The 72,089-nt window shown below is 38.0% G+C and overlaps 4 pseudogenes; all 4 read left to right on the top strand.

Annotated features, from left to right (window-relative positions):
• Nucleotides 1–12,821: 12,821 nt before the first annotated feature.
• Nucleotides 12,822–15,137, top strand: LOC149287371 (protocadherin alpha-6 pseudogene; annotated as a pseudogene).
• Nucleotides 15,138–18,957: 3,820 nt separating this feature from the next.
• On the top strand, nt 18,958–21,273 carry LOC149287370 (protocadherin alpha-6 pseudogene; annotated as a pseudogene).
• A 2,325-nt stretch (nt 21,274–23,598) lies between these two features.
• Nucleotides 23,599–25,926, top strand: LOC149287369 (protocadherin alpha-6 pseudogene; annotated as a pseudogene).
• Nucleotides 25,927–31,922: 5,996 nt separating this feature from the next.
• Nucleotides 31,923–34,262, top strand: LOC149287368 (protocadherin alpha-8 pseudogene; annotated as a pseudogene).
• Nucleotides 34,263–72,089: the final 37,827 nt, after the last annotated feature.

The raw sequence follows: 72,089 nt of genomic DNA, 5'->3' as shown, positions 1-72,089 counted from the left end.
TTTATTTTGAAAGGCCCCTTTCCTTGGGCAAAAAATGTGTATTAATTGTGAATGTGAGTAATCATTGGATGGGCCCTGAAAAGTAATTAATGATGTGTTTGTTCCACAGGGTGCACCCCTTGAGTGTGAAGAAGATGGACAGTGATAGTCAAAGTCAACCTTTATGGCAACTAAAATGTGCTTGGGTGGACCTCATCCCTCTCTTATTGGGGGCTTAGAGATACAGTATGAGGCATTTATTTATTTTAAATTTTTAAACACTCCTTGTCCATCCCACAGCCACATCCCACAGTTGGTTGTGGTTTGGTAAGACTATAAATTAATATTAGGCTATTTTTGCTTCTCTTAACACCATGTTACTTCCCTTTTCTTTGGAATTATGCTGAATTTATTCTGATACACTTTTTGTAAATTTATTTGATAATTGAGTGCTAAACTCAGCTACAGCTTTTAGTATGTGTGTGAGAGAGTGTGCTGGTTGAGTTGCTGTAAATAACCTGTCCTCAACATATATAGCTTGTGATGACAAGAGTCTATTGACAAGCCAGTTATTTGGAAGTTGGACCTAATGGCATTAGCTAAAGTGCTAAAATAAAAAGTAGAGGAGATAAGGGGCAACCCTGTCCAGTCCAATTTGACAGGGTGACCAGGCCCGAAGGCTGTCCGTTGACCTTCATATAAGCTATCGGGTTAGAATACCCAACCATTTCCAACCCCCCCCCAAAAAAATATGGCCAGAACACCCTGTAGGATACCTTTTCAGCATCCTGAGATACCAAAGTACTGGAATGTGTAAGTATTGCGCGTGAAAGATTAAATTAATAACTTTGATAGTATTGTCCCTTGCCTCTCATCCCAGGACAAAACTGACTTGGTCTCCATGTGTTAGACCAGGGATGAGTTATTTTACATTTTTGCTATAGGTTTAAGATCTGTATTTATAAGGGTCTTATAAATACTGCATAGTTCCAAATCCTTACCAGGTTTGGGGATTACTGATATGTGAGCCACATTGGCAAGTGGGGCTAATTCCCAGCCTGTAGACAAGGAATTCCACATGAAAACCAAATGTCGGCCTAATGTTTGGAAAAATATGTAATGGTATAAGACTGTGAGCCAGGGGGGCTGGGCTGGGGGGCAATTGCCCTAAATCTAAACTAAACAGTTGTGCGGCCGTGGCTGACTTGGCTGCTGGACTGCCAGGGCCATCTTTAATGTGGGGCAAAAGCCCACAGCAACCGTGGTGGTCCGCCAGCTGATGTGGCTGCAAGTTTTAAATCGCCCGTAAGACCACCTCCACCGGCCACTTAATGATTTTAAAGCGGCCGGCGTGCCTGTACCATGCTGCCCAGTGCCTCAGTGAGGCTTTTCGTCTCACCCCTTTGAAGACGCTCAAGGGGAGAGCCTGTTCTGGTGTGTGTGTGTTTGGGTGTAGGTGTGGCAGAGCCTGTCCTGGTGTGTTTGGGTGTCAGTGTGGCAAGGCCTGTCCTGGTGTGTATTTGGTCATCTGTTTCCTGGCACTTTATTTACTGTAGAAATAAATTGAACTATTTAATTTTTACTTATCCAGAGATAAAACACCCTCCTGAAATTGTAGTCACTTCAGAAGACAACACTTTCTAGGCCCAGAAATCAGTGAGAGGAAAAGTAAAGGTTTTGTGTTATTTACTAGAATTGGGTACCAGTCAACTCTTCGTGTTCGTGTTCATCTTCGTGAGGAAAAAAAATCTTTGTAATCCACGAATATTCGCCTGTTCCTGTTTTCAGTTAAGGCAAATATTTGTGTACGTTCTTTGTGTTAGTTTTTTCTTGGTTTTATTTTTTTAGAAAGGCTTAATACAGGGTTAACACGGTACGTAGCAGCTTTTGCGGCAAGGATTTTAAAGGTCCATACAAGCAATTCTATTGGTCGCCGGCAGGGGCCTCCTCTGCCATCAACCATTGGTTATTGTCAGACGAGCCCCCTGCCGGCGACTAATAGAGTCGCTCGTACAGATTTCTAAAATCCTTGCGTCGAAACTCAGCCTGGGGGGACCACTGGTCTCCCTGCTCCAGAAGTTAAAGGTCCGTGCGAGTGACCAATAGAGTCGCTTGTACAAACCTTTAACGGTGGAACTTGGCCTTCAGAGGTCCCAGGAGTTAAAGGTCCGTGCGAGCGACTCTATTGGTCGCCGGCAGGGAGCTCCTCTGCCATCAACCAATGAAAAAGCGACCAATAGAGTGGCTCGTACAGACCTTTAACTCCTGACAGCGCTACTCCGCTTCTCTCTGCTCCAGGGGTTAAAGGTCCGTATGAGCAACCAATCGAGTCAGGCACCTACCCTTCATTGGTTGATACCAGAGGAGCTTCCTGCCGGTGACCAATAGAGTCGCTCGCATGGACCTTTAACTCCTGGGACCTCCGAAGGCCAAGTTCCACTGTCAGGAGTTAAAGGTTTATACAAGCGACTCTATTGGTCGCCGAAACTTGGCCTGGGGAGGAAACAGGAGTTAAAGGTCCTTAAGAGCGACTCTATTGGTCGCTGGCAGGGGCCTCCTGTAGCATCAACCAATTGGTTGATACCAGAGGAGGCCCCTGCAGGCAATCAATAGAGTCGCTGGTACGGACCTTTAACTCCTTGCATAATCCTACGGATTCCTGCTCCCATTAACCCCTGCAATGCTGTGTAGACAAGGTAGGCTAGAAGGGGAAGGGACCAGGGTGTCACGAACCGGGGGAACAGGTCTGATAGGAGCCCAGGTGCAGTGGATACGAGGGACTCTGTCTGTACCCCACGATGCATAATGGCTTGGGGTTGGTACAGACAGGCGCAGGAAATAACTCAAAGACAAAAGATGCGGATTAAGAGTTGTATTGCATATGATGGTACAATATATAGACAAAGAAAGTCTCTTGGCAGGAAGCCCTCTGGTTGGGGCACACACGGCAGGAAGCCCTCTGGTTGGGGCACACACGGCAGGAAGCCCTCTGGTTGGGGCACACACGGCAGGAAGCCCTCTCGTTGGGGCACACACGGCAGGAAGCCCTCTCGTTGGGGCACACACGGCAGGAAGCCCTCTCGTTGGGGCACACACGGCAGGAAGCCGTCTCGTTGGGGCACACACGGCAGGAAGCCCTCTCGTTGGGGCACACACGGCAGGAAGCCCTCTCGTTGGGGCACACACGGCAGGAAGCCCTCTCGTTGGGGCACACATGGCAGGAAGCCCTCTCGTTGGGGCACACACGGCTGGTTGCCCACTTGCAGGGTACTCGACTTGGGAGTCCAGTTAGTGGGGCGCTGGCTGCAACTCAGGAACACGGCAGGTAACAAAGCAGGAACCAAAGCAGGAACCAAAGCAGGAACCAAAGCAGGAACCAAAGCAGGCAGTCCTTGACTTCAATGTCAAGGCCCAGACTGAAGGGCTGGGCAGGTTTATATAGGCTGTGATCTCCAGGTGCACCTTGTTTCCTGGTTATGGCAATCAGGTCTGAGTGCAGCTGGACTAGATAATGACTCTGGGTGCTTCAGAGTGACAAGAGCGGCCACTAGAGGTTGGAAACGGGAATGAGCCACACAAAGTATGAACAAGTCCAGCCAGCGAAGGGTGAAAACGTGACACAGGGTGATTAGTTACTAACGAAGACAAAAACGAAGATTCTTTATGTTGTTTGTCTTTGTGTACATTTTGCCGCCACCATGTGCGTTTCTTCAGTATTTGGGCTGAACAACAAAAACGCACCCTTCGTGTTCATTTTCATGTTCGCCCGAATACGAATGCTCAAGTCTAGTATTTACTCTATTTCAAGCGACTTATTTGTTTCTGGTGGCAGACTAGCCACTGAATGGGTGTTTAAATATACTCCTATTCTGTGGGAGAGTGATTCGTGTGTGGGGTCGCCAATGGCCTGTGGTAAATTATATAGTCTTTTGTAGTATTGTTCAGAGCAAAAGCCTGTTATTGAATCTCTAAATTTTGGGATAAATTGTGTCGCAAGTATTGCACTGATGGCTCTGGCCAATAGTTTCCCAGGTTTGTTCCCCAGTTCATAAACAATGTTTTTGTGTTAATAAATCATTTGTTTTAACCCTGGTGTTTGTGATATCAGCCAGGTGCGTGCGCAACGTGGTCAAGCGAACCAAAGTGTATAGTGATAGGGTGAATTTGTGTCATCTAAATGGGCTATCTGCTGTAATGTCTTTAAAATGTCATCTAGTGCCGTTCTTTTAAGCCTAGCTCCAATCTGAATCAAATGTCCTTGAATGACGGCTTTGTGAGCCTCCCATAAAATGGGAGGTTATGTCAGGTGTTTTGTTATGAGAGAAATAATACCTCAGATGGGTAGTAAGATCTGTGACATGATGGATGGGGTTAGCTAAAAATTTCTCATTTAGTCAAGTGGTAATGTGAGAGGTAAAATGCATTGATTCTAGCGTATCTGTTATGGGGATAAGTATAATCTCTAGTGTTGGAATGCTTATTGTGTCAAATGTCAACTAGTTGAGAGGAGTGTAGGAAGGTTTCACTCTTTTTATTCGTGAAAAGGGAATATGAGTCCTCCCTGTCAAGCAGCCGAACGTCATATTAAATTTCCCTCCCAAGATTGTTAAACCTTCCTGAAATTCGGATTAGATTAGGAATAGATCTATTAATCTAGCTGTCACTCCCTTGGTTTTGGAGGTGGGAGAACTAGAGGTGTAGAGTATCGGGAAATCAGCCTTAAAATGAGTTTCTTGAATGAAAGCTATTTGAAAGTCAAGAAGCTTATGTCAACCGTAAGCATAGTATCCACTAGACTTGTGCATTCATATTCGGGCGAACATGAAAACGAACACGAAGGGTGCGTTTTCCTTGTTCTGCCGAATACTGAACATATGAACATGGCGGCGGCAAAGCGTATACGAAGACAAAGACACACAGCACTTCACATTCGTCTTCGTCTACTATTCTCCCTGGTCCCTTCCACATCTAACCTACCTTATCTACGCAGCATCGCAGCGGTTAATGGAAGCGAAAAAGGAGTTAAAGGGCCGTGCGAACGACTCTATTGGTCGTCTGCAGGGGCCTCCTCTGGCATCAACCAATTGGTGTTCAGGTGTACTTCATTGGTTGATGGCAGAGGAGGCCCCTGCAGGTGACCAATAGAGTTTCTCGTACGGACATTCAAAATCCTGGTGCCAAAGCTGCTACGTAGTGCATACCGCGTTAACCCCATATTAACCCCTTCTACAAAAAACGGCAAAAAACGAAGAAAAAAACTAACACAAAGTATGTACACGAATATTCGCCCGAACCGAATACGAAGATTTCCCCCCCACACAAAGACGAAGATGAACACGAAGAGTTGACTAGTCTAGTATCCACGGCCTGACACCCAGCATGCCCCTCATGCTGAGCGTTATGTCTTAAGGTTGGTAAGCCAAACCACAAACCATGGGAGAGTCTCTTGGTAGGCTTCTGTGTAGAGGACTCCAAGTAAAGATGACCCTGCGATTGCTCATCCCAGCATCTGGCTCAACATCTCCCCAACATCTTTGAATCTACTGTATTTAGTATGGTTGGGAAAGGGGTGTATTGAAATGTGTCAGCTGCAGCTCCACCTTTACAAGTCTCCATTCTTATGATTTCAAAGAAGTATATCTATAGAACCTCACTGTTGAAACAAAAGTTAACATCTTCTTGCTTTTCCTCATGGAGCTCTCTGCAGGTTTTGAAACTCTTGAGTATCTCCTCCTCCTGCAAACCATTTTTTTTTTATATAAGCTGCTGGCTCAGCTTGGAGAAGTTGTTTGATACACTGTGATCTTTTTTAACCCACTGTTTGCTCTTACACCAAACTGATATATGCTCAAACATCTTGATGAGTAGGTAGAACCAGGGGCGTACCTAGAGTATTTGGCACCTGGGGCGGATCCTATATGTGGCATCCCCCACACACACAGACACACTTTAAAACTGCATAGCTTCTACCGTTATATACCGGCGCAGACACTGAAGGTGGTACAGCATTACTGTTATCATTATATACTGAGGCAGACATTGACGGTGGTACAGCATAACACTTATCACTATATACTGAGGCAGAAATTGACGGTGGTACAGCATAACACCTATCACTATATACTGAGCCAGACATTGACAATAGCGCAGCATAACTCCTATCACTATATACCAAACCAAACATTGATATGGTGTAGGCCTACCACTTTATTGTCTGGCTTAGGGATGCACCAAAATGAATTCTGGACTGAAACCGAAAATGCAGCATTTACCTGGCCGAAACCGAATATGACCCCCCCACACCATAAAAATATTTTATTTAAAGTAAGTAACACACCAAAATAGGACAAAATAATTAAATAACAATATATATATATATATATATATATATATGATTGTTAACAGCAATCACATTCCTATCATGCCCAGGCATACCCAGATTCCAGGATGTACTCGCAGACTTGGCATGCCTTCTCACTCCCTTCTCCTTATCTACCCCCTATCCCCCGTCTCACTCCCTTCTCCCTATCTACCCCCTCCTAACTATTTACCCTCTCCCTCTCTGAAGTACACTTACCTTTCAGGAGTCCTGCGGTGGGGGTGCAAGGCCTCTGGAACAGTATAGAGTGATGGGAGTTATGATGTACTTTAGACCATAATTATATAATGAAGAATACATTGGAAATGGTACAGCATAACACCCATCACTCTCACACACTTACCAATCCACACATTTACCAATCCACACATATACCAATCCACACATACACCAATCCACACATACACCAATCCACACATACACCAATCCACACATACACCAATCCACACATATAGCAATCCACACATATACCAATCCACACATACCAATCCACACATACTAATCCACACACACATACCAATCCACACATATACTAATCCACACATATACCAATCCACACATATATACTAATCCACACATACACTAATCCACACATACACTAATCCACACATACCTTTCCTCTTTTCTCCTTACAGCTCCTTTTCCTCCTCTTCGCTCCTCTTCTTCAATTCTTCTGTCTTCTTCCGGTTCAGAGGGCACAGACAGTGGTGGGCGCAGCTTCAGTGTTGTGCGCCGGGATCTGACAACAAACCCCGGCGCACAGCAGCTGTTGTCGCACGGATCGCAAGGGAGCGGTATCGGAGGTCTTTAACAGACCTCCGGCTCCCTTGAGTGATTTTAAGCCGGGTTCAAGGGAGATCCTTGAACCAGCTTAAAATCACTCAAGGGAGCCAGGGGTCTGTTAAAAAGCTCAGATACCGCTCCCTTGCGAGCCTGCTCCTCCAGCGGCGGACATTACTGTCTGTGTCTGGAGGGGTGCCGGCAAGTTGGCACCCCCCTGATGAGCGGCACCCGGTGCGGATCGCCCCCCCCCAGCCCCCCGCTAGGTACGCTACTGGGTAGAACAGTTATAGAAAGACCCCTCTCTCCAGATTTTTCATTTTAGGGTCCTGGAGACCCTAACCTTAAATCAGGTTATGGTCATGTTTCATATTTGTAATTCTGGGTTATCTGCCTCAAAATATCTTCTGTAAATGGTCTACTCCACCTAAATTACCACAGAATACTGGACAACCTAATTTTCCTCAGCCCTATTCACCTTATCAATAAATCACCATAAATCTACTAAGACGGTCACATCCCAAAAATATTAAGAGGAAGAAGCATTTACATTCTACTGCATATTTCTGTTAGTTATTTAGATTTTACTTGTATATGTATGCTGAAAAATCTCAGCCGCCATGTCTATACAACTGTACCTATTTTAAACAGCAACCAATTATTTAATATAATCTTTGTATATGAAACTATAAGTCCTGCTACTTAGTATCTGTTCTGTTGTTCAGGCTTCTCCCCGGGTACCCAGAGCGTTCCATTTTTCTGGCTTCCCCAGAGCACTTCTGGTCCAGTGCACCAGAAATTAACAACAAACCATAAGCATGTCCAACACTGAGAACAAGAGCACCATTTCCCACTTAAATGAGTTCTGGGATGGTGAGCAAGGTGTAAATTGCCATAACAGTACACACAAATTATTTCTGGCTTGTGTAAAGCAACAATATATTTTCTATGCTTTTAGAATGCCAGTATAGAACTCTTCTGAAATGTCCCCACATATTATGGAGGCTTCCATTGAACCCTTGTCGGGTACCAGACCAAAATCTACAGGTTAGGGTGACTTACTATTAGTTCGGGCAGCTACCTGTCTGTGGCTTTTAATGTTTCTTGTGAGATTTCCCTTTTAAAATGAGAAGCATTGTTACTTAATTCATGTAGATTTGTATATTCTATCTCTGCTTACTTCCTCGGTATATCAAAAGAATAGTAAAAATTCTGTCTGTAAGAATTAATTCTGCTCATTTAGTTGATTCCTTTTCTTTATTTCTATGTTGTTTATTTTATTTTTTCAAAAATCTTAACTCATCCAATAGCTTATTACAAAAACTGGTAAATATACTTACTAGCATTTACTAGAAAATGACCCCTGAAAAAGTAATTTAGAATTAAGAACCTAATTTATGTCTGAACTAAAATTGTTATATTCTCCACGTACCTGTAATGCTGTTGGGGCTTTTTACATTTCATACTGGTGATGTTTGTATATTACAGTTAACCTACTTCTCAATTTACCCAACATGTCTATAGGCTTACAAATGATTGATACATCTATTCTAGTGTAAGTAAGATATACACAAAAAATATTTATTGCAATTGCACAAATGGCCACAGGGTGTAGCCCTTGCCTAATTAATTCATAAAGGAATTCTCAGAAACCCGAGTCTTCCTACTATAGTGTCTTAAATATATTTATATTGCTTATCTATAGACCTAATCCTTAGCAATGAGTCTGTAACAGAATGATTGCTCAGCTGAAATCAAAATGTTTGTTGTCTTCATGATACAAATGGCTGCTGATCTTGTCTTGACTCAACTCTATTATATGGTGCTGGAGGAATCAAAACATGGAACCTTTGTTGGGAGAATTGTCCAGGATCTCCCACTACAGATCAGTGACATTAATTTCAGAAGATTAAGGATTGTTTCCAAGGATGACACAGACTACTTCCAGGTAAATCTACAAAATGGGATATTATTTGTTAATAAACTCATAGATAGAGAAGAGCTGTGGTTGAAGGTAAATTTATGTCTGGTTCTTTTATAAATCACAGTAGATAAACCTGTACAAATGCATTATGTTGATATTGATGGATTTTCATTAAGTGAATTCAAATCCAGATTGTCAGTATCTCACTTCCCACTAGAGGCCACTGTGGATGTTGATGTTGGAACAAATTGAGAGCAAATCAAATAAAAATAACAAATTCTAAACTACGTGAAAGTGAATATTTTACATTAGATGTTCAAACATATACACAGAAAAGCAAATCAATTAATGTTTAACTAGTGTTAAAGAATTCACTAGACAGAGATCAGATGCCACAACCTTTGATGGGGGTTAACTAAAGTTAAGTGGGACAACACATCTCCTCATCACAGTGCAAGATGTCCCAGTTTTTGATCAATAATTTTACACAGTCAGTTTGTTAGACAATTCTCTTTAGGAAACCATTAAGATGAAGGAGTTAATGGTGAAATAATATATGCGTTTAATAGAGTAGTTTCACAAGAGGTGAAATCAGTGTTCAGCATAGTACAAACCACATGCATAATAAGGGTTCAAGGAGAGGTAACTTTAACAATAATATTCTCTTTGACATTAAGGTTGATGTTATTGACAATGCATAATATTTATGCACTGAAAGGACTCTGTAAAGTTATAATTAATATTGTGGACATGAATGACAATCCCCCCTAAGTTCATAATAACTTCCCTGAATGTCCCTGTTCCTGAAGACACATCACTAGGCTCAGTTGTTATTAGTGTTCACGACAAAGACGGGGGACTGAATGGAAAGGTGAATTGGCATGTTTCAAAGAATTTTCCTTTCAAAATTATATTAAAACTCACTGGTTGTGAATTAACCTTTAGATCGAGAAAACGTTGAAGAATATGAGATTGAAACAACAGCTACAGATGAAGGTTCTCCATTTCTGTCGTAAAAACCATTAAGATACCAGTAAGTGATGTGAATGACAATCATCCAACTTTTCCTCAAAGATCTGAAACAATTTCTATCAAGAAGACAACCCTCCAGGTTCTCTTGTCTACACTGTGTCAACCTCTGACTTGGATATCAATCCAAATTTCTTCATCATATACTCCCTTATTGATAGTGTCATGGATGGTATTTTTACGTCTTCCTCAGGGGCGTACCTAGAGTATTTGGCACCTGGGGCAGATCCTGTATGTGGCACCCCCCCTCCACACACTTTAAAACTGCATAGCTTCTATTCTTATATACTGGCGCAGACATTGATGGTGGTACAGCATAACACTTATCACTATATACTGAGGCAGACATTGATGGTGGCACATTGACAATAGTGCAGCATAACCCCTATCACTATATACATTGATGTGGTGTAGGCCTACCACTTCAGTGTCTGGCTTAGGGATGCACCGAAATGAAAATTCTGGACCGAAACCAAAAATTCAGCATTTATGACTCCCCCACAAAAAAAAAAATCTCACACTTTTATTAAAAGTAAGTAACACACCAAAATTGGACAAAAAAATTCAATAACAATATTAATATATATATGATTGTTAACAGCAATCCTATCGTGCCCAGGCACACATGGCTGCTTGCTGCTGAGGAGATACAATGTACTGCCTACAGATTAGTTGTAATGTAACAGTTGCTCCTCTCTATCTAACCTGCTGCCCTTGCAACAATAAAAAATGGAAAATAATGACACATGGACACAAATTTAAAACAAAAGAAGGACCCATGATTCTTGTGGACTACAACTCTGATGCTGATGAGAGTCATGTGAGATGTAGTTGAAATTTATCATCTATAGTTTTTTTTAGAATGATTATTGAAATATCCTTTTCATGGATGCCTAAACTGCATTGTATTGTATACTGTCACCTATATGGACCGCTTATGCAATCTACATTTATGTACAGCCACATCTATTGGACACATTTACTAAGGGAGCAGGAGCTCATATCTATTTTCTGCCAAATTTACTATTTTGTTGGCATTTTTGTGAAATAAGATATGTTTTTTAATTTGTTATTTGATGCACAATTTACCCTAAGCAATGAATGTATGTATTTTAGGATGTCACCCAAATGTAACTATAAAAAAAATATGAACTTGTGAAAATATGATTATTTTATTAAAATGTAAAATATAATTTTATATAGACCATGAAGAAACATATTCATACGATACACTCAGATAAGCAATTGCATTATACTTAAAAAAATAAATTGATCTACATGGAAAGGCTGAGTCAGATCATTATTCTAGTGTCACGTCCTTATCATACTCACATTTCTGAAAAGATTCAAGCAAGCAATGTATAAAATCTTACAGTTTTCACACTTTGCTTCATGGCAAAAGAAAAAAATATTTTGTTGGATAAATACACCTGCATTAAACGAAATTATAAATTAAATGCTCAATAAATGTGAACATAGAGGATATAGGATTTATAATTCAGAATATATGTTAAAAAGTTTTTGAAATGCCTTCAATCTGTTACAGTGTAATGTTTACACATTTATGTCTTTATATACAAAATCTGTTATATATTTAAAGTGATTTAAAGTAATATTTGTTAATTCTGTATTGTAAGAGATAAGATTGTCCCCCCATCTTTTAACACATGGAGTTACAAAGCTTTTTTTTTTTTTTTTTTTTAAAAAGAACACAAGATCTGAATAGAAAACACCAACACCTAGCTGGTATATATTTACAATCTTCAAATGCACAAGGTTACATTTTTCCATATTGCTAGGAAACTGATATTTAATGAGACATTTTCACATTTTGTTGAAATCTCTTTACACATACAATATAACCTGCACAAAATAAACAAAGAAAGTTGCCGTTGACTTGAAGATCATTAAAAAGTAAAAACAAGATAACCCAGGATATAATAATTTTATCTAACTGCATTTAATGCAATGCCCTTTAATGCAATACACTGCATTCGTTCAATTGGTGTAAACTTGTATAAGAACAAATACTTTGTAATGAACATATGTGTAAAGTCATTTTTAATTTTTTCATTCTTTTATCATTGTTAAAGGTGAGTTAGGAAATAATAAAAACGATCCTGATGTTCATATTTATTAAGCAGTATAACAGTGGACAGTATCAAAGATGTGTGTCTTAAAATTCATATGTTTAAACTGTATGTTATAGCTATTTTTGCATTCAACTGTATGCCACTAAGTATCTCATTTTCTTTTCGTGTAAATTATAAAATGTGACAAAAATATCATGTAGAATGTTTTGACCATTTTATTTGTAGAATTATGATTTTATCAACTAATTGCATGTACGAGTAAATAAAATACATTCAAAATTAAGTAGACATATTTAGAACACAGAAGAAAACATTTTGAATTTTGTTTAAACTAAATTCATTTTTTCTTAAAATACTTTCAACAAATCTACTAAATAAATAGCTTAAAAATTGGTATGTTCTTGTAGTTCTACATCTTGTCACTTGGTGTCACCCTTGCATAACTTTTTACATGAAGATTTCTGTGCTACCATTAGCATAACACCTCTTTATCTCTGGTAGGTTTTAGGTACTGGGGTGTTTTTTTAAAGAGTGAATAATATTTTTAAATCTTCATGATCAATGAGCTATGGGTTTTTGCCTGCAAAACACATTTTTTCCCTTTAGAATCAGATTATATGTTGTCTTCATGATGCAAATGGCTACTGAGATTGCACTGAGTCAGCTCCATTATATGGTGCTGGAAGAATCTAAACATGGAACCTTTGTTGGGAGAATTGCACAGGATCTTGGACTGCAGATCAGTGACATTAATTCCAGAAGACTAAGGATTGTTTCTAAGGATGGAACAGACTATTTCCAGGTAAATCTACAAAATGGGATATTATTTGTTAATAAGATAATAGACAGAGAAGAGCTTTGCCCAGAGATCAGTGTTTGTATCATGCAGCTAGAAATCATAGTAGATAAACCTTTGCAAATTCACCATGTTGATGTAGAGATTGAAGATATAAATGATAATGTTCCAATTTTTTCATCAAGTGAATTCAAACTATACATATCAGAGATGAAGCTTCCAGGATCCTACTTCCCACTAGAAGGGGCTGTAGATACTGATGTTGGAACAAACTCTATTACAAACTATGAATTGAGTGTAAATGATTATTTTGCATTAGATGTCCAAACATATACACAGAAAAGCAAATCTGTCCAACTTGTTATAAAGAAACAGCTTGACAGAGAACAAATGCCAATTTATAATCTAACTCTTACTGCATCTGATGGTGGTAAACCAAAACTGAGTGGCACAACTCAACTCCTAATTACAGTGCAAGATGTTAATGATAATGCCCCGGTGTTTGACCAGTTATTTTACATAGTTAGCTTGTCAGAAAATGCTCTCAAGGGAACGGTTGTCACCAAACTTAATGCGACTGATTTAGATGAAGGGGGAAATAGTGAAATAGTTTATTTATTCAATAAACTAGTTCCAGAACAAATAACATCAGTCTTTAATATAGAGCAAAACACAGGAATTATTAGAGTAGTTGGGGAGGTAGATTTTGAGAGGAAAAACATGTATGAAATTGAGGTTGACGCAGTTGATAAAGGCCATAGTGCAATGACTGGGCACTGCAAGGTTCTAGTTAATATTGTAGATGTAAATGACAATCCTCCCGAGCTAATGGTGACGTCACTCAATGTCCCAGTTTCTGAGGATTCATTACTGGGAGCTGTAGTTGCAGTTATAAGCGTTCATGATAAAGATGCAGGACTGAATGGAAAGGTGAACTGTCATATTTCTAAAAATGTCCCCTTTAAAATAACATCAACACTGAGAGAGTACTTCTCATTAGTAGTGGATGGACCATTGGATCGGGAATACATTTCAGAATATACTATTGAAATAACAGCTACAGACGAAGGATCCCCATCTTTTTCAGTGACAAAATTAATTAAAGTAGAAATAAGTGATGTAAATGACAACAATCCAACTTTTTTCAAAAGTTCTGACACCATCTCTATAATAGAAAATAATCCTCCAGGTTCTCATCTATACACTGCTTCAGCTTATGATTCCGATATCTACCAGAACTCATTCATCACATATTCCCTTATTGACAGCACAACCAATGGAGTTCCTGTATCTTCTTACATCTCTGTAAATCCTGATAATGGGAAGATTTTTGCTTTGGTGTCATTTGATCATGAACAGGTGACGCATTTTCAATGTCTCATAAGAGCAACAGATACTGGGCTATCCCCACTGAGCAGCATTCTGACTTTGTATATTTTCATTGAAGATATCAATGACAATGCCCCAGCTCTTATCACTCAGTTTTTCAGTAGTGAAAATACAATAACAGAGATGGTTCCAAAATCTGCCACAGTGGGCCATTTGGTGGCAAAAATTAAAGCAGTTGATGCAGACTCTGGCTACAATGCATGGCTTTCTTATGGGTTTAAAGATCCTGCACAAAGGATCCCATTTGGTGTTGGAGGTCACAATGGAGAAATCACTGTCCTTCGTCCCTTCATGGAATCAGATGCTAAAGAACACAAACTGTCCATTATAGTGAAGGATCATGGAGTCCCAGAGATGTCCACAATGGTGACTTTAACTATCTTACTGTTGGAATCTGGGCAAGAATTACCAGTAGAAAGACTGAATCATAATCGAAAAGAAGACGAATTTTCAGATACCAATACTTATCTGATTATATCTATTTGCTTGATCTCCACTGTTTTTCTTATAACGCTCATTGTGTATACTGTTATAAGGTGGCATAAGTATACAGAGGAAATTAATGAGTTGAAACAACATAATTTTTGTCCAAGCATAGCAGGAAGCTGGACCTACTCTCAACAGCGTCAGTATAAATTTTGTCTGAGTGGAGCTTCCCCCAAAAATGATTTGATACTTTTTACTCCAAACTATCTACAGCCATCAATGGATGATGCAATTTCTAATACTGGCAGTATGGCATCAGACTCTACAGGAAAGGTGAGATAAAAAAAATATTTTTTATTCATGTTTTAGGATCTATGAATTGAGAAAAATATGGTTTAATTGCAGATGCTTGCAAAAGAAAAAAAAAATCTATCATCATCCAAACAATGCATGCTGAACTTGTGTGTGGATATTTAATACATGGCAAAACCTGTTAGGAAGTTCAAAATGATTAAGTTCATGAATACAAATGCACTCTTATAGTTTTACTTTATTTATACAAAAAAGGATGGTCAAGTGGGACATTGGCTGCATAGTAGAAATAAGATAAATGTATTTTCTGAAAGCTAATCACTTTAATATGCGTTTTGGTAATTCATAACTATAGATTTCTCATGTGATATATCTTTATGTAAAATCATTTCACCAAAAAAAAGAAGTTTCAGATATGTCATAAGTAGTGTAGTGTGCCGTAGGCTTAATTTATAGTTAATAACCAGAATGAGGAATCTGCACACTCCAAAGGAACTCAGGTGCTTAACTGTGCCAGGAAGGGCCAGCTCCCCAGTAGATCAAAATAAATAAAGGTTCCGGGCACTCAAGGGCTCCAGCTCAGGCAGATTTATTAGAGGAAGACAGAAACAATGTTTTGACCTCACAATGAGGTCTTTTTCAAGTTCTTATATATATATATATATTGGCATACTCCCAAAACATTGGGAGACCTTTTTGGGGTGTGGGGCTAGAGGTGGGAAGAGGCAGGGTGGGATGGGTTGGATGTAGGGTCATATGCTGGAGGGCTAGAACCAAGATCAGGCTGGACCGCCTGTGGGCAACATGAATATTTTAAGAAATATGGGATATGATCTTTCACATGGCAGGATGACAATATCACTTTACGTTTCATTTTTTTTTATCTCTATGAGGTAATTGATGAACATAGTTTGTCAGCATGAATCAGTCACAACAATAAAATAATGCATTATGACATTTTTATAACACCTGACTGGCCTAATAAAAAACATGACTGGGATATTTATGAAATCAGTTGGATAGACTCAATATAGTGGTTAGATGAAAAGAATGCACTTATTAAAGGAATACTACTTGTTATATGCATTCCTCCTCTTTTCAAGAGATCACAGGTAATTGTACAATTGACTGAGAATTATTTCGTAAACAATTAAGCAGTTAAAAAGCCTGGAATTGCCCTTATGAAAAATTACTGCAGTTTTTTCTGAAGTAATACTGCAGTTTTTTGGACATGAAAAAACTGCAATACTGCACTTTTACTGCAGTATTATTGCATATTTACTGCACTTTTACTGCAGTATTACTGCACATTTACTGCACTTTTTTTTATATACTGCAAACCTACAGTTGTACTTCAAAGTACTGCAGCTTTATTGCATTTGTACTTCCGTACAAAAATAACTGCAGTACAACTGCAGTACAGTGAAGTACAAATGCAGTACAACTGCAGTAAATGTGCAGTAATACTGCAGTAAAAGTGCAGTATTGCAATTTTTTCCTGTCCAAAAAACTGCAGTATTACTTCAGAAAAACTGCAGTATTTTTTTTGTAAGGGTGATTCCAAATGTGGGCTTTGCATTTGAAATCTGTTGCTGTGAGCTCTCAATGTGAGGCCCAAAGATCAGACAATGGAGTAAAGCATCATTAGGCTGAAACAACCAAAACCCCTAGTAGAAACATTACGAATGGCTAACTCAACAATTTGGTACTAAAAAAGAAAGAAAGCGCGGGTGAACTCATCCACAACAAAAGGCATGAACAACGGGGGAATCAATAGTGAATGATCACATAATCACAAAAATCAATCACATCATCTAGCTGTATCAAGAATACAATCAAAGTCTGCAATCAAAATTACAAGTCATCAAAGTAAAAACAGAGGGTTTTACCACAAGGTGAATACCATTGGTAAGCCTCAAGAATGGGAAGGGCAGAGCAGACTTTGCCAGAAAACACATACAATATCTACCTACTAGAACAATATTCTTTGAAAATATAAAACTAAGATCGACCTATACCAGAATGATAGGAATGAGAAGAGTACGGAGAAGGGAACGCACAGCTCATCATTCGAAGCATATGACATAAACTGTGAAAAATGGCGGAGGCAGTGTTATGGCATGAGCATGTTTGGCTGCCAATGGAACTAGGTTAATTAACTAGGTTAATGTTTCTTGGGGATATGACTGATGTGCATAGGGGCTATCAGCTCAGATTCAGCCAAATCTAACTGATGTTAGATATTCACAGTACAGATAAACAATGACCCAAAAACATACTGTAAAGGCAACCAAGGAATGTTTCAAGGCAAATAAGTAGACTATTCTTCAATGGTAAAGTCAGTTATCTGATCTCAGCTCAATTAAAAATGCATTTCACTTGCTGAAGACAAAATTGAAGAAAGATCCATGTACAAAGGCTTGGCAAAGCATCACTAGGGAGGAAATCCAGAATTTGGTGATGTCCATGGGTTCCAGACTTCATGTATCCATTCACTCCAAATGATTTGCAACCAATTATTAATTATTATAATTTTGTTTATGATTATGTCACTATGTCTTGAGCCCCTGAAAAAAGGCATTATTATATTTTGAATTTTGAGCCATAGGTAACCTACTAAATGTACTTTCTTACAAATGCTTCTTCAGAAATGTGTAATGTTCCAAGGAGCTGTTCTGCTTATTTGATATGCTGTGGAGGTATCAAATATACAATAATGGAAAGGCTGAATGATCATATCAATACTTAAATTTTGGAGAAAGTGTGAAACGGTGAACAAAAGGTCTGAAGATATGATCAGACATCACTTACCTTGAGAGAATGATTCAAGAACTTGCTAGTCCTGTTGATTCTTCTGACAGATTCTAAGCAGATTTAGAATAGCAAAGCTATAAATGCATTGAAAACAAAACATTGTGAAACATATTTGCTCAAACTGTATAATGTAATTTTGCTTCATGGGAATTTCTAGAATTTTATTATTGTGTTATGTCTACAAAAAGTCACAATAGAGGTACTAAAGATGTTAACAATACATTTTTTGTTATATTGTTCTCAAAGAGGGGTATAACCAAACATATGCAGGTGTGTTTTGTTACATTATTGCATATAGGGTAATAGTTGTCCTTACTTCTTACTTGTGCCTCATAATTGACCTATATATACTTAAAAGTTCTCATGAAAAATAGTGATATATTTTCAATTACATTTTAGGTGGGTTTTTTTAATAAGCGTATGTTGAGAAATCTACTCAGCTGTTAATGCAATAAATTACATAACTATAACCTTGATAACATAAGGTTAACATATTCTGTTGTGTGTGTTATATATATATATATATATATATATATATATATATATATATATATATATATATATGTGTGTGTGTGTGGACAGTACTGAGTATACCACTGTTTTACACACTAAATTCACACTAATTTAGCATAATGTATGTATTAAACTGGCACAAAAATGCTGATGCCCCATCAAACATCTATATTATTTCTCTCCAATTTTCAACAAATATTAAGTTTCATATGCATACTGGGAAAATAACATCCCTATTTCACCTTTTTAAGATCCAGAATTTTATTGTAACTCTCCTTTTAGTCACTAGGTGTCACTGTTGTATCACTTTTTTTGCAAGAGGAATCCTGCAATTCCATTATTACATCAGATCTTGGGGTCTGTGGGTTTTTTTAAAAAGAGAATAGAATAGAGGTAAAAGAAGAAATATTTTTGTAATGATTTAAAGAGCATTAAAAATCCAACAATATTTTCAGCTGTAGAAATGTGTTTGAAGAACAGTATTTTCTCATCAAGAGCCAGGCTGCTTCTCTTCATAGTACAAATGGCTGTTGATGTTATCCTGAGTCAGCTTCATTATATGGTGCCGGAAGAATCAAAACATGGAACATTTGTTGGAAGAATTGCTCAGGATCTTGGGATGCATATCAATGACATTAATTCCAGAAGATTAAGAATTGTCTCTAAGGATGGCACAGACTATTTCCAGGTAAATCTACAAAATGGAATATTATTTGTCAATAAGCTGATAGACAGAGAAAAGCTTTGTCCAGAGACCAGCATTTGTATTGTGCAGCTAGAGATCATAGTGGATAAGCCTGTGCAGATTCATCATGTTGATGTAGAGATTGAAGATATAAATGATAATTATCCAGTTTTCTCATCAAAAGAATTTAAACTGTTTATATCAGAGGTGAGGCTGCCAGGATCCCACTTTCCACTAGAGGGTGCTGTGGATGCTGATATTGGATCAAATTCTATCACCAACTATGAACTGAGTTCCAGTGAATATTTTACATTAGATGTTCAAACATATACCCAGAAAACCAAATCTGTCCAGCTTGTCTTAAAAAAAGCACTAGACAGAGAACAAATCCCTCTTCACAATCTAACGCTTACTGCATTTGATCGCGGTAAACCAAAATTAAGTGGCACAACTCAACTCTATATTATAGTGCAGGATATCAATGATAATGTCCCATTGTTTGACCAGCCATTTTACACAGTTAGTTTGTTAGAGAATTCTCTTAATGGAACTGTTGTCACAACGCTCAATGCAATAGATTTAGATGAAGGTGAAAATGGTGAAATTTTTTACACATTCAATAAAGTAGCTTCACAATATATTACATCAGTCTTTAGCATAGAACAAAATACAGGGATTATCCGAGTTATAGGTGATGTTGATTTTGAAAGAAAAAATGTTTATGAAATTGAAGTTGATGCTACCGACAGAGGTGCTAGTGCCCTGACTGGACACTGCAAGGTCATAGTCAACGTAGTAGACGTAAATGACAATCCACCAGAAATGGCAGTGACATCACTTAATGCCCCAGTTCCTGAGGATGTGTCACTAGGTTCAGTTGTTGCTGTCATCAGTGTTCATGACAGAGATTCTGGATTGAATGGGAAGGTGAATTGTGACATCTCCAAAAATGTCCCCTTTAAAATAACATCAACACTAAGGGAATATTTTTCACTGGTAGTGGATGGACCATTAGATCGGGAAATTGTTTCAGAGTATGACATTGACATAGTGGCTACAGATGAAGGATCCCCTGCTCTTTCTGTGAAAAAGTCAATCAAGATAGAAATAAGCGATGTGAATGACAACCCTCCAACTTTTCCACAAATTTCGGAGACAATTTCTGTTAAGGAAAACAACCCTCCAGGCTCTCATATCTACACTGCGTTGGCTGCTGATTCAGATATTAACCAAAACTCCTTCATCACATACTCACTTATTGACAGCAGCATTGATGGGATTCCTGTATCTTCTTATATATCCGTAAACCCAGAGAATGGAAAAGTCTTTGCTTTATTATCATTTGATCATGAACAAATGGCCCATTTTCAGTGTCGAATAAAAGCGATTGATGCCGGATTACTTCCACTGAGTAGCAACCTGACTTTACATGTTTTTATTGACGATGTTAATGACAATGCTCCATCTCTTATCACTCCATATTTAAGTAGCGAATATAGACTGACAGAGATGGTTTCAAGATCTGCTGCCGAAGGTCATTTGGTGACAAAAATTAAAGCAGTTGATGCAGACACCGGTTACAACGCGTGGCTTTCCTATGAGTTTAAGGATCCTCCTCAAAACATCCCATTTAGTGTTGGACATCAAACTGGGGAAATTACTCTCATTCGTCCCCTCATGGAATCAGATAGCGATGAACACAGGTTATCCATCATAGTGAAAGATCATGGAGACCCAGAGATTTCATCAACTGTGACTTTAGTCATCTTACTTGTTGAATCTGGAGAAGATTTACCAGTCGAGACAAAACATCATAAAAGGAAAGAGAATGATTTTTCAGATGCCAATATTTATCTGATTATGTCTATTTGCTTGATCTCCACTATATTTCTTATTACTCTTATTGTGTATACAGTTTTGAGATGGCATAAGTATACACAAGAAATTAATGACCTGAAACAACATAATGTTTGTCCAAGCATAGCTGGAAGTTGGACTTACTCACAACAACGTCAATATAAGATTTGTTTAACCGGAGCGCCAGCCAAAAATGATTTAATACTCTTTACTCCAAATTATCCCCAATCATCATTGGATGACACGATTTCTAATAATGGCAGCTTGACAACAGATTCTGCTGGGAAGGTGAGATAAATATTTTTGGCCTTTTAAAGTAGTATTTGGTGTTTCATATAGTTGAAATGTATGCACCAAAGAATAGAATACTAATACTGATTTGATAGGATAATAGCAAATTAAAGGGATATTACATTTAAACATACATTATGAAGCATGTGGATAATGATCTCCTTCATTACACTCGACGCCGTGGCTTAGTCAGATTGCCTATTTTTAAGATCTAAGCAAGGTATAAACTTGTTCACACTTCTTATAAGTATTACTTGTTTTAATATGCATCAACTGAACAGTAACATGGCAAGTCTGTTTCATCTGTTTAGAACAGTTTTGTTTTATTTACACATTATATAATTGGTACAATTTAGAATTTTAGATATCAGTTTAATTATAATTTTTAATGCAGTATTAATATCTTAAAGCTTTTTGTTTGATATTTTATTTTTCCTTTGTGCGCATCTTTCAGGAGTTATGTTGTAATTTCTGCACTGACGTTTAGGATGCTTGAAGATTGGTGCTTACCAATTTTGAAGCAATGCTTGAAGATTTTGGTGCTTACCATAAAAACCAAAATGTTTTATATGCCCAAAAAATTAACAACCACAAACACCAGTATGAATCAACCTTAAAAGTATAATTAGTTTGATAATAACATACAAGAATGGCATCAGTTCCATAATATCACTAACTGTGGCAAAAGCATAATTAAAAGGCTTCTAACGTTGGCTCCCATTAAAAAGGCAACTTTTCTTCCTCTGGAAGTGAAATTTGCATACATATAAGCAAAACAGAATAATATTCAAACATATGAGTATGTTATTAGAAAAATTCAAGAATATATAGAACTGACACAATATATTACTGATTTACACATGATCAGTGTTTATTCGCCATAGAATTCCTTAAAATATTGCCCATTAGTGTTACTCACCTGCCCCCTGTTCACACGCCGCGGCAGTAGCCGCCACGGAGGTGAAGGAGAGGGAGACCCCCTTCCACTGCACGGCCACGTCATGGAGGAGAGAGAGACCCCCTCCACCGCACGGCCACCTCAGCAGCAACTGCCACGGAGGAGAGAGAGACCCCCTCCACCGCACGGCCACCTCAGCAGCAGCCGCCACGGAGGAGAGGGAGACCACTTCGGAAATCCGCTTCTAGTGGCAAATTCCCAAACTACAGGACTTCATGAAGGGAGATTACGCCACACTCATGATGGTCGCGATTCCTGACACAGGAAGGGATGTCATGAAATTTTTGGCGGGAGATGAGAACTTCCTTTGCAGATCCCTATATAAACCCTTCAGACCGAAGATGCCTTGCCTTCTGATGGTCTTCTATGCCTTGTGCTAGTTCCAGGGACTGCGTGTATACATTCCTGATTTTCCTGTTTGACCTTTGGCTTGTTCTTGACTACGTTATCTTCTGGCATCCTGACCTCGGCGAGTTTACCATTTATCCTGTCCTCCAGAATCCTGACCTTGGTTTGTTTATACTTACTGTTCCCTTGGGTCCTGTCTGGCTGCGGTGTCTCCAATAACCATTGTAACGTGACAATTAGACTTTAAAAACAAACAAGTGTGGTGTAAATGTAGGCCATTGTAAAAAAGGAAAGACTGTCATTTCTAATTAAGACATATGATGAATTTACGGGCACCAGACAAAAAAAAGAATACATTTAAAACAAAGAGGGAGTTAGATATGTGATAAATAAGAAAATGACTCAAATCTCTATGTGGTTTAGAAAATGTTAAGACTCCCAATATTCTCCAAAACAAAAAGTTCACAAAAATGTTGACTACACAGATATATATATCTTTGTATTATAAAATGTAACATGTTCGCTAAGGTTATTGCAGTTACTATACAAATGCATTAAAATATGTAAATTGTATAAGAACAAATCTAAAAAATTATATATTATGAATATCAAAGATTAACAACACGCGCTGGATTGATTTATCACTAATTTATCAAATATGAAACACATTATGAAACATAAAAAATAAATATTAAATATGAAGTTAATTAAAATAGTAACAATGTAATTGCATAAACAAAATGAGTAAAAGAAAAAAAATATTTTACCTTTAAAAAAGAATATTCTTGTATTTTGCTATTGAGTCACTTGGTGTCACTGTTGCCTCATTTTTTAAAATCAGGACAGTAGTAAGTAATTCTATTAATTTACTTGGTCTTGTTCAAAAGCATATTGGTGATGGAAGATTTTTCTTTAAGATTTGAAGATTATATTTAACCCAGAAATACTTGGGAGCTTTTGAAATGTGTCTTCGATACAAAAATTTCACATTACAAAGCAGGCTGCTTGTAGTCTTCATAATCCAAATGGCTGCTGATGTTATCCTGAGTCAGCTCCATTATATGGTGCCGGAGAATTCCAAACACGGAACATTTGTTGGAAGAATTTCTCAGGATCTTGGGATGCAGATCAATGACATTAATTCCAGAAGATTAAGAATTGTCTCTAAGGATGGCACAGACTATTTCCAGGTAAACCTGCAAAATGGAATATTATTTGTCAATAACCTGATAGATAGAGAAGAGCTTTGTCCGCAGACCAGCATTTGTATTGTGCAGCTAGAGATCATAATAGATAACCCTGTGCAGATTCATCATGTTGATGTAGAGATTGAAGATATAAATGATAATTATCCAGTTTTCTCATCAAAAGAATTTAAGATAAATATTTCAGAGGTGAGGCAACCTGGATACTATTTTCCAATAGAGGGCGCTGTGGATGCTGATGTTGGAACAAATTCTATCACAAACTATGAACTGAGTTCAAATGAATATTTTACTTTGGATGTCCAAACCTACACACAGAAAAGCAAATCCCTGCATCTTGTGTTAAAAAAGGCACTAGACAGAGAACATATTAATGCCCATAATGTCATCCTTACTGCCTATGATGGTGGTAAGCCAAAATTAAGTGGCACAACAGAGCTCCTTATTACAGTGCTAGATGTCAATGATAATGCTCCAGTGTTTGATCAGTCATTTTACACGGTTAGTTTGCTAGAAAATGCTCTCAAGGACACCATTGTTATCAAGCTGAATGCAACAGATCCAGATGAAGGCGATAATGGTGAAATATTTTACGCATTTAATGATGTGGTTTCAGATCAAGTGACATCAATATTTAGTATAGAGCATCATACGGGAATTATTAGAGTTATAGGAGACGTAGACTTTGAAAGTAAAAGTTTGTATGAAATTGAAGTTGATGCTATTGACAAAGGTCCTAATGCACTTGCAGGGCACTGCAAGGTCATAGTTAATATTGTGGATGTAAATGATAATCCACCAGAGATGGCAGTGACATCATTCAATGTCCCAGTCCCTGAGGATTCATCACTAGGATCAGTAGTTGCCGTTATTACTGTTCAAGACAGAGATTCTGGATTGAATGGGAAGGTGAATTGTGACATTTCCAAAAATGTCCCATTCAAAATAGCATCAACAATAAGGGGATATTTCTCACTGATTGTGGATGGACCTTTAGATCGGGAAACCGTTTCAGAGTATGACATTGACATAGTGGCTACAGATGAAGGATCCCCTGCTATTTCTGTGAAAAAGACAATCAAGGTTAAAATAAGTGATGTGAATGACAACCCTCCAACTTTTTCACCAATTCCTGAGACAGTTTCTGTTAAGGAAAACAACCCTCCAGGCTCTCATATCTACACTGTATCAGCCTATGATTTCGATATCAACCAGAATGCTTTCATCACATACTCACTCATTGAAAACAAAGTGGATGGAATCCCCATATCTACTTATATATCCATAAACCCAGAGAATGGGAAGATTTTTACTTTACTATCATTTGATCATGAGCAAATGGCACATTTTCAATGTCAAATAAAAGCAACTGATGCCGGATTACCTCCACTGAGTAGCAATATGACTTTGCACATTTTCATTGAGGATATTAATGATAATGCCCCAGCTCTCAATATTCCATTTTTCAATAGTGAAAACAGACTTACAGAGATGATTTCAAGAAATGCTAAACATGGGCATTTGGTGACAAAGGTTAAAGCCATTGATGCAGACTCTGGTTACAATGCTTGGCTTACTTATGCGTTTAAGAATCCTGCCCAAAATATACCATTTGGTGTTGGTCATCTAACTGGGGAAATCATTGTCATTCGTCCCCTCGTGGAATCAGACAGTGATGAACACAGACTGTCCATTGAAGTAAAAGATCATGGTGATCCAGAAATGTCATTGATAGTAACTCTTGTCATATTACTGGTAGAGTCTCAGCAGGATTTACCAGTTGAAAAGAAGAATTTCGACAGAAAAAATGAAGAATTTAAAGATGTCAACATATATCTGATTATGTCTATTTGCGCAATCTCCACTGTATTTCTTTTAACACTTGTTGTGTATACTGTTTTGAGGTGGCATGCGTGGACACAAGAAATGAATGAACTAAAACAGAATAATGTTTGTCCAAGCATAGCAGGAAGCTGGACTTACTCTCAACAACGTCAGTATAAAGTTTGTCTAAGTGGAGCTCCACCCAAAAATGATTTAATAATCTTTACTCCAAACTATCCCCAATCATCAGTGGATGACACAGTTTCTAACAATGGAAGCTTGGCATTAGATGCTGCTGGGAAGGTGAGCTACATATACAAATAAACATATAAATCAGTTTTAAACACATAAATGAGCTTAAACGAACATATACTGAAAACTGTATTATAATTGGGTATATTTTGGAGCCATATATTGTATGAACTGTGTTTTCTGTACTAGAGTATTATAAGGAATATAACATAATATAATATGCTATTTGTGTATAACATAAGTAGGCAGCAAAAATGTGTTTTTGCTTACTGGTGTCACACTGCACACAGGGTTATTTCATGCATAGTGACCCATTATTGACCTCATTACTGTTCAACTGACCTATACTTCAAAATGTATACATCAGTAGGAATTCACATTTGACAAGGAGCTGTTTCCTACAAGATGGAAAGTGCAACTTTTCAGCAGTGAGTTAATATTATCTAATTAATGGTGACTGTGGTGAGAAAGTGGAATAAAATTCCTGTGAAGGCTCTAGAGGTTACAAATGGTACAACTGGTATAGGCATAAGGCGTGAATAAAAGTAAAAGCCATCAAGCAGAAGTAATAGATAACCTTAATGCCACCAAAATAAATGCCTTTTGCTTTGTTGTAATCACCATTACAACACCATTATGATAAACATGATCTTATTAAAAATTTAATATATGTTAGAGGCATTAAATGATTTTTGCTTACTTTTCCTTTGCATATAGCTCCATTAATTTAGAGGAGACAAATGGAAAGGTTCACATTGGTAGCTTCACCCATATATATGCTTCAACTATTTTGACCATACAATTTGCCCATTTGCAAGTCATGGCTTCTGCAACATAAATGTGGCTCTGTGTTTGACAATGATTCATGGTATGTTCCAGTCTAAAAAGAATATATAGAGAAGTAGCAAAACCTGTGAAAAAGTTATTTGCATTGACTTTATGGCTAGATTGACAACCATTTTTGCAATGTTGCTCAATTGTAGACGGCCAGGGAAAAACCGTAGAGAAACTAGAGACAATCATAGTCTTCTTCTCTTATCCAGATAGAAATATTGAACAGTGCAGCAGCTGTAGAGTAATCTATGCATTTTGGATGATAATCCATGGATCAGGTAGAATTTCACTCTGGCATAGAAGCTAGGGCAGAGGCGTATCTACTGAAAATAGCGCCTATGGCAAGCACTGAAATTGCGCCCCTGTCCAAATATCTAAAACCCATTTACTATCCCCTGCTGCCTATATATATATATATATATATATATATATATATATATATATATATATATATTAGTCCCTGCTGCCGATAGTGGGTATAGATCAACACACAAACCCAGATCAATTGAAATTCACTTGTGATCTCAGCACTGAAGGTATATATCAAATAAACAGAATCAGACATACAAGTCCTGTATTTGCAGGTATTCAATAATAATATATGAAACGTAGCATCGCAGGTATAGATCCACTGAATAAGACAAATTAACCATGTATTTGCAGGTACACATAAATAATGTATGGAAACATAGCATAGCAGATATGGATCTACAGAATAACACAAAAACCCAGCTTTGCAGGTAACGATCAATTGGAATTCACATAAAAACACGGCATTAAAGGTATATTTAAAACCCCCTAAATTACAGGCATAGATCACAGGTTGCACCCCAAAGCCAGCCCTGGCGTCCACACTGCCCACATAGAACCTGACCAGCGCCCAGATTACACACATAAAATTTGCAATCTTTGTCGCCAAATAGCCCAGCACAAGTCAACTTTGTCCCCAAACAGTCCGGCCAGTGCCATCTTTGTCCCATATACACCCTGCCTGTGCCATCTTGGTCCCCAAGGCTCAAACCTCCTGCTAGTGCCATCTTTGCCCTTCCACAATTATACATCTATGATACAAAAACACTTTTACAGTCACTCACTAATTCACACTTTAATTCAGACAACTCATCCACACATTAACTCATGCTCTCCCTCATTCACTCAATGCATCCACACATTAATGCACACTCTTTACTTATATCTACCCCCTCTCCCTTATCACTTTTTAACCCCCTCCCTCCCTCCCTCATCACTTTTTAACCCCCTCCCTCCCTCATCACTTTTTAACCCCCCTCCCTCATCACTTTTTAACCCCCCTCCCTCATCACTTTTTAACCCCCTCCTTCATCACTTTTTAACCCCCTCCCTCCCTCATCACTTTTTAACTCTCTCATCACTTTTTAACTCCCTCCCTTCCTCATCACTTTTTAACTCCCTCCCTCCCTCATCACTTTTTAACTCCCTCCCTTCCTCATCACTTTTTAACTCCCTCCCTCATCACTTTTTAACCCCTCTCCCCCCCCCTTCTCTCTCACCTTGAAGTCCAGCGACGGGAGGACGATGCTTCTGTCTTCCTGCACCGCTGCTTCACTGCTGAGCGCCGTAATATGACGTCATATTTCGGCGCCCAGCAGTGAAGCAGCGGGCACCAGCGAGCGGCTTTTAAACGCTGTCTTCTTTTTTTTTGATGCGGGGGAGAACGAGGGGCGCCGAGCGGTTGCTAGGCGCCCCTGTCTCTCCTCCGCATCAGTGTTTAAAAGCCGCTCGCTGGTGCCGGTATTTCATGCAGAGCGCCGCAATATGCCGGCATATTGCGGCGCTCTGCATGAAATGCCGGCACCGGGACGGGGTAGAGGGCTCGTGGAGGAGAATGAGGGGCGCCGAGCGGTTGCTAGGCGCCCCTCTCTCTCCTCCGCATCAAAAAAAAATAAAAAAAAATGCTGGTGAGCGGCATTTAAAAGCCGCTCACCGGCGCCCCCCTTGAGATGGCGCCCATGGCACGTGCCATGGCTGCCATACCCTATATACGCCTCTGAGCTAGGGACACCATCAAAAGCATCAATCTCATATAACTACACACTAACTAATATAAACCACATGCATCCCATCCTTACATTTATCAACTCATGCATAGAAACCACTTTTTAGGGTGCTCTTCATTTGAAATTTGTCATTAGGGCCCCATATGCAAGCATTAGTGGGCCCTTTGCACAAACCTTTCAGTTTACATACAGGTCAATGCCCTACTCCTGTGCACAGCTGCTTGTTAAAAAAAATAGACAAGGTTGTCCCCTATCTCCCTTTTCTGTTTTGATCAACTGTGTGACAAGATGCACGAGAAAAGATGAAACCAACTTTTTGGTAGGTTAGCAGACTTTGAACTGAAACAACATAACTCAGGGGGAGATGGATTCTTTATAATGTCACAGAAACAAAGAACCATTTGGCCCACCCAGTCTTTTCAATTTCTGAATGCTTTCCTCAGTCTCTGGTATTATCTTATATCTAGGATAGCCTTATACCTGCCCCATGCATGCTTAAACTCCACATCTACCACCTCAGCTTGAAGGCTATTCCATGCATCTACCACCCTCTCAATAAAGTAATGTTTCCTGATATTACATTTAAACCTTTGCCCCTCCAATTTAAGACTATGTCCTCTTGTTGTGATAGTTTTTGTTCTTTTAAATACTCTCCTCCCTTGTTGTGTTGATTCATTTTATGTATTTAAATGTTTCTATCATATTCCCTCTGGTAAGTATCCTGCAACCATGAACCAATTATATAGGAAGGCTCCTTGAATTCTCTCCAAAGTATCTATGATGTTCTGGAGATACGTTCTCCAATACTGTACACAATATTCCAAGTGAGGTCTCGCCAGTGCTCTGTACAACAGGATAAGCACTCTCTTTCTAGCACCTCTTTTCTATTGCTAATACCTCTCCCTATAGAACCAAGTATTCTGCTAGCATTTCCAGCTACTTTATTGCATTGTCTGCCTACCTTTAATTCCTCTGAAATAATTACCCCTAAATCCCTTTAGTCTTCTATGTGGGGCAGAGTCAAAAGCCTTACTGAAATCTGGATATGCAATGTCTACTGCACCACCTTGATCAATTATTGATCAATTAAAATAGAGTATGAGGTCACGTGACCAGGATTGGGAGGAGCTATGAAACAAATTTCAAGGCAAATAGTCCTATAAAACACTAAGGGAAATATATATGAATATAAAAGAAAGGAATACAGGTGACTGTGACTTATTTTCACCCTTTTCAGATTTCTTTGCAGACATTAAAATCAACAACTAAGAATATATTTTCAAGTTTAGCCAACGCCGTATGTTTTATATCTATATAATTATCTGGTGTTAACTAATTTTTTTTTATTAACAATTGTATTTTTTTCCATTTTCTTAATTTTTAGTAATCACATTGTAATTATAAAGCTGACTTCCATTGACTTGAATTGTCAAAGGTAGTAGTTGTATTCAACCTGCAGGGGGAGCTCAGAGTTCTCAGGAGAGTCTAGAGAGACCCTCTTGGAAAATTTTGAATGGGCACCGCCATCTTGCGAGAGGTAAATTCTCTCGCAGTCGCACTTGTGTCCTTGGGTGGGTTTTCAGTATTACTGAATACCTTGCTAGCAAGGTATTTCTTTAACAACATTGAAGCTTAGAAAGCAATAATTGTTCCCCTTCTAAGCTCTTTTAAATCAGTCGTTCATTGCCATATTATATGTGGCGGACGTTGACGTCAGGGGAGGGGCCACAAGAGACCCCTGCTGCAATTCTCTTTGTTGCTGAATGTCTCGACATAGAGGCATTACAGATACAAAGTTTAAGCAAAGAAAGCGATCTAAGCACTCTAAGCTTATTTAATGCCATGACGTGCCAATCAAACTTTTGTTACCTTTTTTTTTTATTTGTTATATTACTTTATTTTTCTAGTGAACAGGAAGAGATATTGAACATTAGCTGATTAAAAGAAAGCATAAGGTCATAGGAAAGACTATATTAAGTTGGTATTGATACATTTTAACAGAACCTATACATTTCTTATGTTCATGTACCAAGGATTGTTTTTTAGCAATAATTTAGTCAAGGCCAGTTTAGACATTGGCCGTCATTGCTTTAAACATGATTCCCCCCCTTTTTTCTTTACCCTAGTCCTTCTTATGGTCATTTATACCTACACTGGAACAGAAACTTATTTCCAGAAACGTATTATTACCTGGTTTTGAAAGGTAATTACATTTAAGTCACTTCTGGTTCAGTCAGTTCCATGTCCCCCAAAACTAACAAGAATGCAACATAGAAACATTTTTTTGAGGTAGACAAATGCCTTTGTAAGGGAATTATCCCTGTTGGCACTTTTTGTCTATTCAATACATTTTTTGTTCGATTCTTAGTTTTTCATTGTGACTGCTGGATAGATTTAATGTAACAAATTAAAGACAAAGTCATTTTTAAAAAAATACTATGAAGTATGCTTTCTCCATACAAACAAATTTTGGACAAATGGACTGGACCTTATAAAGCATTGGCAAAATTCTACTGCACAAGTAGTACAACTGTAAGGTACCAGCTCAACAAATCTTTTTAGCATAGAGAATTTTACACATATTATTGTTATAATTTCCTGTCCTTCAATAAATACGTCAGAATCACAGAATAATTAACAGAATAATAATAATATAATTTATGCTTATTTTGCAACAAAAGTCACCATACAAATCCAGGTAAAACATTTTCAGGAAGTAACATTTTAATTTATACACCAAATATTGGAGATCCAGCTTTACCTTACATTACCTTTTTATCAAATAATAAATACAAAATAAGTAAAATGAAGAGACAATAAACCTTGTAAAATAGATTGGTGCATATAAATAACAAATTCATAAAGTAATAATAGCACAGTAAAAGCATGAATTATACAAGGACATGGGTCTACATAATATTCACAATATTATATACTTACAGGATTTAGTTGCTTGTTTTCCTGTCCAAAATAATATGTTTTTATTGTAAAATGTCTTAATAAGAAATATTGCTCTTGTTGCAATTCTGTGTCTTGCCACTTGATGTCACAATTGCCTAACTATTAGAAAACTTGACAAAAAAAATTATCATTTCAATAGCTGGCATTTTGTGCAAGCATTTTTTTCAGGGATCACAGGTTCTGTTAATTTCCTTTACTAGATACATTTTTTACTACCAATACTACAAAATTAGAGAAATGTATCTGCAAAACAATCATTTCTCATTAAAAATTAGGCTAGTTGTCATCATGTTACAAATGGCTGTGAATGTTATTCTGAGTCAGCTCCATTATATGGTACCGGAGGAATCAAAGCATGGCACATTTGTTGGGAGAATTGCCCAGGATCTTGGACTGCAGATCAATGACATAAATTCCAGAAGATTAAGGATTGTATCTAAGGATGGCACAGATTATTTCCAGGTAAATCTTAAAAATGGAATATTATTTGTCAATAAGATCATAGACAGGGAAGAGCTTTGTCCAGAGATCAGCATTTGTTTAAAGCAGCTAGAGGTCATAGTAGAGAGTCCTGTGCAGATTCATCATGTAGATGTAGAGATTGAAGATATAAATGATAATTATCCAGTTTTCTCACAAAATGAATTCAGATTAACCATAGCAGAATCAAGGGTGCTTGGATCTCGATTTCCACTAGAGGGTGCTGTAGATGCTGATGTTGGCACAAATTCAATCACAAACTATGAACTGAGTCTAAATGATCATTTTGTATTAGATGTTCAAACATATACACAGAAAAGCAAATCTGTCCAACTAGTTTTGAAAAAAATGCTTGACAGAGAAGAAATGCCTTTTCAGAATCTAACCCTTACTGCATTTGATGGGGGTAAGCCAAGATTAAGTGCCACAACTCAACTTCTAATTACAGTACAAGATGTAAATGATAACACTCCAGTGTTTGAGCAGTCATTTTACACAGTCAATTTGCTAGAAAATGCTCTTAAAGGAACTATTGTCACCAAACTGAACGCAACAGATCCAGATGAAGGTGATAATGGTAAAATACTTTATGCCTTTAATAAACTAGTTTCACAACAAATTACAACAGTATTTAGCATTGAACAGTATACAGGAATTATTTATGTTATTGGAGAAGTAGACTTTGAAAAGAAAAACATGTATGAAATTGAGATTGATGCTTTGGATAATGGTCACTATGCCATGGCTGGACACTGCAAAGTCATTGTTAACATTTTAGATGTTAACGACAACACCCCTGAGCTAACAGTTACATCACTCAGTCTCCCTGTTCCAGAATATATAACAGAAGGATCCATTGTTGCTGTCATCAGTGTTCAAGATAAAGATTCAGGACTGAATGGGAAGGTGAACTGCTACATTTCTAAAAATATTCCCTTTAAAATAACATTAACCCTAAGTGAATACTTCTCACTGATAGTGGATGGACCTTTAGATCGAGAAAATGTTTCAGAATATCATATTGAAATAACAGCAGTAGATGAAGGCTTGCCACCTCTTTCAGTAAGTAAATCAATTAAGGTAGATATAAGTGATGTGAACGACAACCCTCCAACTTTTCAGAAAATATCTGAGTCAATTTCAGTGAAGGAAAATAACCCTCCAGGCTCTCATGTCTATACCGCATCAGCCACGGATTCAGATATCAGCCAAAATTCCTTTATCACATACTCACTTATTGACAGCAAATTTTATGGGATTCCTGTATCTTCATACATTTCTGTCAACCCAGAGAATGGAAAAGTTATTTCTTTACTTTCATTTGATCATGAGCAGGCAAAACATTTTCAGTGTCAGATAAAAGCAACAGATGCTGGATTACCTCCACTAAGTAGCAATCTGACTTTGCACATTTTTATTGAAGATGTTAATGACAACGTCCCAGCTCTTATCACTCCATATTTGACTGGTGAGGCTAAAGTCACAGAGATTGTTCAGAAATCAGCTAAAGCAGGTGATCTGGTCACTAAAATTAAAGCAATTGATGAAGACTCGGGGTACAATGCTTGGGTATCTTATGACTTTATGAATCCTGCCAAAAATGTCCCATTTGCTATTGGACAACTGAGTGGGGAAGTCACTGTGATTCGTTCTCTCATGGAATCAGATGATGATGAATATAGATTGTCCATTTTAGTAAAAGATCATGGTGAACCACAGATGTCATCAATGGTGACACTTACCATCTTACTGGTGAATTCAATCGAGGATATACCTGTAGAAAGAAAAAATCACTATGAAAAAGAAGAAGAATTTTCAGATGCAAATGTTTATCTGATTATATCAATTTGTGTGATCTCCACTGTATTTCTTATTACTCTCATTATATATACTGTTTTAAAGTGGCATAAGTATACACAAGAAATTAATGAGTTGAAACAGTATAATTTTTGTTCACAGCAACATCAATATAAGGTTTGCTTGGGCGGATCTCCACCAAAAAATGATTTAATACTTTTCACTCCAAATGGAGTCATGGATGACACGATTTCTAATAATGGGAGTCTGGCATCAGATTCTGCTGGGAAGGTGAGATAACAAACATTTTTTGACATGTTAACGACAGTAATGTCTGCCGCTAAAAGGAGCAGGCTCGTTTGGGGAGATCAATGGAGTGGGAGGTCTGTTAATGCAGACCTCCGATCCTGCTGAGTATGAGTATATGAATGAGTGAATTAATGTTTGTGAATGTATATATATATATAAAATATTGTTGGCGATTTTGTTTGTCCAATTTTGGTGTGTTAACCACACTTTTATTAAAAGTAAGTAAAGCAAAAAAATTGGACAGAACAAAATTAATAACAATATTAATTTATATATATGATTGCTAAAAGCAATCACACTCCTATCATGCCCAGGCAACCAGTACATGCTAGAACCTGGGTATGCCTGGGAATGATAAGATTGTGATTGCTATTAACAATCATATGTATATATATGTATATTCATATTGTTATTTAATTTTTTTGTCCAATTTTGGTGCGTTATTTTCAATAAAAGTGTGGGGTTTTTTGTTTGTTTTTTTTTAAAGGTGGGAGGGGTCTCATTTTCAGTTTTGAACAAGTGAATGTTGAATTTTCGGTTTCAGTCCAGAATTTTCATTTTGGTGCATCCATATATAGTAAGCCAGACCCTGAAGTTATAGGGCTACACTACATCAATGTTTGGCTTAGTATATAGTGATAGGGGTTATGCTGCATTATTGTCAATGTCTGGCTCAATGTATAGTGGTAGGGAATATGCTGTACCACCGGCAATGTCTGCCTCAGTATATAATGATAACAGTTATGCTGTGCCACCGTCAGTGTCTGCCTCAGTATATAGTGATAGGTGTTATGCTGTACCACCGTCAGTGCGTGTCTCAGTATATGGTGATAGGTGTTATGCTGTACCCCCGTGAATGTTTGCCTAAGTATATAATGGTAACAGTTATCCTATACCACCGTCAATGTTTGCCTCAGTATATAATCATAACAGTTATGCTGTACCACCGTCAATGTTTTCCTCAGTATATGATAACAGTTATGCTGAACCACTGTCAATGTTTTGCCTAACGATAGAACATATTTTTAAAGTGTTAGTGTGTGTGTGTGTGTGAGGGTGGCACATACTGGATCCGCCCCAGATGCCAAATACTCTAGGTATGCCTATGGGTCCACGTTATTAACAATGTACTTTATATTGTGCATGTAAGCTTTGAAGAGGCTTCAAGAAAAAATAAATAGTTATGATGACAAAGGACACTCTTAATGGGTATATATTGTTTATGTTGATGAAAGCCTATGCAAACCATTACAATATGATATTAAACAAACACTAACAATTAGTTTTTATTGTGCCATAAATGTATTTCAAATAAATACGTACCTAATACACTACAGCTATTGACCTCCAGAATTTAGAAAAAACCCTATAAAAAAGTAACGATAAAATGAAAAATATATATGTTATATTTTCCTGATGTATTTGTGTTTTAATGAATCTCACATAATATTAATGTCAGGTTTACTAGGACAATATTTCATCATGGGGTAAAACATGGATAAAAGAAACCATGAATTTGATAAATTCATAGCATATTTATAGCATATATATATTTAATATAGTTAAATAAGTATGAATCAGTGTTAAACTTAACATCCGGTTTTAAGAATTTTGAAGGATTGAATGAAAAACATGACATGGTTTTGTATGCGTTTTTATTTCACTTTAAATATTAAGCAATGTGGTTTATTAGCAAAAAAAATGTGGTGAACACTTAAGCTATGTTTTTTGGATTTACCTTAAATAATCCTTCAAGTTACTTCCATGAGAGATGGTTTATGACTGTACTGAGCTGAGGTCATAGAAAACAAATACTCATAACTCATTGATGGTGGAGTCAGGACTTTTTTATTTTGACATATTGTGTGTGTAGGCATGAATATTTAAAAGTATATATTTCTTGTGCATTTGTACTTTCAATAACTGTATGTGTAATCCAACAAGATGCAGCCATATGCTCCCAAATATAGATGTTGATGTCCTTTATCCCTAAACTGCTGAGGTACGGTGGGGTTAACAGCTGGAAAAATATAATAAATATTACATTTAGACAAACCTGTGATGATGTTCATGAGGAAAATGTGTTGGGCTTTAATGGTTTGGTTTATATCATATCTTTGCAACCATCATATTTTCAGTAAATAAATCCCTGGCATTGCAAAGTTAATGTTAAGTATAGCCTATTTTTACTTATACAGTATGTAACCTCTTGCATCCAGGTCCTGATTGTTTCCACTGGAGTCAAGCTACCAGACACTTTCAAATCAATGGTCATGCCATCAGACGCTTTTTCTTTAGATTAGCAAAAGGTGCATTAGACCTGGAAATGTGATAATAATCATATAATGTTACAATTTTTAGTGGATTTTGCAGAGTTCTCACACAAATATATCTCCCTGCAAAATTAGATACGTTTATTAAACAAATTAAAGGTATTTAAATTAAAATTAAATTTAAATTAAATATCCGCTCATATCTAGCAAATTACCTTTTATAACATTTCTGCATATATTACAAAATTCCACCATTGGACCAACACATTTACACTGCACATATCTCACATACACACCCCTATATAATATCTTACAATATGGTGCATTTTTATTGTGGAAATTTAAAGATATAGCACCCCAATTACCAGCGCAGTACTTGATCAATGTCATATTTCAACATTTTACATGGGTTTAAAAAAAATTTCCCCATTGGACCAATACAGTTACACTGCAGATATCTCAAACACATGCCCCTCTATTATTTCTGAGAATATGGTGCATTTTTACTGTGGAAATTTAAAGCTATAGGGCCCCAAATATCAGCCCAGTACACAGCAACCGTCATTTTTCAACATTCTACATGGGGTTAAAAAAAATTTCCCCATTGGACCAATACAGTTACACTGCAGATATCTCAAACACATGCCCCTCTATTATTTCTGAGAATATGGTGCATTTTTACTGTGGAAATTTAAAGCTATAGTGCCCCAAATATCAGCCCAGTACACAGCAACCGTCATTTTTCAACATTCTACAGGGGGTTAAAAAAAATTTCCCCATTGGACCAATACAGTTACACTGCAGATATCTCAAACACATGCCCCTCTATTATTTCTGAGAATATGGTGCATTTTTACTGTGGAAATTAAAAGCTATAGGGCCCCAAATATCAGCCCAGTAGATAGCAACCATCATTTTTCAACATTCTACAGGGAGTTAAAAAAAAATTCCCCATTGGACCAATACAGTTACACTGCAGATATCTCAAACACATGCCCCTCTATTATTTCTGAGAATATGGTGCATTTTTACTGTGGAAATTTAAAGCTATAGTGCCCCAAATATCAGCCCAGTACACAGCAACCGTCATTTTTCAACATTCTACATGGGGTTAAAAAAAATTTCCCCATTGGACCAATACAGTTACACTGCAGATATCTCAAACACATAACCCTCTATTATTTCTGAGAATATGGTGCATTTTTACTGTGGAAATTTAAAGCTATAGGGCCCCAAATATCAGCCCAGTAGACAGCAACCGTCATTTTTCAACATTCTACATGGGGTTAAAAAAAATTCCCCCATTGGACCAATACAGTTACACTGCAGATATCTCAAACACATGCCCCTCTATTATTTCAGAGAATATGGTGCATTTTTACTGTGGAAATTTAAAGCTATAGTGCCCCAAATATCAGCCCAGTACACAGCAACCGTCATTTTTCAACATTCTACATGGGGTTAAAAAAAATTTCCCCATTGGACCAATACAGTTACACTGCATATATCTCAAACACATGCCCCGCTATTATTTCTGAGAATATGGTGCATTTTTACTGTGGAAATTTAAAGCTATAGCGCCCCAAATATTAGCCCAATTCATAGCAAATGGGATTTTTCTAAAATCTACAGAGGGTTAAAAAAAATTCCTCCATTGGACCAATTCAGTTACAGTGCAGATATCTCAAACACACCATTCTCTATGATTTCTGAGAATATGGTGCATTTTTACTGTGAAAATTTAAAGCTATGGCGCCCCAAATATCATCCCAGTGGACAGCTAATGGGATTTTTCAACATTCTACAGAGGGTTAAAAAAAATTCCCCCATTGTACCAATACAGTTACACTGCAGATATCTCAAACACATGCCCCTCTATTATTTCTGAGAATATGGTGCATTTTTACTGTGGAAATATAAAGCTATAGTGTAATTTAGTTATAAATATAAAGGTCCTGGTATATGTCACTGTCAAACAACCCCCCAATATGTGTTCAGCAACATCTCCTGAGTATGGTGATACCCCACATGTATAGGTTTATCAGATTGTTTGGCTGGTAAAAGGCTACTTTTGGACATGCGTAATTCAGGTAGTCATTTGGTCATTCTGCCTCTATATCCTCTTTGGATCATCTTTGAAGCAGACTACTTCAATTTACCCCATCAAACCATATATTTTTGAAAACTAGACACCACAAAGTATTTCAAATGCTGGTATTTTAACCCTTTTATGCATGAGATTCTACTACCTGTCTTTCCCAAAATTTAATTTTGTATTTTTTTCCACACAAATTGTACTTCAGGAATGAATTCATAGCTCCTGGTATGCGTCACTATCAAACAACCCCCCAATGTGTGTTCAGCAACATCTCCCGAGTGCAGTGATACCCCACATGCATGGGTTTGTCGGGTTGTTTGAGATTTAAAATCCCACATTTGGGAAGTGCGCTTTTTTTCTCTATTTTGGTCAGTCTGTACCTATGCCCTATTTTTGAGACAGGCCACTCCAATTTACCCCATCAAGCCATTTTTTATTAAATTAGACACCCCTTGGTTATTTGAAGTGCTTTTATTTTAAGTCTTTGTATGTTGAGATTTTAGGACTTGCTCAAAATAATAAACTTTTTTTATTTTTTTTTAATTTTTATTTATTTATTTATTTTACACATTTTGCTGGTACTGGATGGTTCCTCTGGTGACATCACTGCATAATTATTTTTAAATGTTAGCACATTTTTTTTTAAGCTTTTATTTTCCTTTTTTTTTTCCATATTTTACTAATCACATTGTGATTAGAAAGCTGGACTCCATTGACTTGCATGGTTGAGTGCAGTACCTGTATTAAACCTGCAAGTGGAGCCAGAGTTCTCTAGAGGGTCTGGCGAAGAGTTCTTCTTATTTTACTAGGAATTTTACTAGGAATGGTGGTCTGACTGATCCGTGGATAGTAGGAGCTATCCGTATGAGGGACTGACTGGTGATTCCTCAGCCCTCAAACAGGGGTATCCAGCCTTGGGTACAGTAACCCTGTAACACTGGTGGCAGCTGTGGGATGAATCCCACGACTTGGATGAAATCCAAACCACCAACTGGCCAGAGCATATATGGAGCAGGTCTATGAGAATTGAAGACGAGAGACACCAAGAGATATCCTGGAGGCATGTAGCAAAACAAAGGCTACCCTAATTGCGGACTGCAGAGAGATGGACCAGCACCAGGATGCCTCAGAGAAGAGCCTCAGACCGAGTGCTCTACAAAAGAACATTCTATTTCTGCACAGCAGCAGCAGCCGCCGCGACGGCGAGGGAGACCTCCATCCTCCACGCTGCAGTCCCGCCAGCCGCAGCCGGGAGACAGGTCCCGGGGTCCGCACTCGCTCCTCTTCACACCACCTAGTGGCGCCGGCAGGAACTAAATCGGCTTATACTGGGAAATTATGTATACGCCACACGCAAGATGGCCTCAGAGGAAGTAACGTAACGACAATTTGAATATTTGGCGGGACATCTCTAATTGGCGCCAAACTCCTGTGCCTATTTAAGAGACTCTCAAACATTCAGCCATTGCCTTCTGATGGTCGTGCCTATCTCGGTAGTGCCTATCTCAGTACGCGTTCCAGTTGTTTTCCTGTTATTGATCCGGCTTATCCCACGACGTTCCTGTTCTCCGGTATCCTGACCTCGGCTTATCCCACGAGTTTCCTGTTCTCCGGTATCCTGACCTCGGCTCTCTGGACCATCCCTTACCAGTCCTACCTGACTTCGATGTCTCCTTTCTACGCTGTGTCGTGACAGAGGGAATGCCATATTTTTACAGATATGTGCCATATATTTCAATATTCACTTGTGTTTAAATAAATGTTACTAGTTTTGCATAAAAGAATATAAAAATATTTATATTATTTAACCCATTAACGACCTTTGCCGGTTCAGGACCGTCACGGAAAGACGGTCACTTAACAACCTTTGACGGTCCACCTCCTAAACTTCAATGGTGTCGCCAGAATGCCTCGATCAGGAGGCACTCAGGGACACCAAACACTTACCCTGGGATGGACTGTGACCGCTCCGGAGAGCGGTCACAGCCGCCGCTGCCGGTGATCTTCACCATCGGCAAGATGGCGACCGTCCTGAAAAAAAATAATAAAGACGAAAAAGTTCGCTAGATGGTCTCCAGACCCTCTAGAGAACTCTGGCTCCACTTGCAGGTTGAATACAGGCACTGCACTCAACCAAGTCAATGGAGCCCAGCTTTCTAATCACAATGTGATTAGTAAAATATAAAAAAAAAAAAAAAGGAAAATAAAAGCTTAAAAAAAAAAGTGCTAACATTTAAAAATAATTATGCAGTGATGTCACCAGAGGAACCATCCAGTACCAGCAAAATGTGTAAAAAAAAAAAATAAATAAATAATAAAAAAAAAAAGTTTATTATTTTGAGCAAGTCCTAAAATCTCAACATACAAAGAGTTAAAATAAAAGCACTTCAAATAACCAAGGGGTGTCTAATTTAATAAAAAATGGCTTGATGGGGTAAATTGGAGTGGCCTGTCTCAAAAATAGGGCATAGGTACAGACTGACCAAAATAGAGAAAAAAAAGCGCACTTCCCAAATGTGGGATTTTAAATCTCAAACAACCCGACAAACCCATGCATGTGGGGTATCACTGCACTCGGGAGATGTTGCTGAACACACATTGGGGGGTTGTTTGATAGTGACGCATACCAGGAGCTATGAATTCATTCCTGAAGTACAATTTGTGTGGAAAAAAAATACAAAATTAAATTTTGGGAAAGACAGGTAGTAGAATCACATGCATAAAAGGGTTAAAACACCAGCATTTGAAATACTTTGTGGTGTCTAGTTTTCAAAAATATATGGTTTGATGGGGTAAATTGAAGTAGTCTGCTTCAAAGATGATCCAAAGAGGATATAGAGGCAGAATGACCAAATGACTACCTGAATTACGCATGTCCCAAAAGTAGCCTTTTACCAGCCAAACAATCTGACAAACCTATACATGTGGGGTATCACCATACTCAGGAGATGTTGCTGAACACATATTGGGGGGTTGTTTGACAGTGACATATACCAGGACCTTTATATTTATAACTAAATTACACTATAGCTTTATATTTCCACAGTAAAAATGCACCATATTCTCAGAAATAATAGAGGGGCATGTGTTTGAGATATCTGCAGTGTAACTGTATTGGTCCAATGGGGACATTTTTTTTAAACCCATGTAGAATGTTGAAATATGACATTGATCAAGTACTGCGCTGGTAATTGGGGTGCTATATCTTTAAATTTCCACAGTAAAAATGCACCATATTGTAAGATATTATATAGGGGTGTGTGTGTGAGATATGTGCAGTGTAAATGTGTTGGTCCAACGGTGGAATTTTGTAATATATGCAGAAATGTTATAAAAGGTAATTTGCTAGATATGAGCGGATATTTACCTTTAATTTGTTTAATAAACGTATCTAATTTTGCAGGGAGATATATTTGTGTGAGAACTCTGCAAAATCCACTAAAAATTGTAACATTATATGATTATTATCACATTTCCAGGTCTAATGCAGCTTTTGCTAATGTAATGAAAAAGCGTCTGATGGCATGACCACTGATTTGAAAGTGTCTGATAGCTTGACTCCAGTATTGTTTCCTGGGTAGGTTGCAACTGATTGTTAATTGAGTTTCTTACATTCACTTTAGTAAGTATGTTATTTTCCTTAAAACCTTCAGGCTGCCTGTTTGGCATTTATTAGTGGATCTTATGAGTATTAACTCAGTCTGTATATCCCATCAAAACCACAAGAACTCCTATCTATCTATCTATCTATCTATCTATCTATCTATCTATCTATATATATATATACATATACATATATATATATATATATATATATATATATATATATATATATATAGTAGTTTACATGTTGGCTATAATCCACAAACAAAAACAATAGCTAGGGTGACAATGGGCACTCTCAATGTGTACCTTATATAGTTTATGTAGATGGATATCTATAGAATGTAAATAAAATATTAGAACATAATAGAAAATGAAAACTGAATCATAATACATAATTAATTAATGCTATTCACTGCTTTAATATAGAGAACCCTTTACAAGTGATATACAGTTGTAATTGTTTATTTTTAATGAATGTATACAGGTTCTTATGGTATAATACATTAATGTTTGGATGGACATGAATAAAATAAATAATTCTATTCCCAAATTATAAGAAGTAGAGAGAGGTTCATTTTATTGGTCACTGAATACATTTTAATTGTTAGACTCTAAAAATCTAACATTTTTAGTGACCACTTTTGTTGCAGCTATAAACAGCATGATATATATTTATATGGTGTCTTACTCTCTGCATGCTTTTTTTTATTTAACTTTGTTCACATATTTAGGTAAATAGTAGAAAATGAATGTTAATATTGAGTAATGTGTTTTACCAGGGGTCAATGCAGTTAACATATAGTATTTCTAATGTTTTTAGCATTTCTAATGTTTTTATATGTTAACCAAGTCAACCAAGTTAATTAGTTTTATCATGTTGAGAGTTGCCTTATGAGTATGCTGCACCAAGATAATAAAATAGTACCATAATATCATACTAGTTCTGTAATGGTCTCCACAGCCCAACTCATTAATGATATAGTCGGCTCCGATATACCGTATTTGCTCGATTACAAGACGACCCTGATTATAAGATGACCCCCCAAATCTGAATATTAATTTAGGAAAAAAAGAAAAAGCCCGAATATAAGACGACCCTATAGGAAAAAAGTTTTACCAGTAAATGTTAATTCATCTAAACTTTTTTTTTTAAATAAAAGCTATGCTTGAGAAAAATATTTTGGTTTTATTTCCTTCTATTTTCCAACCTGCCTCCCAGTTATGCACATCTGCCCTAGAAATGCCTTATACCCCCTATATGCCACTGTGCCCCATGATATGCCTTTTAACCCTCTAAATGCCACTGTGCCCCATGATATGCCTTTTAACCCTATATGCCACTGTGCCCCATGATATGCCTTTTGACCCCCTATGTGCCACTCTGCCTCCAGAAATGCCTTATACCCCTATATGCCACTCTGGCATTTAGAGGGTTAAAAGGCATATTATGGGGAAGGGTGGCATATAGGGAGGTTTAAGGCATTCAGGAGGCAGAGTGGCGTATAGAGGGTTAAAGGCATTTCTAGAGGCAGAGTGGCATTAAGGGGGTTAAAAGGGATTTCACAGAGCACTCTGCCTCAGAAATGCCTTATGCCCCCCATTTAACACTCCCCCGCCCCCCCAACAAACTTACCGGTGCTTCTGACTTCCCTGTCATGTAGCCGGGGCAGCGTGTAGATCCCACGCACTTATGCTGCAGCCGGAAGGAGGCGTGGCTAGCAGCGGGGGTTGTCTGCCTCCATCGCGCAGACCTTCCCCGACTGTCAGAGATCAGAGTTCTCTGCACAGGTCCCCTGTAGCTGCGGGGGATCTGGATCTTAGTCGTCTCATAGTCAGACCTATTTGAGGTCTGATTATAAGACGACCCCGATTATAAGACGAGGGGTATTTTTCAGAGCATTTGCTCTGAAAAAAACCTCGTCTTATAATCGAGCAAATACGGTAGTTTTGTGATTCTGACTTTATATTATATTTTCTGTGCTTGATGTAACCAGTAACAAAACATTTGAAGAGGTCAATATGAATGCATCAAGAGGCATATTTAAATTGAGGTCTGATAGGTTTTTGCTTAAATCTAGCACTGGATTATTAAAAACTGGGTAATATTTATGGATTTGGTACTATAATTACCATTTCTTTTAAATTAAAGTTCTATTTAAGTACCTCTTCAGCTTGTTTAGAAATTATTTTTTAGCATGATGTCTCTTTTGGGTTACCATATTCTTACAACTTCCTAAAATCTGAACTTGCATTTCATAAAACATGCTTTTGTTGTGTGATATTAAAATGGATCATTCTTGCAGAAAACACTTATTTTATGTAGACAAAATGACATTGTATTGTATTCATTTACAAATGGAAAAACATGTTCATTTACCTATTCCACTAATCACAAGACAAGGTAATATCCTGTGATATGTAATTACCTTCTTGTTTAACATTTATGCAAAGCTTAAACAGATACTCAGCTCATTTACCCAGATACATATGTCCCTTTAAAAACAGCCATAATAATAATAGGGATAATAAAGAATTCTAGAAAGATAAGGGGATTATCAATTTCTCAGTAATAAAAAAAAAATACATATACCATGTCATCTGCATGAATTCCAAAACCAAATTAGTTTGTTTAAGAAATACCGAAATATATATACTTTAGTAAATATATACATAGAACATATAATCATAAAAAGGCAACAATAATGTAAATGTCATAAACTTTATGCATTTTATAGTCTGCTGATCCCTTCATTTTTTAATTTGGTTTAGATATTGATTTTCAAAGAATTTTCAATTTAACTTTAATTTCAGGGGTAGCACTAGATTTTTTAGAACACTAAGCAAAATCATTGGAACCTATCATGTACAATCTATGGATTTGACTGCATAGAGGATGTAATGCAGGTTAATTTTTGGTTTGAGAACAAACTATTTTATAGTAAGATAATTATGATGTATTTCTTTCCCATCTACATGTTCTGATGGGAGCCTAAATAAATCTGCTTTCTTTACTCCCATTTGGGGCCGCATAAATCAATGATAGTATGAAGTTGTTCTGGCATCTGCTTATTGGGTTCTGCTTCCAGGACCCTCTGACGGGGGGGGGGTTATATTTAATAAAAGGCTCCGATTTATCCAACATATACTTTCTCATCCCTTTTCCTTTCCTAGTAGGATGAGAAAGGTTGAAAGCATAGTTTTTAATTTGGGAGGTATATTCACAAATATCCCATATTATTTGGGAGTATATGCAAATTGCCATCATCTAAACTAAGGCAGCAGACTTTGTGAAAATTTATAATTGTGTCATTGTAAAACTTGTTAAAATTTTGCAATTAGATTTAGTTGCAATATTACTTTGTGACACTAGATGTCATTGTGTACCAACTTTAGCTTAAAATTGCACAAAATATGAGATTTTTTCCCACTGTAATTATCAGCCATATTCCTACAAACAGCCTGGTCTCAAAGCATCACTGCAGGTATTTCTGTTTCTATTTTCTTTTAATCTAAAACCTTTTTGAAGGATTTTACAGAATTACACATTTTATTGTGTCCCGGAAATGCTTGGTTTAATGAAGGACCTTCGGGTAAAAGTAAAATTCATTAATTTATTCTTATTGCAAATGTCTCAAGACCTGATCCTGAGTCAGCTCCACTATATGATCCCTGAGGAATCCAAACATGGAACCTTTGTTGGAAGACTTGTCCAGGACTTGGGTCTGGAAATAGGGGAGATAAATTCCAGAATGCTACGAATTGTATCCAGGGATGAAAAGGAATATTTTCAGGTAAATCTGCAGAATGGGATCTTGTTTGTCAAAGATATGATTGACAGAGAAGTTCTGTGTCCAACTATACCTGTTTGTGTTGTATCCTTGCAAGTTATTGTGGATAAACCTGTTCAAATATACCATGTGGATGTAGAAATTGAAGATATTAATGATAATTGCCCTGTTTTCTCTGCTAAAGAATACAGCATGTCAATAGCAGAATCAAGACTGCCAGGGGCACGCTTTCCACTACAGGGAGCTTTTGATTCTGATGTTGGGACTAACTCTATCACAAGCTATGAGCTCAGTACAAATGATTATTTTACACTTGAGTTTCCAAAATATATACACCAAATAAGATCTGTAGAACTAGTTTTGAAAAAATCCCTTGATAGAGAAAAAATATCTGTTCACAATTTGACACTTGTAGCTTTTGATGGTGGTAAACCAAGATTTAATGACACCACTCAACTTGTCATCAATGTGGATGATATAAATGATAATGCTCCAACTTTTAATCAATCATTTTACCAATGCAGGGTGACTGAACATGTTACAAAAGGAACTCTAGTAATTAAGCTAAATGCTACAGATCTGGACCATGGGAAAAATTCTGAAATATCATATGTATTTAGCAAACTAGTGCCTTTGCACGTGGTATCAATTTTTAACTTGGGCCAGACCTCTGGAGAAATCAGAGTAAATGGAGAGTTGGATTATGAGGACAACAATGTTTATGAAATCCATGTTGATGCTGTTGATCATGGGGAACCACAGCTAACAGGGCACTGTAAAATTTTAGTGAGCGTGGTTGATATAAATGACAACCCTCCTGAGATGACATTGACTTCACTTTCTGTGCCTGTTCCTGAGGATGCACCACAAGGGGCAATTGTTGCAATTATCAGTGTACATGACAAGGATTCTGGAAAAAATGGAAAGGTGAACTGCCGTATCTTACAACCATCTCCTTTCAAAATAAATCCTGCATTAAAGGGAGATTTTTCTGTTATAGTGAATACAGAACTAGACCGGGAGACGCAATCAGAGTATGAAATTGTTATCACAGCAGAAGATGAAGGCTATCCTCCTCTGTCTTCTTCACAAACTATTACAGTTGTTCTAAGTGATGTAAATGATAATGTTCCACTATTTTTGGAGCCTGTGAGCACAATTTTTATCAAGGAAAATAATCCACCGGGTTTTCATGTCTACACCGCATCAGCTTCTGATTCAGATATCAACCAGAATTCCTTCATAACATATTCTATTATTGAAAGTACAATTGGTGGGATCCCTTTATCTTCATACATATCTATTAATGCAGATAATGGAAATGTATTTGCTTTGGTGTCATTTGACCATGAGCAAGTAACGTATTTTCAGTGCCACATCAAAGCTACTGATGCAGGTTTTTCACCCTTAAGCAGCAATCTGACATTAAATATCTTTATTTTAGATGTAAATGACAATCCACCAGCATTTGTATCACACTTTTCTAGTGATATATCTGCAGTAAAGGTTACTACATCAACAACAGCTCAGCCTGGTCAGTTAGTATCCAAGGTAAAAGCAGTTGACCTAGATTCTGGATACAATGCTTGGATATCATATAAATTTAAGGACCCACCAGTGGATACACCATTTGGCATCTCTGCCCATACTGGAGAAATAACTCTCATGCGTGCCTATACTGAGTCAGATGGTGATGTATACAAAATGGTGGTGGTGGCTCAGGACCATGGAGAGCCACCAATGACAGCAGTGACTCAGCTATTGATTACGTTTGTGAATTCTGGAGAAGGCGTCAAAATAGAAAATTATTATCACTTACGAAAAAATGAAAATGAATTTTCTGAAGAAAATATTTATCTAATAATATCCATTTGTGCAATTTCAAGTATATTTCTTGTTACCCTTATTTCCTTCACTGTACTAAGATGGCAAAAGTACAAAGATGAGGTCAATGAACTAAGAGAAAACTACAGGATCTATTCAGACACAGTTGGGAGTTGGGTGTATTCTCAGCAAAGCCAATGTAAGTTCTACTTAAATTCAACTCAAGCAAAAAATGACTTAATAGATTTTACCCCAAATGGTGTTCAATCATCAGTGAGTGAAGATAATAACTCAACTGGTCACGGGATAATCCAAAATCTTTTATATCAGGTAAGAAAGAAAAATCATTTTTACCTAAAATATGAACATCCATGTTACCATTTAGATTATATTCTGTGTTGAAAGAGTATTTTTGTAATCATTGAAAATATGTGTGCATACAGTATAGAAACAAATGGCGATAAATTATGAAAAATGTATACAAATGCAGGGGTATGAATCTACTTAGTTTTTCCAATTACATATTTAAGAGAAAGAAAATATTTCTGAATTTATTATATATTATCAATACAAAATGTTACTATATTGTTGAAATCTTGAAATATAAATCGTGCAAAATGCATATTTCAGAATTAAAGATAATATGTTTACAAATCTTGTACACAGAATGCAAATGTAAAATGGTGCTTTTAATAATGTCTCAATATACATTTGCAAAACATATATTGAAAATTTTTAAACTGAAATATACAAATATTTAATATTAAATTCAAATGTAAAAAAGTGTTCTTCTAAATATAATATCTTAAAATGTAATATTTATAACTAAGGTAAATATGCAGCAGCTGTTTTTCTCCTAACGAGAATATTGGCTCCACAAAGGTCAATTTTGGTAAATACTTGTGCATGATTGATTAATTCATAGATCAGCGGAAGAGGGTAACGATTTTTAATGGTGATGTTGTTTAACTCTTTGTAGTCAACACATGGATGTAATTCTCCCTTCTTCTTCTTGACAAATAAAATGCCTGCACCTGTGGGGATGAAGAGGGGCGAATAAATCATTTAGCAAGGTTTTTATCTATATAATCCTTGAGAGAGGAGAGTTCTGGTTCTGAGGGGATATATCCACTCAAAAGGAATAGGTGCTTGAGGAAGGAGATCTATAGGACAGTTGGGGAGGCAGTATATCAGCCTTTTTCTTTTCAAACACATCCTGAAATTGTTAATAGACTACTGGGATATTAGCAGATGAAATACGGTTTGCAACCAGGCAAAAGTGCTGAAAACGATAAACACTTGTTGATACAGTATAAGGCTATGGTTCCAGTCTCCCAACTGATAGTACGATTATTTTTACAAAGCCATGGGAGACCCAAGACGATTGAAAATGTTCCTGGTGTTTATCGCCAATAATGACAATAAGTGTAAGGATTTCATGACTGATGGGTCCCGACTTGAGGGGGCTTCTGTCAACCATCTGTAGGTGGTTAGGGTTAAGTTTCAACTGAGTGGGGATAGCCATTTTCTTGGCTAAATCAATATCCAAAAAGCACCCACTGGCTCCGCAGTCTATTATAGCGAAGGAGATAGACCCTTTAGTCCACTTTAAGGAAAGTTATGGATAAATGGGGGTACATACTTGGGGTACTTTTAGTTTCTTTCGAGTGTGGATAAATGAAAGCTTACCCTCTTCATGTTAGGTTATGACATTCCTTATATATGTGTCCCGGTTTACCACAATAAAGGCATAAGTTCTATGATCTTCATCAGGCCTCTTCCTCTGGTGTTTAGTATCCCGTTACAAGGCCAATCTAAATGGGTTCCTCAGTGGAGGTGGGCTGCGGTAACGACTAAGAAGGGAGACGGGCAGGAAACAAGGTGGCAAAGTAGATACCCATTCAGTCTTCCTCTATCTCAACCTATGATTGATCTGAGTTGCTAGGGAAGTCAGGACATCCAAGGAATCGGGAAATGCCGATACAAGCAAGATCATCTTTTAAGGCATCTGACAAGCCTAAGCAACAACGGGGCAATGACCTTGTTTATGGGCTTGTAACGCGGTAGTAGAGGTGGATACTCTGAAGTGATCTTAATACAGTGAGTCCAAGGCTTGATGGAAAGAGGCCAATAATCTAAAAGAGTAATAGGTGGTGAGGCCATTGCTGAGGTTCATCTTGCAGTAAAGATATTACAGTGTGTACCTTGATAAAGTAAGTAGCATAAGTTCATGGTCTGAGGTTAAACAATGTTTGGCAGGATGTGATAAAAGTGCAATATTTTTTCCTGTCACCAGCAAGTTGATCTGGAAGAACCACTTGAGGTTCTAATGCAGTAGCCCCTTCCTGAGGTATAGGCTCAGGGGGAGATGCTCTGGCAACTGGATCCACCAAAGGAGCCGGAACCACCTGGAGTTGAATTTGCTGACGAAGCTGGTTCTGACCCGACTGCAATTCCTGAATAGATTGGGATAATGATGCAACCTGCTGGGTAAGGGCAGTGATAGCATTATATAACCCTGCAGGCTTGGCTAGGAGGGTATTTTCAGGAATGGAGTCCGGTAACAGTTGTCAGGGACACCACAATATTAGTAATAATCTGTGGAACAAGCCATGGTCAGGGATACCAGAATAAGAGCAAGAATTCATGGAACAAGCTGAAAATGGCAACAAGGAACAGGAAACAACGATACAGGAAATACACCAAGCAAGGCACTGAATGGAAAGCGGTTTTTTAAATGTTTCCAGTTATGGTGATGTCATTAGAAGTACGCGCAGTGGACAGCCTCTTGGTAGCAGATAAAAAGGGGAGCGTAGCATCACGCGCATGCCGGCATCCAGCTCCACTGCACACGCAGCTGTGGTCTGACGGGTACTCAGGTGAGGTGCTTTTAATGTGGTGCTGACACCGCCACAGACACTATTTTAACTACACTAAGAGGAGGAGAATCTGAAGATTTTATTTCAATTTCTTCTACCTGTTTATTTATTTTTCCATAGCAAAACAGACAAATGCGATTTCCAAAAACGAAAATATTTTTTCACATTTTTTCCCCCACCCTAAATTGATCGCACTATTGAAACTAACCATTTATTTTAATTAGGAAGCATCTGTTTTCACCAAAGCTTCTTTGTTCTCAAGAAAAATCCTTTATATGATTTAAAGAAAACAAGATGGCTCAGACTTTATTTTGTGTTTGTGTGAGTGTAATATGCTTAAATATAATACACTTGCTTTCCAGCCTAAAATATCTGACAACTGGTCATGTTCGACCTTCGTCATTTCCCTTTCATGTTACAGTGGCACTCGCAAGAAGTTCATCTAGTGGTCATGATTTATTCCAGTCATTGTTTTAGTGGGTTAATGCAAGGTCTATAAGTACAATAGTCCATTGAAAATAAAAGAGATGACCATCTGGATTGGCATATTAGACGGATCTTCACTAAAAACAGTGACTCTTGAGTACCTCTCCCTGTAACTACAACTCCCATTACTATCGTTGATTATTAAAGATTTAGCTTTGAGGGTTGTCCCATCACTTTGGTTCTCTCTTACCTTAGACCTTCCATGTTTTTAAAAAAAAAACCATGACTATAAACTGAGCTACTGCACCTCTTCCATAACATTTAACTATAACATGTTCAACCCATTACAATGCCTCTGTACAATCTTGAAAGGAAAAACCACTGCAAATGAAGTTCATTGATGTATTTCACAAAGCCCACAAACTCCTTCGTCATAGAATCTAAGACTGTTCTATTGACATCAAAGTCAGCCTCCGGATATACCTTCCGGCGGGTGAAGCTTGGTTGTGCTGTGGGATGCTGCTTTCCCCCGCAGACATGTCAGGATCCGCTCCGGTCCTCTGCCTCTACTTTCCCCGCTTCCCCGTGGGGTATAGAGAGGCATGACAAGGGGGTGTACACTCCACAAGTCTCCCAATCACTTGTCAGCAGGAGTGGTGGTCGGGGGGCAGGAATAGTGGTGATGGTGGTGACATCACGCCCCCCTCTCCTATAAACCTCCAGCTCTCTCTCATGCTGGTGCTCAGATATTCTGATGCTACTCACATAGCTCAGAGTCTCCCACTAGCTGTACTCTCCCTGCTATCCTTCTTGTGACAAGCCTGCCCTTTCTGAACCTTGGACTGCCTACTGGATTAACCCTTTGCCTGCTGCCTGCCTTTCTGACTCATAGACTGTCTACTGGATTTACCCTTTGCCTGCTGCCTGCCAGGTCTGTTCTCGGATTTGCCTTGTGTCTCTCCTTCCTATGTGCCTCTCCTTCCTATGTGCCTCTGCACATTGTTCCTGCTCTATGCCTTTGTTGTGCCTGTTGCACCCTGGGCTCCTCTCATAACTACCTCCAGGCAGAGCCTGACACCTATATACATACTGTATATTTCCATGATAAACGTTTAATATTACCAACCACTTCTCCTGCCAGTACAGGCATTTTTTTGGTGAGAAAAAAGGATGGAAGTCCACTGCTGTGTGCGGAGTCTGAGTCGTTGGGAATAATTTTTTATTATACTAGATTTGAGCTAGGCTTACAGTTAGGTTCAGGAAGGTGATGAATGGAAAACAGCCTTCTGTACCTGGCATGGACATATAAAGTTTAGTTTAATCACCTTTTGGACCAATTATTATTTTAGATATGGAATTACACAAAAATATCACATTATAAAAAAATATTTAGGTGCCAGAATTTATGTAATATTTTACCTTTTTTAAAATAAACAACATCTACATAATCTAAACATAAAATATTTTTTTATAAAAAAAGAAACTACAATAAATACAGTTTTACAATTAAAATAATAAATACATATAGTAACACAGATTTTGGCAGACTGATGCCGCTAACGAGAGAAGAGTTACAGATAAGACTAAGTTATCTATATTATTTGGGATGTAGGGTTCTTTATCATTAATTCTCCAAAATAATGATGTAATTTCAATATGAGAACCAACATTCTCTTGTTCAATTGCAAACCAGCCTTCATATCCAAACTTTTATTCTGTGTGTTAATTTCATGTCAACAAAGAGACATGCAAATATGTTCCATTATGTGTTCAACTACTTATATAGATAATTTTTTGTTGGGAGCAAGAAAAAATAAAATGAACCTGTCCTGGAGAATGCAGGGAGGGCAAAAGCTGCGTTAATATTTTTTTAAAAAAATTGGTGTCCATAACAGGTGGTAGAGTTTAGACCTGTTTGAGTGAACAGATCTTCACTCACATGAGAGGAGCGTAGCATGAGGAGTGAGGATGCTGGAATGGAACATGAAAAAATCAACATGACTGACAAAATGCCATTGCTGAGCCAATACTTGGCTGCTGTCTATCCAACATCAGTCCCTCAACTAAATAGTTAGTTAACACACACCTGAATGCCCCACACCAGCAAACTGCTTTTATAGAGATAGTCACACTTGCTGATGATCAATTAATCAAGAGCATTTGATTAGCAGCACCTGTCTGCTACTTAGCATCTTAATTTCTATGGAAGCAGTAAGGGTATACTTAGCTTTTCACACATGGCTTCTCCATTTCAGCTTTATTGTTGTTAAACAAATTATGACACAGTGTAATATGTCATGTGTTGTTTACCTGAAGTTGTGTTTACCTGCTTTTTTTTAGACCTGCTAAGGAACAGATGATTGTTATTATGTCCTGATATATAAAACCATAGAAATTAAAGAGGGCCTATTTTCATTTTCACACAACTGTGTGTATGTGTAAGTGTATGGTGTTGGAGTGGCTGTGTGTGCCACATGTTGGACACCCTGCTATATATAGTAAGAGAAATGGGACAGCCATGTCTCGTTCCATTCGTTATTCTAAACCAATCAAAATGTATGGCTGCATACATTCATTCCTGCACCTATCATTCTGGCTAAAGGCACATCGTATAATGCCATAATTGAATCATATATTCTGCCAACTAGTCTATGTTTTTAGGGTTTCCTCCATGAAGTCCCAACTGACCCTGTTAAATGTCTTTTCAGTGTCTAAGGATAGGGTCAGAATTGGAGTCTTCTTTCTTCCCTGAGGGATGATTTGGATGAGATATATAGATGATATATTTCTCACGGATCCACCCAAAAACATTTTCAGAAGTTTGTTGGACGACTAAATGATAATACCTGAAAGTGACCTGGGTGTGGGTCCCTGAGAATCTTTTTTTTTTTAAAGATGGCATTTAATTAAATCTTGAAGGTCACAAACAATGAGAAATGTGTTGTTGCTGGCAGATGATAATGCAAGACACGATATGCCAGCTTCGACAATTGAGGCAGAGGGTCTGGTATGAAATCTTTTAGGTTCCTAAAATGCGTTTTTATTACTTTAGATCTAGAAAGACACTCATCATGCACATTGATATTCATAAATACCCCTGAAAGGCAATCCGTGCTCACAGCCAAACATGTGTTATGCTTACAGAGTAATGTTAAGGAGATTGCAAAATTGAAGGGTTATGTGTGCCTATCGTACCAGTACATGCGGTGCAAGTTAATATATTCGGAATATTTAAGCATCATTAGGATTTTGTGTTTTACAGCAGGTAGAAAAATGGGTAAATGGTCCTGACAGTTCTTCTGGATGTTGTCCATGGTCTTCAAAGCGGTAGCTGAGTCTGGGAAATTCAGTCAGGGCCAGTGGCACTGCTAGTTTTAACTTTTAAGGATATTTCTTTATACTTTTGATCAAGATTATAGTTAAAGATTATAGTTAAAGAAGTAATAGTTATATTTAATCCCTGTTTTAGCGTTCACTGTATTATATTCTGGGGTGACTAGGAGGACCATTTGGTTGATATCTCTGGTCCCATTTCATGAAGATTCTTTGAATCCCATTATTAAAAACAACTCTTGATTGGAACTTTCTCTTAAGAGAATGGGGTGGTGAGTATTTGGAACCAGACAGAGAGTGTATGGAGCCACTGAGGGATGATTTGGATGAGATATATAGATGATATATTTCTCACTTACGGATCCACCCAAAAACATTTTCAGAATTTTGTTGGACGACTAAATGATAATACCATCAATTTAAAATTGACCTGGGTGTGGGTCCCTGAGAATCTAATACTTTTTGATGTTACTTTCAATAAGACGCCAGAAGGATCACTGGTTACCTCTGTACACAGAAAACCAACATCTACAAACAACTTTTTGGATTGGCATAGCTTCCATCTCAAGAGGCTAAAAGCAGTATTCCTATTAGTCAATACTTCTGGATAAGGTGCAATTTTGCCAATTTGTAGGAGAGGCAGAAACATTATGGGAAAGATTTAGAGAAAATGGCTTAAAAAAGGCATAAAAGTCCCTTTTGGGCTAAGGTAGGTGAGGTTATTAAAGAAGAGGATGTCCCTGAGTTTTGTCTTACTCCTGAATTGGTTCTGTTGCAACATACTGTTTTCATGCCTATATACTTTTTGGACGAAATGACTCACCATGTATGTCTCGTTTGACTGAAGGATTTATTTCCTCTGTCCTGTGCATGTTACCAGGGCTCTATTGTTACACATTATGGTGATTTTATAATCTGTTGTACCTATCTGGAGTATCCCTATTGTCATCTCATAAACCCTGGATGGTTTTGTGATACTTTCATATTTTGTAGTTCTTTGATATCTCATGTGTATTAACCCAAATGTACTTTGTACCTTTGTTAAAATCTTTTTTGTATGATACTCTGAGATTACACTGTATTACTATCATTATACATAAAGGTGTATTGAACAGTAAAACAGCCTTTAATGTGCAACAACATGTAAGAAAAATATTACTAGAGGAACCATTACCTTCAGAATATAGTGGGCAGTATCTGTGCATTGCACAATTGCGCGTCATTTAAAGTCTTACTGTGGAGGGAGAATTGTGGGGGTTGAAAAAGTAACTGTGGGTGCCAGATGAGGTAACATCAATCACAAACTACTTCAGCAGGGATCCTGGTGCATTTACCATGTGAACACCATTTTCCCTAATGGACTCAATGAGGGGTAAAGCTATACTCCTTTCCTAATAATTTAATGACCCATTTCTGGTTAATTTTATGTTTCATACTTAAAATCACAAAAGTTGGATCATTTAATTTAAATAATGATATTTAATGAAAAGGCCTTTGAGTCCCAATAATTTTATTATATCATGATTTTATTTTTACATAATGTGATGTCCTCTCTAGCTCTGGTGCTGTGTGGTTTGCTGATCATAACATAAATACCATGTATCATAGGAACAGTTTTCTAGTTTGATTAATCTTTTCAAATAAACTAATTCTATTTAATAATTTTTAATGTTTAAAACACACCTGGGCTACCATGGTCGATCAGGGATGTGGTTAATTCTATCCTCTGTATACATTTGTCTCCAGGTAGATGGATCAATAACAATGATTCATAACTCTTTCTTACATAATGGATAATGATATTATATCCTCTTAATTAACTTTGATTTTAGTAACCACCTTGATCAAAACATTCTGCTGCAGTTCGTTCCATACATCAACTTTTGCAGGCGGTCCAAAGTCATTTCAGATAAAGTTCTAGTTTTGTTTTTGGACAATTCATTTTGTTTCCTATCCTTTCAGTTCAATCAAAATTCAAGAGGCATTTTTTTTTTATTCAGAAACAAAATTTGATACCCAAGTACACATCTTTCTCTCTCTGTCCCCCAGTCCTGTATGTGCCCCCTAAACACCCTCTGTCTTTTATCTGCACCCCAACCTGCCACTGATCTTCTTCACAGAAGAAATGGAAGGGGGGTGTAGTGCACACACAGTGCCTGCAATAGAAGCTGCTCTAAATTATAATATAACCCTTGCTTGTCTGTAGAGGTAAATTAGAGCACACCATTCCTAAGAGACACTGAAATGTTATTTGCATATTAATTATGACTATAATTTAATAGGTAGATGTTTCTGATTAAGATACATTTTTGTATAACATGTAGCCAAGACTCCAGCTAGATGAATTTCGGTTTATTTCTGTCATCCATCTCCACAGAGCAAAGGGAAACATGTCTATATTCTTCTAGTAAGCAAAATCAGGTCTGTCTACTTTTAAGCGGCATATAAAATGGTGGGAGCACATGAGACATTTTGGTAGAATGTAGTAGTATAGTAGGTTGAAAAAAGACTTCAGTCCATCAAGTTCAACTTTTCACACATAGTGGCAATCAACTGGATCAACTTGCTAATACTACTGTCCTTTTAACAGTTGTAGCCCTTTATGTTATGCTTATCCACAGAGTTAGATAATACAACATCCTTAGGCAGAGAATGCCACATTCTTATTGTTCTTACTGTGAAGAACCCTTTCCTATGCTGATACTGAAATCTCCTTTCCTCAAGTCTCAACTGATGACCCCGTGTCTTTTGTAGAGACCTCTTGGTGAACAGATCACTGGAGAGCTGTTTATACTGACCCTGTATGTATTTGTACAATGTGATCAGATCCCCTCTTAGACATCACTTTTCAGGTGAACACAAGTTCAGTTTTTCTAGTCTTTCTTCATAGCTAAAATTCTCCATTCCTCTAATTAACTCTGTAGCCCACCTCTCCAGCTCCATAACATCCTTCTTAAAAACTGGTGCCCAAATTGCACTGCACATTCAAGGTGAGGCCTCACCATTGCTTTATAAAGAGGTACAATTATATTTTCACCTCGTGATTTAATATTCCTCTTTATGCATGCCAATACCTTACTGGCTTTTGCAACCACTGACTGGCACTGCACTTTGTTGCTATGTCTATGGTCTACAATTATACCTAAGTCCTTCTCATTTCGTGCTTTTCCTTTAGAGTGTAAGTTGCATGCTTATTTTTGGTACCAAAGTGCATTACCTTACACTTCTCTATATTGGCACAATTGCCGACTGGAAGGAATCTTTGAAAAGCAAAAACAGTGTTCTGGCTGTTTCTTGACTAACTTCCCGTAGTATCCTCGGGTATATCCCATCTGGCCTTGGAGCTTTGTCTACTTTAAGTTTACTTAATTGTTTAAAATCTTTATCTTAAGTCAGCCATCGCCACGATTGATTTAAGGTTTCTGTAGTGCTGAATTGCCAACCAGCAGGTAGCGGCTCTTCTTTGTTATATACAGAGGAAAAAAAGGCATTTAGTATTGCTGCCTTTTTCTGATCCTCACTAACTAACTTACCATCTCCAGATTTTAAAACACCTACATTGTCACTCCTAAATTTTGTGGCATTAATGTACTTAAAAATCTTTTTGGATTTGTTTTGCTCTCCTCGGCTATCATCTTCTCATTGATAAATGTAGCCAGTCTAATAGCCCTTTTGCAAACTCTGTTGGCATCTTTATACTTGACATATGGTGCCACTGAGCCCTCTGACTTGTACAGTTTAAATGCCAATTTCTTTTTTCACATTACCTGACCAACACTTTTATTCATCCACATTGGTTTTAGTTTCTTTCTTGTGGATTTACTTCCTAATGGTACATGTTTGGAAATATATTTTTGAAGTGTGAATTTTAGTACTACAAAACTTAAATCATAATCTATATTTTACTATTTTCCAATACATATTCTCAAATCCAATCACAGACAAAACATTCTTAGTTTTTCTTATTTGTCTTTCTTCGTCAGATCTCATTTTTGCTCTTTTTGTAAACTAATCCTCTTTACCAGGAAAGCAATTAATACTACCTTATGCCCTTTTACCTATACAACCATATTGAATGATATTGCACCTACTGCAACCTAGAACTCATTAACTCACCACACTTTTCCTATTCATTAGATGTAACATGACTGTAGTTCTACGATGAGAACACTTATGTTATGTAAAGATCCATCAAAAAATGTCTGTGAAGTACCACTATTAGTCGAAATGTATTCATATGCATTCAAATTTTGGAATCATGAAAAGCACTCTTTCACGTTAACTGTTTTCCACATAGATCAACACTCTAACAAAATGTTCCATTTCTTTGGAAGTAAACTTTATACAGTAAATGCATCTACTCAGGGCCGGCCCAAGGCAAAATGCCGCCTGGGGCGAATTTTAAAATGCCGCCCCCCCCCTTATCTACCCTTCCTCTCCCTCCGTCCCTGCCGCCCCCCCCATTATCTACCCTTCCTCGCCCCCCCCCCCCCTTGTACTTAACTTTCAGCAGTCCTGCGGCGAGTCTCCCTGTTTGAGGAAATCTTCCGGCACTCAGCATTACAAGCCGGCACCGAGACCGAACAGGGAGACTCGCCGCAGAGGAGAGAGAGAGGGGCGCCGAGCGTGTACTGACAGCTTGGTAAGCGAAAACCACTCGGCGCCCCTCTCTCTCTCTCTTTCGCTTTAAAAAAAATAAATAAATAAAAAGTGCTTGGGGCGGCAAAGTGCCGCCCCTTCAAAAGTGCCGCCTGGAGCGGCTGCCCCACTCTGCTCCATTGTCGGGCCGGCCCTGCATCTACTCTAAAAGGTACTTATAACACTTTTAAACTCATGCACCTGGGTACTTAGGGTTCCTAAGTACCCAGCTTATGACACCCTAAAAACTGGTCTTTTATTTAAGATGGATAGCAGCATAAATAAATTATGAAACTAACCTATACTATATTTATCGTTCTTAAAAGGTACTAATCATATATGTATTGTCAATAAAACTTGTAATAAAAAATAATAAATATGTATTTGTTAAATCAAAATATAATAATTTCACGTTAAAGCTAAATATTAAGGTTTTTTTGACTCCTTTTAATAAAAACTGTACTGTCACAATTAGACACTAGATGTCACTATACACTTACATTATAGATTAAGATGAGCAAATAGATTTTTCTCCATTACTACTAGAACACCTTGCTGAAGGATTATGATTCCTGTTTACATTTTTGGAAACATCAAGACATAGTGAATGATTTTCTAGTTGCAGTATTGAAATTTTCATCACTGAATCCAAGAAATGCTTACCTTAAGAAGGGATTATCATTCAGGAAGTAGATTGGTATATTTCTTGCTGCTCATGCAAATGTCTTGGGATTTGGTCTTCTGTCAGCTGCATTATGTCATTCATGAAGAATCCAAACATGGCACCTTTGTTGGAAGAATTGCCCAGGATTTGGGTCTGGAAATTCCTGAAATGAGTTCTAGAATGTTACGAATTGTATCCAGAGACGAGAAGGAATATTTTCAGGTAAATCTGCAGAATGGAATCTTATTTGTTAAAGATATTATTGACAGGGAGGCTTTGTGTCCAAATATACCTTTCTGCATTATATCTTTACAAGTTATTTTGGATAAACCTGTACAAATGTTTCGTGTAGATGTTGAAATAGAAGATGTAAATGACAATAACCCAGAATTCTCTTCCAATGTATATAATGTAGTGATATCAGAACTTAGACCTGTAGGTTCTCGCTTTCCTCTAGAGGGCGCAGTTGATTTTGATGTTGGTACCAATTCCATCACAAATTATGAACTCAGCACAAGTGATTATTTTACATTGGATTTTCAAAAGTATCTTCATCAGATCAGATCTCTAGAGCTTGTACTCAAAAAAACAATTGATAGAGAAATGTATTCTCTGCACAATTTAACACTAACAGCTCTGGATGGTGGTAAACCAAGACTAAGTGGCACAGCACAGATTGTTATTAAAGTTGAGGATGTCAATGATAATGCTCCTACTTTTGATAAGCCATTTTACCAATGCAGCGTTACTGAAAATGCAGCTGAAGGAACTTTGGTAATCAAACTGAATGCAACCGATTTGGATCAAGGGAAAAATGGAGACATTTCATATGAATTTAGCAAACTGGTTCCGGAACAAGTTACTGATATTTTTAGTCTAGACAAACATACTGGAGAAATTACAGTGAAAGAAAAAATCGACTTTGAAACATCTAGTATGTATGAAATCCAGATTGATGCTGTTGATAACGGGGATCACCCAATGGTTGGACACTGTAAAGTTTTAGTAACAGTGGTGGATATAAATGATAACCCTCCTGAGATGACAGTGACCTCAATCTCTGTGCCAGTTCCTGAGGATGCTCCGCAGGGAACGATTGTTGCAATCATAAGTGTACATGACAAAGATTCAGGATTGAATGGCAGGGTGAATTGTCACATCTCACAACCAAGTCCTTTCAAAATAAATCCAGCATTTACAGGAGATTTTTCTTTGACTGTTGATGCACCGTTAGACAGAGAAACCCAGTCCGAATACGATGTTGTAATCACTGCTGCAGACGAAGGTTCCCCACCATTACATTCTTCAAAACATATTAAAGTCGTTGTAAGTGACGTAAATGACAATGCCCCTAACTTTCCACAGCCTGTTACCACAATTTTTATCACAGAAAACAACCCGCCAGGATCTCACATCTACACAGTGTCAGCAACTGATTTGGATGTCAACCAGAACTCCTTCATCACATACTCAGTCATTGACAGCATTGTGGATGGGATTCCGATATCCTCTTATGTGTCCATTAATCCGGAGAATGGAAATCTTTTTGCTTTGCTTTCGTTTGACCACGAACAAATTTCATATTTTCAATGTAACATAAAAGCTACAGATGCAGGTCTAACACCTTTGAGCTCCATTTTAACATTACATATTTTCATTCTAGATGTTAACGATAACTCACCTATATTTTTTCCACCTACTTCTAATAGTGCATCTGTAATGACAGTTACAACCCCAAAAACAGCTCAACCTGGTCACTTGGTAACAAAAGTTAGAGCACTTGATCTGGATTCTGGATACAATGCTTGGATGTCCTATAAATTTAAGGACCCAATAAAAGTACCCTTTGCCATTTCCCCTTACTCTGGTGAAATTAGTGTAACACGTCCTTTCACAGAGTCCGACAGTGACGAATTTAGAATGCTAGTGGTGGCTCTGGACCATGGGGAACCACCAATGACAGCAGTGACTCAAATCATTGTCGAATTGATTGAATCTGGAGAAGAGATCAAAATAAACGATAATCATCATTATCATTCTAGAAGAAACGATGATGAATTTCCAGATGCAAATGTTTATTTAGTTATAACAATATGCATCATTTCAAGTATGTTTCTTGTTATCCTAATCTCTTTTACTGTTTTAAGATGGCGTAAATATAGAGATGAGGTCAGTGTACTCAGGGAAAACTACAAGAACTGTTCACACACAGTTGGGAGTTGGGTTTATTCCCAGCAAAGCCAGTGCAAGCTATACTTAAACTCAGTTCCAGCAAAGAATGACTTAATTGTCTTTACACCAAATGGTGGCCAGTCATCAGGGACTGAGGACAGCTCAACGGTTTTAACCCAAAACCCTTCTAGCAAGGTGAGAGATTATTATTATTATTATCTTAGTAGTAGTAGTGTTGATAGTAATATTGGCGTCATGCCAGATGCCTGTAAATCAAGGTAAATTTGGTTGCTGTCACTGGGCAGCAATTGGCTCCATGAAGCCAATATGGCTATTTGCTATCATGGTAACAAATGATGCAGCATCAACTTAGCCAGCATGCTGCAAATTTACCGTATTTCCCCATGTATAAGACGCTTCCATGTATAAGACGCCCAAAATTTGAAAAAAATATATTACATAGTTATTGAACTCAAGTTTTATTTATCATAAAATTCATACTCATCATCCTCATCACTCCCATCCATTAACTGCCCGTAAATTAACCCTAAAGACCCCATCAACCATAACTGCCCTTAAATTAACCCTAAAGACCCCATTAACCATAACTGCCCCTAAATTAACCCTAAACATTCCATTAACCATAACTGTCCCTAAATTAACCCTTACCTCCCCCAACTTTAGCAGCCCAAATATAAATTTTTTACTTACTGTTAGATGAGTTTCTGAGCCATGTGGTCGCTATAAGAAAAGGGGCGGGCCAATCGTCAGTGTGACTGCAGGGAGGGACTGTTAATCAGAAAGGGGTGGGGCCGATTGTCAGTGTGACTGCAGGGAGGGACTGAGAAGTAGTAACTGCAATTTACAACCACTGTATAAGAAGCGCCTAGCTTTTAGACCCTGAATTTTTTCGAAAAAAGGTGCGTCTTATACATGGGGAAATATGATATCTATTATAAGATCAGCTGTCTGGCATACAGGGAAAAGCCTGATCCCAGGATATCACAGTTTTATCTTGGAAACATCAACTTCACTAGTTATTCAATGAAAATCTTTTTATATATATAAAAGCTGAATTAACACTTATGCAGTCTAATATAAGTACCTTTTTTATAAAACCAGTGTTACTAAAATATATTTATTTTATTTTTAATTGAAAAAAAATATCTGATAAACATTTGGAATACAGCTTCAATCACATTCAGCCTGAATACTGATGAGAGTGATGGACGTTGTAATCGCCAAAAGTGTGCTTTATTTGAGGAAATTTTTATTTTTTATCTGTATTTTGTTTGTATAGCACAATTAGTGAACTTAATCATTTTTTAAAATTGTGTTATATTGCGTACTGTCATCTATGTGGGTGTGCAAACTACATATTGGTACAACCACATCTATTGGATACGTTTACATTGAGTGTAACTTTCCAAGAAAATGATTTAATTTTCATCATGTTTCATATTTGGAGTTCTAGGGAAAATAACAGGGAAAAAATATGTTTTGCGCTCTATTTTTACTACTATATTTTATTATGTGACATGTCCTAAAAATATACCTTTGTGTACTGAGGCACAGTCATACTGGAATAGAAAATGGTCTTCCGCAAACTGTTCCCACACAGTTGGAAGCATAGCAATGTCTAAAATGTCTTTGTGTTCTGAAGCATTAAGATTTTCCTTCACTGGAAGTAAGACGCCTAGCCCAAACCCTGATTTCATAAATTGAGAGGTGCGTCTCAATACTATTATCCATGTAGCGGTGCACAAAGCAAAGTGCATAAAGACATGGTTGGATGAGTTCGGTGAGGAAGAACTTGAGTGGCCTGCACAGAGTCCTGACCTCAACCCCATCGAACACCTTTGGGATAAACTGAAACGGAGATTGTGAGCCAGACCTTCTCGTCCAGCATCAGTGCCCGACCTTACAAATGGTCTCCTGGCCGGATGAATGGGCAAAAATCCTCCACCCACGCACACATATATGTATATAGTAATGTATATTGGCTATGTCTTGACTCATTATGTCTTTCTTGCCTAATGAAATTATTTTCCTCATCGAAATGTAATTAGTCAGAGTGTCAGGCTAGATGATGAGTGAGCCAGGGGAACCACAGGCAGTACAATAGGCATACCATGTAAATTACCAGGTGAAGAGCTGCTTTTCCAAGGCTCCAAGTTACCCTTCTCTTTCTCAGGGGCAGGGGAGCAGCATTTAGCAATTTCTACTCCCCCTTCAATTCCTTCCCACTCTCATATAATTCAATACTACTTGTGGCTAGCCCTGCCTATTCTATGGTTAGCCACAACCCCTCATGTGGGTAGCCCTGCCCATATGCATATAGGCACGCCCTATTTTAGATTGTATATAGAAGTATATTTTGGGCAGCAAGTATATTTCACTGATGTCACATGCTGCTGGTACTTAAGCTTTAGTGACTTATTAGCAATGGGTTATGAGCAGCTGCAAAGTCAAAAATCCAGCCATACATAACAAAAAACACAATATTAACTGCACAAGTTATGTATTTTAGAATTTATTTTGGAGACATCACCCCTACTACATTTCACTACTTTTCACTAAAATGTTTTTCTTAGCACTTACCTTCGCACTTACAGTTCCACCCTGCCAGCCTGGACTATGTGCTAATTAATCATTGTCATATCTTCCCGCAGCCACTATTGGCCACCCTTCCCTCTCAGGAGCACCCCTTTCTAATTACTTGGGACACCCGAGTTAAGCCCTGCCCTTTTATACATGCTCTGCCCTTCAGTCTGGGCCTTTGCATTACAGCCTACTGCTTGTCCCAGTTCTCCTGCTACAGTATTCTGATTAACCTGTTGTGATCTGGTTTGCTTTTGACTTTGTTTCTTGGATTCTGATTTGCCAAAGATAGTGTCCTTCTAGTTCTGACCCGACCTGTCTGACTATGTCTGCTCTGTCTGAGGGCTTTCTAACCGTGTGCCCTGCCTGAGGGCTTCCTAGCCGTGTGCCCTGTCTGAGGGTGTGTCCCCTCCCACTCTGGTTTCCCCTGTCTTCGCTACAGTTCCCCGTATATTCTTGGATTCCAGTCCTGTCTGTTGTTTGCCTGTACCTACCTACCTGTCATGATGCATGAAGGGGTACAGACAGAGCCCCTGGCAACTGGGCTCCTACCCGAACTGCTGGTCCGGGTCCTGACACCTGCATAGGTGGTGGCAGAGCCTTAACTACGTTGTGAGCCCACGTTGTCTCCAAGCTCGTGCAAGTGATGTAATCAGGTGCAATTTTAAGAATTTTCACCTTAGTTGAACTTGGAAGTTCCCTATAAACAGTGAATCTCCAGTCTATAGCTTGCAATCGGTTCATGTACTACTCCTGCGTTACTGTTCCTCTCTTTTATATCTTATTGATTTTGACCCGGCTTGCCTTTGGTTCCTGTTTTTGTTTGGTTTGACGCAGCTTGACCTCTGTTTTCAATTTGGCTCTATGTTTGGCTCTGACATTCCTGACTGTCTTTGATCTCGTGTGCTACTTGACTCTGATTTTTTTCCTGTGTTGCCTGCATCTGGCCCTGTGGTCCTAGCTCTGGTGTGGCCTCTGCATTTGGGTTCCAGTCCTCACAGAACATTGTTACAGTACCAAGGGCCACGCATGGATCCCACGGAGATTGACCAGAAAATATCTGCCTGTGAGGTCCATATTGAGAGTCTGGATCATCATATGGAGCAGTTTGCCCAAACTCTGCAGACCTTGCTTGCCATGACAGATCCTACTTGTGCCGAGAAGCCCATTTCTCCCACTCCTCCAGACTTGTCTAAACCTGTATCGGCTCCGTCCCTGCGTCTACCTCTGCCTCCTTGTTATGGGATCTCCCCAACTCTTTCCCATTGACAGGTCTAGCGTGGGACACTCCATTATGGGAAAGAAACGTTAAGATGGTCGATAGCTACACGAACTTTGTCACTTTTCTTCGTCAAGTGTTTGATCAACCGAGTCGAAGCTATAAAACCTCCTTAACTTGTTACCTCTAAGTCAGAGTCAGAGCTCTTTCTGATTGTGCCATTGAATTCTGTACCCTGGTCACAGAGGTGAATTGGAATAATGAGGCTGTGGTCGCAGCATTCACTTTTCTGACCATCTATAATGACAAACGACCTTGCTTCTGATCTTGAGAACTTTATTGCTTATGTGGGTCAAATTGATCTCTGTCTAAGGGAATGCTAAATACAACATGACTGTCAGAAAAGACAGTTTGTTTATCTGAATATTCCCATTTCATTTACCTTCTCTGGTAAAACCCTCCAGACTTGAGCCCTTATTGACTCTGGAGCTGTAGTGTACCTTATTGATCTTGCCTTTTGTGATCGCCACAAGATTTCCCCTCATACATAAACGTAAACGTCTGTCTCTCAAAGCCATTGTTGGTAGACCCTTACACCAGGCCATGATCAACTGAGCCTCTCCGTACTCATGTGGGGGTATTACCTTAAGAAATGTTAACCCTGAATGTGATTTCTTCTCTCTCCTCTCCAGTAATATTGGGAATCACCAGGTTACAGACGCATAATCCTCACATTTATATTTTGATAGTCTCTCTAGATCTCCTGACTCACCATGAGCATGTTAGAAAACAAATTAGATAAATGTGAATTTGAAGTTAACATAGTAATCTTTTTGGGTCATGTGAATACCCCAACCAGCTTTCCTAGGAAATTAGACATCATCTTACAGTGATGGCAACCCATAGGGCTCAAACAACAATTTTGGGGTTCGCCAATTATTACAAATGCTTCATTAGACACTTTTAGAAAGTTGTTGATCCACTCATTGCTATGACTAAGAAGTGAGCAGACACCCGGTATTTGACTCCTGAAGCTGAGACTGCCTTTTCCCTACTGAAACAACTCTTCACCTCTGCTCTAGTATTGGTGCAACCTGACATCTCAACGTAGGAGCTATGAAAGACCACTTCATCTTTGTGGTTACTTCTCTAGAAAATCCTCCTCAGCAGAACATAACTACAATGTTGGTAACTGTGAATTGCTTGAAGTCATTTTAGCCCTAGAAGAATTGTGGCATCTCTTAGAGGGCCCTAAAAATCCAGAGCCTACAGTTTATTGGTGAAGCTAAACATCTCAGCCCACGACAAGTGAGGTGAGCTCTGTTTTTGTCAAGGTTTAATTACATTATTTTCTACCTTCCAGGTTCTAAAAATATTAAAGCTCATGCCTTCTCATGTCCAAAAATGATCCACAAAGAGAGGAACCTATTATTCCTCCCAACCGAATCATAGCTAACATTACCATCACCCTATCCTTCACCCTCTATTACAACAATAAAAACGCCCAAGTTACTGCTCCTAGAAACAAGCCCTTCAGGAAGCTGTATGTTCCTCCTACACACGTTCTCATTAACCATGCCAGTACTATAGCTGGGTACTCAGACGTCCTACCTTTAGCAGAATTTGCAAGGAATAATGCCGCTCAAGACCCACTCTACCCAGGTTCCCCCCTTTTGTTGTTTATACGGGTATCATCCTAGTACTCTGCCTTCATCTTTTCCTGAATCAGAGGTCCCAGCCCTCAACAAACATCTGCACCATTTTCAATCAACATGGGTATAAGTGTGTACTGTGCTACAGGCCAAAACATCTAAACAAAAATTCTACGCAGTTCATAGGAGACGGAAGGCATGACTCTCTCCCTCTCATATCCTTAGGGGGAGTTATGCTGTATCACAGTCAATATCTGGCTCAGTAAATAGAGATGGTAATTATGCTGCACCACTATCTGTTACTGGATCTCTATATAATGATAGGAGTCATGCTGTACCTCCATCAGTTCCTGGCTCAGTATATAGTGATATTAGTTATGCTACAACGGCGTCTGTTTCTAGATCACTATATAATGATAGGAGTCATGCTGTACCACTCGTAGGGTCATGTAACACTTAGTGCCTCGGTCCCCTTTGTGGCTCTACCCTTGGTGACCCACAACTATAGCTGGTATGTTTCTGAGGAAAAGAGGCAACTCTCCTTGAGCAGTGGTCATCAAGGCGTCCGTACACGCATACTCTTGTACGCCACAAAGAAATCCAGTGGTCCGCTATGGTCCCTCTCCTATTTTCCTTGCCTTTTCTCTCTTGCTGTCCTGTGTTTCTGCCTTGTTTTCATACAGGAATTAAAGAGACAAAAACAGAGCTCAAAAGGAAAATCAACTGCAAGAAATGCTTTTTATGTCTATTTGATTCTTGTACAGTTTATTTTGCTATATCTTTTTTGCATCTCTTTTAATTACTTCTCTTCCTCTTTTTTCTGTGATTTTGAAGTCCCTCTACTCTTTTACTATCCTCTTTTTCTCTTGCTGAACTCTATTTTCTGCCTGCTTCTTGTAGTCTCTTTTCAGAAGGAGGGAAGACTGTTTCTCACGTAAGAGAAGATTTAGCCACAACTGGAGTCATCTCTGCTGTTGTTTTTTGAATTTGCATTGTTAAACACATGAGGGGATATTTAGCAGTGTTAAATGTTTGCCAACTACCATAAGCATACCATTGTTTCCCCTGTGATTGCTACTAGACTTGTGCATTCGTCTTCAGGTGAACACGAAAACATACACGAAGAGTGCGTTTTCGTGTCTGTTCCGAAGACACGAAGAAGAGAAGAGAGCGGCAGTAAAACGTAGGCGAAGACGAAGACACACACACGAAGAATCTTCGTCATCGTCTTCGTCTACTAATCTCCCCGGTCCCTTCCCCATCTAGCCTACCTTATCTTCACGGCATCGCAGGAGTTGACGGAAGCGGAAATCCACAGGTTCGCTGTCAGGGGTTACAGGGCAGTGCGAGTGAGCCTATTGGTCGCCTGCAGCTCACTCGCACGGCCTTTTTAACTCCTGACAGTGAACCTATGGATTTCCGCTCCTGTTAACCCCTGCGATGCTGCATTGGATAACGGGAGCAGAAATCCGTAGGTTAAAGGGTCGTGCAATTGACCAACAGGCTCACTCGCATGGCCCCTTACCACTGGTTGCTATGCAGAAAAAAAAAAAAAACCTGGGACCCTGCTGCGACAGTTAAATGTCCATGCCAGCGACCAACAAAGTCGCTGGTACGGACATTTAACTGATACAGCGGGGACACCACTGGTCTCCCCGCTGTGTCAGTTAAATGTCAGTGCCAGCAACCAACAAAGTCGCTGGTACGGACATTTAACTTAGTATAATAACTTATTATAACTTCAGGCAGAATGCTGCCATCTATTTGTAAGATACATTGAGTAGCATAATTACTTTATGCTACTCAATGTATCTTACCAATAGATGGCAGCATTCTGCCCGAAGATATATTAGCCATATATGGTATAATTCTGTCGAACTTTTTTTTTCTATTTATTTTGTGGGGGGGTTATATTAAACTGTTAGGCGAAAGGATCATGGGAATATATTTTATTTGAATAAATGCAAATGAGCACACTACCATATATGGCTATATATCTAATATATATGGCATGCTGCCATCTATTGGTAAGATACATTGAGTAGCATAATAACTTTGGATTTCAAGCATATGGAACAATGCTACTCAATGTATCTTACCAATAGATGGCAGCATTCTTCCCGAAGTTATATTAGCCATATATGGTAGTGTGCTCATTTGCATTTATTCAAATAAAATATATTCCCATGATCCTTTCGCCTAACAGTTTAATATAACCCCCCCACAAAATAAATAGAAAAAAAAAGTTTGCACGTTCGACAGAATTAATTTCCGCAAGTGCAGACATTTAACTGTTGCAGTGGGGAGACTAGCGGATCATGGGAATATATTTTATTTAAATAATTAATAAATGAAAATGAGCACACTACCATATATGGCTAATATATCCTCAGGCAGAATGCTGCCATCTATTGGTAAGATACATTGAGTAGCATAATAACTTTGGATTTCAAGCATATGGAACAATGCTACTCAATGTATCTTACCAATAGATGGCAACATTCTGCCCGAGAATAGATTAGCCATATATGGTAGTTGCTCATACGGACATTTAAACTCCTGGCGCCAGAGCTGCTGCGGTACGTGTTAACCCCGTATTAACCCCTTAACCCGAAAAAAACTAGAAAAAACGAACACGAAGAATGTCCACGAATATTCGCCCAAAGAGAAGATAGGAACTGGGGAATATTTGCGGAATACGAAGATTGTTTTTTGCAGAAGACGAGCACGAAGACGAAGAGCCCCCTGGTGCCCAAGTCTAATTGCTACACATTTAGAACCTTTTTCTTAACAGTGCTTCTATGCAGTCATTAGCATTATATTAAATTGTATATTATCATAACCTACCCCTGCATAATTAGTGTGGTTACTATCCAGTTCTAAATTCTTATTATAAACCTATGCGACCATTTGTGTACACATTGTAGATCATTAACACATGGTGTAGAAATCTTTATTGAAGATAACTCTTTGATATTGAGTTGCATTATATTAAGTCATTATACCTTTTTAATTCCATAATCTGTTTGATTTTGGAAAGATAACTATAATTATGTCTCTTAATATACAGTACAGTATACTTTTCGTGCTTTGTGGCTCATCTGTATTTGTCAAGGGTGACTGCCAGGGTGACTATATTATCATGTTTGTTTCTTTAAAAAAAAGATAAGACTAAAGCAATAAATCAGCCTATTTCTGCTTTCTTTTTGCTGACATATTGCATGACATTGATTTTATGATTTAATGTAGAGAATAATGCAAACTGAAATGTCTGACCTTTCTGCGTTGTTTCTGTCATTTAAAGTAATGTATTCTGCTTTCCTTGTTCTAGTTAATTCATTTCTATAAATCTGTTTTTCTCTGTAGTAAGGCATACTAAACAGTTACTGTCCTGCAATATCTCTGCAGTGCTTTGTAAAATAGAAACATATTTGTCTAAAGTAGACAGCCCACTTTTTTAATCCCAGAGCATTACTGTATAGGGCTAGGCTAGTCTCAAACACAGGACAGACCCTACTATGGAGCCGAGTGGGGCAATTGCCCCAGACGGCACTTTTGAAGAGGCGGCTCTTTGCCACCCCAAGAAATGCTTCGGGTGTTCACCCCTCCAGAGATGGACTATAATGTCTGCCTCTAGAGGACCAAAGATTTCACTAGGCTTGCTCCCTTACGATGCACTCAGCAACTGCTGCTGTGCATCGGGATTTGATGTCATATCCTGACACACAACACTGAAGCCGAGCCCACCGCCTTCCACGCTCACTGCACCGGAAGGACACAGAAGATGAAAAGCCAAGAGGAAGAACGAAGAGGAGGAGGAAAAGTTACAGAGAAAAGGTAGAAAGACATTAAGAGAGAGAGAGAGGGACGGAAAGAGAGAGTCGTTTGAGCAGGGCCCTCCTCACCTGTTGTCTCTGTTAGTCAATTTGTTATGTTACATACTACTTATTATGTCCTGTCTACCAATTGTACAGCGCTACGGAATTTGATGGCGCTATATAAAACAATTAATAATAATAATAATAGAGAGAGGGGTGAGAGTTATAGGAGTTTTACTGCACTATTGTCAATGTCTTCTTCAGTGTATAGTGATGGGGGTTATGCTGTACTCCATCAGTGCCTGGCTAAGTATATAGTGATGGGAGTTATCCTCTGAAGTAAATCATAACTCCCATCACTTAATAAGACATTACATTATATGAATGTATATAGTGCCAGCAAATTTTGTAGCGCTGTTACATTCAGTCAGCAAAATTAAAAATCACATAAACCAACACAAAAGAATAAGAGGGCCCTGCTCTTGGAAGCTTACAATCTAGTTGACGGTGGTACAGCATAACTCCTATCACGATATACCACCTTCAATGTCTGTCCCAGGGTGACCACATTGGCCATGTTTTCCAGGACATGTAAGTTTCTCATATTGATGACCAGCCCAGATAAAATGCTGCAGTATGTGGGATATATAGACTCATGGAAGGGAACCAATTAGTCGGTTATACATGATCCATACTGCAGGGCAGCACTTTATCTGGTCTGGTCAGCAATATGTAATGTGATCACTCTACTCTCAGTATATAATGATAGCAGTAATGCTGTACCACCATCAGTGTCCGGCTTAGTATATAGTAGTTATGCTGTTCCA

This window comes from Sceloporus occidentalis, unplaced genomic scaffold (assembly GCF_023333645.1).
Source record: "Sceloporus occidentalis isolate IW3139 unplaced genomic scaffold, rSceOcc1.0.p SCAF_62, whole genome shotgun sequence".
Taxonomy (NCBI): domain Eukaryota; kingdom Metazoa; phylum Chordata; class Lepidosauria; order Squamata; family Phrynosomatidae; genus Sceloporus; species Sceloporus occidentalis.
The sequence above is the reverse complement of the archived record's forward strand: the minus strand, read 5'-3'. Positions and strand labels throughout refer to the sequence as shown.